General features: G+C 37.0%; 6 gene segments (V, D, J or C); 3 read left to right on the top strand and 3 right to left on the bottom strand.

Moving 5' to 3' along the window:
* The first annotated feature begins 32,387 nt into the window (after positions 1 to 32,387).
* Positions 32,388 to 33,094, top strand: LOC133611829 (Ig kappa chain V region 3547-like). The segment is given in 2 exon segments: positions 32,388 to 32,448; positions 32,520 to 33,094. Coding segments are annotated over 2 exon segments (363 nt in total).
* A 3,538-nt stretch (positions 33,095 to 36,632) lies between these two features.
* LOC133611828 (Ig kappa chain V region 3547-like) lies at positions 36,633 to 37,226 on the top strand. The segment is given in 2 exon segments: positions 36,633 to 36,689; positions 36,761 to 37,226. Coding segments are annotated over 2 exon segments (363 nt in total).
* A 2,315-nt stretch (positions 37,227 to 39,541) lies between these two features.
* Positions 39,542 to 43,812, bottom strand: LOC133611192 (Ig kappa-b4 chain C region-like). The segment is given in 3 exon segments: positions 39,542 to 39,985; positions 41,470 to 41,595; positions 43,803 to 43,812. Coding segments are annotated over 3 exon segments (465 nt in total).
* A 905-nt stretch (positions 43,813 to 44,717) lies between these two features.
* On the top strand, positions 44,718 to 45,286 carry LOC133611830 (Ig kappa chain V region 120-like). The segment is given in 2 exon segments: positions 44,718 to 44,777; positions 44,849 to 45,286. Coding segments are annotated over 2 exon segments (363 nt in total).
* Positions 45,287 to 50,351: 5,065 nt separating this feature from the next.
* LOC133611194 (Ig lambda-3 chain C region-like) lies at positions 50,352 to 54,373 on the bottom strand. The segment is given in 3 exon segments: positions 50,352 to 50,795; positions 52,270 to 52,395; positions 54,337 to 54,373. Coding segments are annotated over 3 exon segments (492 nt in total).
* An 8,266-nt stretch (positions 54,374 to 62,639) lies between these two features.
* Positions 62,640 to 63,553, bottom strand: part of LOC133611195 (Ig lambda chain C region-like) — a 5,714-nt gene continuing 4,800 nt past the window's right edge. Inside the window, 1 exon segment of the C gene segment in view lies at positions 62,640 to 63,083. Coding sequence covers positions 62,755 to 63,083 — 329 coding nt within the window.

The following is a 63,553-nucleotide window of genomic DNA, read 5'->3' on the forward strand; positions in this document are numbered from 1 at the left end:
TATTTCAACATTACCAAAATACCTGATTCTGGTAAAACTCACATAGATACAATACTAAAGGCATTTTTAGACATAATGCATGTTTGGTTTTGGAGTTATGTTTGTATACATTTCTCCAGGCATTAATAGCCATTTAGCATGTTTGGTTCAGGAGTTATGTTTAAATAACTGTTATTTTGAATATGGCAGTTATACTGTCACTATGAAAAAAAACTAAATTTTGTATTTATAAACCTTACCAAAATACCTGATTCTGGTAAAACTCACATAGATACAATATTACAGGCATTTTTAGACATAATGCATGTTTGGTTTTGGAGTTATGTTTATATACATTTTTCCAGGCATTATTAGCCATTTATCATGTTTGGTTTAGGAGTTATGTTTAAATAACTGTCATATCAATTAATGCAGTTTTACTGTCATTATGAGTAAAACCCAAGTTTTGTATTTGTAAACCTTACCAAAATACCTTTTTCTGGTAAAACTCATATAGATTCAATATTACAGGCAGTTTAAGACGGATTGCAAGTTTGGTTTAGGAGTTTGGTTTTGGATTTATGTTTATATTACTTTTATATTTAGTTTGACAGTTATACCATCATATTGAGTAAAAAAAAAAAAACGTTTTTCTTTACAAACCTTACAAAATATTTTTTTTCGAGTAAAATTCACAAAGATACATTTTTCCAGGCATTATTAGCCATTTTGTAATTGTGGTTTAGGAGTTACAGTATGTTTAAATAACTGTCAGATTGAATGTGACAGTATACTGTCATAGTGAGTAAAACCTAATTTTTGTATTTGTAAACCTTACCAAAAATACCTGATTCTGGTAAAAATCACATAGATACAATATTGCAGGCATTTTTAGACATAATGCATATTTGGTTTTGGAGTTATGTTTATACAACTTTTATATTTAGTATGACAGTTATACCATCATATTGAGTAAAAAAAACAACAACTTGTGTCTTTATAAACCTTACAAAAAAAAAATTCCCAGTAAAACTCACAAAGATACATTTCTCCAGGCATAATTAGCCATTTATCATGTTTGGTTTAGGAGTTATGTTTAAACAACTGTCATATTGAGTGTGGCAGTTATACTGTCATTATGAGTAAAACCTATTTTTTGTATTTGTAAACCTTACCAAAATACCTGATTCTGGTAAAACTCACATAGATACAATATTACAGGAATTTTTAGAAATAAAACATGTTTGGTTTTGGGGTTATGTTTATATAACTTTCATATTTAGTATGACAGTTATACCATCATATTGAGTAAAAAAAACTAATTTGTGTCTTTACAAACCTTACAAATTTTTTTTTTTTCATTAAAATTCACAAAGATACATTTTTCCAGGCATTATTAGTCATTTTGCTTTTTTTTTTTAGGAGTTATGTTTAAAAAAACTGTCATATTGAGTGTGGCAGTTATACTGTCACTATGAGTAAAACCTAATTTTTGTATTCGTAAACCTTACCAAAATACCTGATTCTGATAAAACTCACATATATTCAATATTACAGGCATTTTGAGACGGATTGCATATTTGGTTTTGGAATTTTGTTTATATAACTTTCATATATAGTATGACAGCTATACTGTTAAATTGTGTAAAAAAAAAAAACTAACTTGTGTCTTTACAAACCTTACAAAATATGTTTTCCAGTGAAACTCACAAAGATACATTCCTCAAGGCATTATTAGCCATTTTGTCAGATTAAATGTGACAGTATACTGTCAATATGAATAAAACTAATATTTTGTATTTGTAAACCTTACATACATACTTACTCACATAGATACAATACTAAAGGCATTTTTAGACATAATGAATGTTTGGTTTTGGAGTCATTTTGCATTTGTGTTTTAGGAGTTATGTTTAATTAACTGTCATATTGAGTGTGGCAGTTATACTGTCACTATGAGTAAAACCTAATTTTTGTTTTTGTAAACCTTACCAAAATACTTGATTCTGATCAAACTCACATGTATTCAATATTACAGGCATTTTTAGACGGATTGCATATTTGGTTTTGGAGTTGTGTTTATATAACTTTCATATATAGTATGACAGCTATACTGTTAAATTGTGTGAAAAAACCCAAGTAAATCGTATCTTTACAAACCTTACAAAATATTTTTTTCCAGTAAAATTCACAAATATACATTCCTCAAGGCATTATTAGCCATTTTGTCAGATTAAATGTGACAGTATACTGTCATTATGAGTAAAACTAATATTTTGTATTTGTAAACCTTACAAAAACAACTGATTCTAGTAAAACTCACATGGATACAAAATTATAGGCATTTTTAGACATCATGCATGTTTGGTGGCAGTCAATGTGGCAGTTATACTGTCATTATGAGTAAAACCTATTTTTTTATTTTTTTATTTTTTTATTTATTTATTTATTTTTTTATGTCCTGTCCAGCTTCTCAGGCAAATCATATAGTTGATGTAGATGCCCATGTCGGCTGTTCAGATTTACTTTACAAAAGAGAAGTGTAGGATACTTCTCTTGTTGCCTTATTTGTATTTGACTTTATTAAATGTATTTATATTATCATTTAGTGCAGCCGGGCCGGAGCAGGAGGGGATAGAAAGAGAGAAAAAAAGAAGACAGAGGGGGAAATTGTGGGGACAAGAGGGGGATTAGACAGAGAGACAAAAACAACAACAGCAAACAACAACAACAACAACAATAGAGCAACATCAGCAAATATGACATGTACAAATATGATGGTAAAAGTAATAGCAAATAAGCAGTTAGCGAAAAATAAAAAATAATACAGAAATGACAATGAGCATTATTACACTACAAATGGATCAATACAAATACCAATAGAAATAGCGCTATTGATATTGAACAATACCAATAATTTACCTTTATTATCAACAATACAGTTGTTTAAATGCAACAATACATATACGTAATGATAACTTGAGATACGAAAGAATGCAGAAAAATGGAGGGGGAGAAAGAGAAGCAACCTACATTAACCTTGTAGATTGTTATAGTCACAATAGGTTAAGCTTTGTCAGTGTGCCATGTGTTAAACCCAGTTTACCCTAGGGCAACAACGTTAATATATGTTTGATGAAACGTGATTATGTGCATGAGTGTAAGTATGCATATGTACTTGTATATGTACAGAATGTGTATATGTGTTTGTACAATGAATGTATATGTACAGAATGTGTATATGTGTTTGTACAGTGAATGTATATGTACAGTATGTGTATGTGTATGTTTGTATATTGAATGTGCGTGTGGATGTACGAACATTAGGTAGGTAAATATGTACTGTATTTGTGTATGTATGTGGGAGCGTAGGTACCTATGTACGTATGTGAGCATATGTGAATTTGCATGTACAATACATTCGACTCCCAGAGTGCGTGGGAGCCAGAGCACGGCCCCATCACCCCCGAGAGCCCAACCCACAAACAGGAGGCGTGGTGCCCAGGGAACCAGGGACCACCACCCCCACGCAGCCAAGCCGGCCAGCGACAGGAACCCCAGAGCCCGACCCACCGTACCGCCCACAAGGGCCAGCAGCAGGCCGCAGACAGACGCACCCGGCAGAGGACAGGGCACGAGAAAAGCAGGGGACAGCCAGACCCCAAGCCAGCGAGAGACCACACCCCACACGGGCAGAAAGGCGAGACGCCCCGCCCGAGGGACCCAGAGACTCCCCGCAACCGGACGGGAAGACCGCCCCCGCCCCACCGGCAACCGGGCCCCCACGAGCCCACCCCCCACCCCCGGAGAGCGCGGCGAGGCCAGCCCCCGGCCACCCCACCCAAACCGGCCGCCGCAGGACCACCCAGGCACAGGGCCACGGGAACCACCCACCCCACCCGCAGGGACCCCAACGATGGAGATGGAACAACCAGCAACCGCCCCGCCGAGCCCCCCCCCCCTGAGGGAGGGGGAAAATTAAAAAATAATATTAATAAGATATATTAAAAAATAAATAAATAAATAAATTAATTAAAACCTAATTTTTGTATATTTCAACATTACCAAAATACCTGATTCTGGTAAAACTCACATAGATACAATACTAAAGGCATTTTTAGACATAATGCATGTTTGGTTTTGGAGTTATGTTTGTATACATTTCTCCAGGCATTAATAGCCATTTAGCATGTTTGGTTCAGGAGTTATGTTTAAATAACTGTTATTTTGAATATGGCAGTTATACTGTCACTATGAAAAAAAACCTAAATTTTGTATTTATAAACCTTACCAAAATACCTGATTCTGGTAAAACTCACATAGATACAATATTACAGGCATTTTTAGACATAATGCATGTTTGGTTTTGGAGTTATGTTTATATACATTTTTCCAGGCATTATTAGCCATTTATCATGTTTGGTTTAGGAGTTATGTTTAAATAACTGTCATATCAAATAATGCAGTTATACTGTCATTATGAGTAAAACCCAAGTTTTGTATTTGTAAACCTTACCAAAATACCTTATTCTGTTAAATCTCATATAGATTCAATATTACAGGCAGTTTAAGACGGATTGCAAGTTTGGTTTAGGAGTTTGGTTTTGGAATTATGTTTATATTACTTTTATATTTAGTTTGACAGTTATACCATCATATTGAATAAAAAAAAAAACGTTTTTCTTTACAAACCTTACAAAATATTTTTTTTCTAGTAAAATTCACAAAGATACATTTTTCCAGGCATTATTAGCCATTTTGTAATTGTGGTTTAGGAGTTACAGTATGTTTAAATAACTGTCAGATTGAATGTGACAGTATACTGTCATAGTGAGTAAAACCTAATTTTTGTATTTGTAAACCTTACCAAAAATACCTGATTCTGGTAAAAATCACATAGATACAATATTGCAGGCATTTTTAGACATAATGCATATTTGGTTTTGGAGTTATGTTTATACAACTTTTATATTTAGTATGACAGTTATACCATCATATTGAGTAAAAAAAAACAAAAAACTTGTGTCTTTATGAACCTTACAAAAAAAAATTCCCAGTAAAACTCACAAAGATACATTTCTCCAGGCATAATTAGCCATTTATCATGTTTGGTTTAGGAGTTATGTTTAAACAACTGTCATATTGAGTGTGGCAGTTATACTGTCATTATGAGTAAAACCTATTTTTTGTATTTGTAAACCTTACCAAAATACCTGATTCTGGTTAAACCCGCATTGATACAATATTACAGGAATTTTTAGACATAAAGCATGTTTGGTTTTGGAGTTATGTTTATATAACTTTCATATTTAGTATGAAAGTTATACCATCATATTGAGTAAAAAACAAAAAATAATTTGTATCTTTACAAACCTTACAAAATATTGTTTTCCAGTAAAATTCACAAATATACCTTTCTCTAGGCATTATTAGTCATTTTGCATTTGTGTTTTAGGAGTTATGTTTAATTTACTGTCATATTGAGTGTGGCAGTTATACTGTCAATATGAGTAAAACCTAATTTTTGTTTTTGTAAACCTTACCAAAATACCTGATTCTGATAAAACTCACATATATTCAATATTACAGGCATTTTTAGACGGATTGCATATTTGGTTTTGGAGTTGTGTTTATATAACTTTCATATATAGTATGACAGCTATACTGTTAAATTGTGTAAAAAAAACAACTAACTCGTGTCTTTACCAAAATACCTGATTCAGGTAAAACTCATATAGATTCAATATTAAAGACAGTTTAAGACGGATTGCAAGCTTGGTTTAGGAGTTTGTTTTTGGAATTATGTTTATATTAATTTTATATTTAGTTTGACAGTTATACCATCATATTCAGTAAAAAAAAATAACTTTTGTCTTTACAAACCTTACAAAATAGTTTTTTCTAGTAAAATTTACAAAGATACATTTCTCCAGGCATTATTAGCCATTTAGCATGTTTGGTTTAGGAGTTGTGTTTAAATAACTGTTATTTTGAATATGGCAGTTATACTGTCATTATGAGTAAAACCCAATTTTTGTATTTGTAAACCTTACCTGAATACCTGATTCTGGTAAAACTCACATAGATTCAATATTACAGGCATTTTTAGACGTATTGCAAGTTTGGTTTTGGAGTTATGTTTATTTAACTTTAATATTTAGTAAGACAGTTATACTGTCATATTAAGTAAAAAAAACTAACTTGTGTCTTTACAAACCTTATAAAATATTTTTTTTTCCAGGAAAACTCACAAAGATACATTTCTCCAGGCATTATTAGCCATTTTGTATGTGTGGTTTAGGAGTTATGTTTAAATAACTGTCAGATTGAATGTAGTAGTATACTGTCATTATGAGTAAAACCTAATTTTTGTATTTGTAAACCTTACCAAAAATACCTGATTCTGGTAAAAATCACATAGATACAATATTGCAGGCATTTTTAGACATAATGCATGTTTGGTTTTGGAGTTGAGTTTAAACAACTTTCATATTTAGTATGACAGTTATACAATTATATTGAGTAAAAAAAAAATAACGTGTCTTTATAAACCTTACTTCTTTTTTTTCTCCAGAAAACTCACAAAGATACATTTCTCCAGGTATAATTAGCCATTTATCATGGTTGGTTTAGGAGTTATGTTTAAATAACTGTCATATTGAGTGTGGCAGTTATACTGTCATTATGAGTAAAACCTATTTTTTGCACCACATCTATACAATATTACAGGAATTTTTAGACATAAAGCATGTTTGGTTTTGGAGTTATGTTTATATAACTTTCATATTTAGTATGAAAGTTATACCATCATATTGAGTAAAAAAACAAACTAATTTGTATCTTTACAAACCTTACAAAATATTGTTTTCCAGTAAAATTCACAAATATACCTTTCCTAGGCATTATTAGTCATTTTGCATTTGTGTTTTAGGAGTTATGTTTAAATAACTGTCATATTGAGTGTGGCAGTTATACTGTCACTATGAGTAAAACCTAATTTTTGTTTTTGTAAACCTTACCAAAATACCTGATTCTGATAAAATTCGCATATTGCATATTTGGTTTTGGAGTTGTGTTTATATAACTTTCATATATCGTATGACAGCTATACTGTAAAATTGTGAAAAAAAAAAAAAACTAACTCGTGTCTTTACAAACATTACAAAATATTTTTTCCAGTAAAAATCACAAAGATACATTCCTCAAGGCATTATTAGCCATTTTGTCAGATTAAATGTGACAGTATACTGTCATAATGAGTAAAACTAATATGTTGTATTTGTCAACCTTACAAAAACAACTGATTCTAGTAAAGCTCACATGTATACAAAATTACAGGCATTTTTAGACATAATGCTTGTTTGGTTTTGGAGTTATGTTTATGTATCTTTTACATTTATTATGACAGTTATACAAACATATTGAATAAAAAAACTTAACTTGTGTCTTTACAAACCTTACAAAATATTTTCATTTTCCAGTTAAACTCACAGAGATACCTTTCTCCAGGCAGTATTAGCCATTCAGCATGTTTAAATTAGGAGTTATGTTTAAATAACTGTAATTTTGAACGTGGCAGTTATACTGTCATTATGAGTAAAACCTACTTTTTTATTTGTAAACCTTACCAAAATACCTGATTCTGGTCAAACTCACATAGATTTAATATTACAGGCATTTTTAGACATAATGCATGTTTGGTTTTGGCGTTATGTTTATATAACTGTCATTTTGGATGTGGCAGTTATACTGTCATTATGAGTAAAAAAAACTAACTTTTGTCTTTACAAACCTTACAAAATATTTTTTTTTCCAGTTAAACTCACAAAGATACATTTCCCCAGGCATTATTAGCCATTTAACATGTTTGGTTTAGGAGTTATGTTTAAATAACTGTCATATTGAATGTGGCAGTTATACTGTCATTATGAGTAAAACCTATTTTTTGTATTTGTAAACCTTACCAAAAAACCTGTATCTGGTAAAACCCACATCGATACAATATTACAGGAATTTTTAGACATGTATGTTTGGTTTTGGAGTTATGTTTATATAACTTTCATATTTAGTATGACAGTTATACCATCATATTGAGTAATAAAACACTAATTTGTATCTTTACAAACCTTACAAAATATTTTTTTCCAGTAAAATTCACAAATATACATTTCTCTAGGCATTATTAGTCATTTTGCATTTGTGTTTTAGGAGTTATGGTTAAATAACTGTCATACTGAGTGTGGCAGTTATACTGTCACTATGAGTAAAACTAAATTTTTTGATTTGTAGACCTTACCAAAATACCTGATTCTGATAAAACTTACATATAATAAATATTACAGACATTTTTAGACGGATTGCATGTTTGGTTTTGGAGTTATGTTTATAAAACTTTCATATATAGTATGACAGCTATACTGTAAAATTAAGTAAAAAAAAAACTAACGTGTGTCTTTACAAACCTTACAAAATATTTGTTCCAGTAAAATTCACAAAGATACATTCCTCTAGGCATTATTAGCCATTTTGTCAGATTGATTGTGACAGTATACTCTCATTATGAGAAAAACTAATATTTTGTATTTGTAAACCTTACAAAAACAACTGATTCTAGTAAAACTCACGTAGATACAAAATTATAGGAATTTTTTAGACATAATGCATGTTTGGTTTTGGAGTAATGTTTAAATAGTCGTCATATTGAATGTGGCAGTATACTGTCATTATGAGTAAAACCTAATGTTTGTATTTGTCAACCTTACCAAAATACCTGATTCTGGTAAAACTCAAAAAGATACAGTATTACAGGCATTTTTAGACAAAATGCATTTAGGTTTTGGAGTTATGTTTATATAACTTTCATATTTAGTATGACAGTTATACCATCATATTAAATAAAACAAATAACTTGTGTCTTTATAAACCTTACACATTATTTTTTTCCCAGTAAAACTCACAAACTTACATTTCTCCAGGCATTATTAGTCATTTATCATGTTTGGTTTAGGAGTCATGTTTAAATAACTGTCATATCAAATGTTGCAGTTATACTGTCATTATGAGTAAAACCCAAGTTTTGTATTTGTAAACCTTACCAAAATACCTGATTCTGTCAAAACTCACATAGATTAAATATTACAGGCAGTTTAAGACAGACTGCAAGTTTGGTTTAGGAGTTTATGTTTATCTAACTTTCATATATAGTATGACAGTTATACCATCATATTGAGTAAAAAAAACAACTAACTTTTGTCTTTACAAACCTTACAAAAAAAAATTTTCTAGTAAAACTCACAAAGATTCATTTCTCCAGGCATTATTAGCCATTTAGCATATTTGGTTTAGGAGCTATGTTTAAATAACTGTTATTTTGAATATGGCAGTTATACTGTCATTAAGAGTAAAACCCAATTTTTGTATTTGTAAACTTTACCAAAATAACTGATTCTGGTAAAACTCACATATATTCAATATTACAGGCATTTTTAGACGGATTGCAAGTTTGGTTTTGGTGTTATATTTATTCAACTTTCATATTTAGTATGACAGTTATACTGTCATATTGAGTAAAAAAAAAAGCTAACTTGTGTCTTTACAAACCTTACAAACTATTTTTTTCCTGTAAAACTTACAAAGATACATTTCTCCAGGCATTATTTGACATTTTACTTGCATGATTTAGGAGTTATGTTTAAAAAACAGTCAGATTGAATGTGACAGTATACTTCCATAGTAGTTTTTTTACTCAATATGCCAGTAATGTTCTTAAAATCCTGAGATAATGCGAAAAAAGCAATAAAAATGTTTTTCAACATAATTCCTACACCAAACATGCAACATGTCTAATAATGCTTGAAGACATGTATCTTTGTTAGTTTTACTAGAAAATGTATCTTTTGTAAGTTTTACAAAGACTTAAGCTATTTTTTTTAATACAATATGACAGTATAACTGTCATACCAAATATGAAAGTTATATAACCATAACTCCAAAACTGAACATGCATTGTGTCTAAAATTGCCTGTAATATTGTATCTATGTGAGTTTCACCAGAATCAGGTAATTTGGTAAGGTTTACAAATACAAAAATTGTTTTTTTTTCATAATAACAGTATAACTGCTACATTCAATTTGACTGTTATTTAAACATAACTTCCTAATCACACATGCAAATAGGTTAATAAATCCTAAAACAATGCATCCTTGTGAGTTTTACTCGAAAAAATTGCTATTTAAGGCTTGCAAACACAAAAAGTAGTTTTTTACTCATTATGACAGTAATGTTCTTAAAATCCTGAGATAATGCGAAATAAGCAATAAAAATGTTTTTCAACATAATTCCTAAACCAAACATGCAACATGTCTAATAATGCCTGAAGACATGTATCTTTGTTAGTTTTACTAGAAAAATTATCTTTTGTAAGTTTTGCAAAGAGGCAAATAAGTTTTTTTAATTCAATATGACAGTATAACTGTCATACCAAATATGAAAGTTATATAAACATAACTCCAAAACTGAACATGCATTATGTCTAAAATTGCCTGTAATATTGTATCTATGTGAGTTTCACCAGAATCAGGTAATTTGGTAAAATTTACAAATACAAAAATTGTTTTTTTTCATAATGACAGTATAACTGCTACATTCAATTTGAATGTTATTTAAACATAACTTCCTAATCACACATGCAAATAGGTTAATAAAGCCTAAAACAATGCATCCTTGTGAGTTTTACTTTAAACATTTGCTATTTTAAGGTTTGCAAACGCAAAAAGTAGTTTTTTACTCATTATGACAGTAATGTTCTTAAAATCTCTGAGATAATGCGAAATAAGCAATAAAAATGTTTTTCAACATAATTCCTACACCAAACATGCAACATGTCTAATAATGCCTGAAGACATGAATCTTTGTTAGTTTTACTAGAAAAATTATCTTTTGTAAGTTTTGCAAAGAGGCAAGTTAGTTTTTTTAATTCAATATGAAAGTATAACTGTCATACCAAATATGAAAGTTATATAAACATAACTCCAAAACTAAACATGCATTATGTCTAAAACTGCCTAAAATATTGTATCTATGTGAGTTTTACAAGAATCAGTTAATTTGGTAAGGTGTACAATTATATAAATTAGGGGTTTACTCATAATGACAGATATCTGCTACATTCAATTTGACAGTTATTTAAACATAACTTCTAACCACACATGCAAAATAGGCTAAGAAAGCCTAAAACAATGCATCCTTGTGAGTTTTACTCGAAACATTTGCTATTTTAAGGCTTGCAAACACAAAAAGTAGTTTTTTACTCATTATGACAGTAATGTTCTTAAAATCCTGAGATAATGCAAAATAAGCAATAAAAATGTTTTTCAACATAAATCCTACACCAAACATGCAAATAGGTTAATAAAGCCTAAAACAATGCATCCTTGTGAGTTTTACTCGAAACATTTGCTATTTTAAGGCTTGCAAACACAAAAAGTAGTTTTTTACTCATTATGACAGTAATGTTCTTAAAATCCTGAGATAATGCGAAATAAGCAATAAAAATGTTTTTCAACTTAATTCCTACACCAAACATGCACCATTCCTAATAATGCCTGAAGACATGAATCTTTGTTAGTTTTACTAGAAAAATTATCTTTTGTAAGTTTTGCAAAGAGGCAATTTAATTTTTTTTAATTCAATATGACAGTATAACTGTCATACCAAATATGAAATATATATAAACATAACTCCAAAACTGAACATGCATTAATGTCTAAAAATGCCTAAAATATTGTATCTATGTGAGTTTCACAAGGATCATGTAATTTGGTAAGGTTTACAAATACAAAAATTCTTTTTTTTTCATATTGACTGTATAACTGCTACATTCAATTTGACAGTTATTTAAACATAACTTCTAACCACGCATGCAAAATAGGCTAATAAAGCCTAAAACAATGCATCCATGTGAGTTTTACCGAAACATATGCTATTTTAAGGCTTGCAAACACAAAAAGTAGTTTTTTACTCATTATGACAGTAATGTTCTTTAAATCCTGAGATAATGCGAAATAAGCAATAAAAATGTTTTTTCAACATAATTCCTACACCAAACATGCAACATGTCTAATAATGCGTGAACATATGTATCTTTGTTAGTTTTACTAGAAAACATATCTTTTGTAAGTTTTGAAAAGAGGCAAGTTTGTTTTTTTTAATTCAATATAACATTATAACTGTCATACCAAATATGAAATATATATAAACATAACTCCAAAATTGAACAAGTATTATGTCTAAAAATGCCTATAATATTGTATCCTGGATATATATATTATATATTGGATGCCTGGATACATGTATCTTTGTTAGTTATACTAGAAAAAATATCTTTTGTAAGTTTTACAAAGACTCAAGTTAGTTTTTTAATACAATATGACAGTATAACTGACATACCAAATATGAAAGTTATATAAACATAACTCCAAAACTGAACATGCATTGTGTCTAAAATTGCCTGTAATATTGTATCTAGTGAGTTTCACCAGAATCAGGTAATTTGGTAAGGTTTCCAAATACAAATTTTTTTTTTTTCATAATGACAGTATATCTGCTACATTCAATTAAACTGTTATTTAAACATAACTTCCTAATCACACATGCAAATAGGTTAATAAAGCCTAAAACAATGAATCTTTGTGAGTTTTACTCGAAACATTTGCTATTTTAAGGCTTGCAAACACAAAAAGTATTTTTTACTCATTATGACAGTAATGTTCTAAACATCCTGAGATAATGCGAAATAAGCAGTAAAAATGTTTTTCAACATAATTCCTACACCAAACATGCAACATGTCTAATAATGCCTGAAGACATGTATCTTTGTTAGTTTTACTAGAAAATTATCTTTTGTAGGTTTTGCAAAGAGGCAAGTTAGTTTTTTTAATTCAATATGAAAGTATAACTGTCATACCAAATATGAAAGTTATATAAACATAACTCCAAAACTAAACATGCATTATGTCTAAAAATGCCTAAAATATTGTATCTATGTGAGTTTTACAAGAATCAGTAAATTTGGTAAGGTGTACAATTACATAAATTAGGGGTTTACTCATAATGACAGATAACTGCTACATTCAATTTGACAGTTATTTAAACATAACTTCCTAACCACACATGCAAAATAGCAGAGGTGTGGACTTGAGTCACATGACTTGGACTCGAGTCAGACTCGAGTCATGAATTTGATGACTTTAGACTCGACTTGACAAAATGTAAAGAGACTTGCAACTCGACTTAGACTTTAACATCAATGACTTGTGACTTCACTTGGACTTGATCCTTTTGACTTGACATGACTTGCCACGACTTGCCACTTTCCCCAAAATCCAAAGCTTAAAAAGTTATTTGGGAGCGCTCCGTATTTTTCATTTTCTCCGTCTGTCTATCAGCGTGTTGTTCCTGTCAGTGTGTGTGCTCTCAGTACAACAGCCAATCAAATTAGATCTACGTTGTTTTCATCACGCAGCATTCATCCAATCAAATTGCAGGACAACCAATGAACAAGAGTTGTCCAACAACGTGCCAGTAAGAAACAATTATGCCAAAGTTGGTTTCGTTCGGGTATAAAAACTACGACTTGGTCAACAAAAAAAGAATTGCCGAATGCAAATCACGCAGTTCGAATATTACAGACGGAGACGCAACAACTTCCAACTTCGTTCGACATTTGAAGTTGCACAAAGAAGGGTAAGTTTTGAATGTAAGATAACGTTTATTGGCTAAGTAACGTGACTTTTATTTGCTGTGTAGTTAAATCAGTGAGGCTGCAAACTCACTGCTAACGTTATAACCATAGACATCTTATAAGTAAACGCAGCATCGACCGCTACTGCCTACTGGCGCAGACGAGACGCGTGGCCGCCATCTTGGAGTGGTGATCCGCTCCACTCAGTGCAATTCATTTGGCAGGAGCAATGAACTGTCAGCGCATTTAATTCATCTTACCTCACTGAATAACACTGATTTTCCACGCGTTTTTTTGTCATACGTGTAGCGATTATAACAGACACATGTTTTGGCGTGTTTTATTATTCATAGTTTGCTTAACAGTAATATAATATTCTTATACGCTATAAGTGACCAGACGTCCGAGATCAAAACTGGGAATATAATCCCAGAGAAGGGGAAACAAACGGTAAACTATTTTTAAATTGAAGAAACAATATGATTAGGTTATATATACATATGCGTGTATCCTACATAAACAATGTATGAATACATTAGATATCTATATATCAGGGACCTATAGACTGTATCTCTGTTGCTGCAGCAGCAGAGAGTTTATTCTGTCTTGACACTTTGTATTGATATTTTCTATTACATTCTTCCCTTAAATGATAATGTTTGCAGTGATTGTTTTATATGTATTATTTTATGTAAGTCGCTTTGGATAAAAGCATCTGCCAAATACTTAAACATATATAAACACCTGAAAGTCTTCATATCAGCTAAAACCACCAATCTGTTTCACTGGATTCAGAATAAAACCAAATTCTGTTTTACCCAACAATGTTAGTATTTGAATATTGTTACTTGAAGACTTATTCCTGGTTACAATTATACTGTTAAGAAAGTAGTGTCTTATACTTTGCCTAAAATGAGAATGCATCATAATCAGTGGCGGCTGGTGAATTTTGTTTTAGGTGGGGCTGAAAGTTTGTAAAGCAAACCCCTGTAGAGGCGTCATCCTCCCCCAGAATATTTCTTTGTGATTTTCACATACAAATATTGAAGATCTTTGATCCTTCTCAACTCTGTGGTAATATTATTTTCATAAAATACAACCAATAGTACGTTAATGTTAAATCTTACTTGTGAAAAGTAATCCCCCGATTCCTATTTTTAACAGTCCGCTCATTTGAGCAGGAAAACGCTGAACACCAGCCCGGCATCTTTGTTTTCTACCTGTCAACTGTCAGTTCAGGCTGCTCGCCGGCTCCTTATCAGCACTTCAAGATGGCGGCCAAATTGCTCACGTCACAGCAACCAATGCTGCGTCTACTTATAAGATATCTATGGTTATAACGTCATTGCAAACACTGCAATCTGTTGCGTCCACTGCAGTTTGCTACCTTATTCATACTTTTTGTCAAGTGATTTTTTTTTAAGCAGGGTTGCTTGAGGTACCTATACATAACGTTACGTTAGTCAATGTATCACACACAGTAACGTAACGTTAGTCAATGTATCACACACAGTAACATTACGTTAGTCAATGTATCACACACAGTAACATTACGTTAGTCAATGTATCACACACAGTAACGTAACGTTAGTCAATGTATCACACACAGTAACGTTACGTTAGTCAATGTATCACACACAGTAACATTACGTTAGTTAATGTATCACACACAGTAACGTAACGTTAGACGGTGGTCAGCAGCACCGCGTATTTTAGCCACCTACAAAAAGACAAACATAGTCAAATAAAGGTCAGTTAAAATGTATACTATATTAAGAATATGTGTACATATTGCATAGGGCCCTGACATCTAAAAAGTACAACTCTGTTCATTGTTATGTTCATATATTTGTTATGTTTTTCATGTGTACGCACACATCAACACACATGCAGTATGAGATGAGATCAATGAGATAAGGTAAGAACAGGATAGAAACTGCTGTGGAACTAGTTACAATGCAATATGCCATGGAAATACAATGTTAACACTTTTGTGCAAATAAGTACAGTTGCACTTGTTTTTTTCAAATGTGTTTATTCTGTAAAGGAATAAGTTACATGTTTAAAATGACTGGTTAATAGTGCTATTTTGAAGTGCAATGTCAGCACTATCTTTTTCCCTGCAATTTCAAATGCACTTGTTTTAATAAATAAATACAGCGTTTTAAAAGCATACACAATCTGTGTAAATATATTAGTCTTTGGTTAAATGACTTGAAAGGACTCGAAACTCAAAATGCAGGACTTGGGACTTGACTTGGGACTTTCCAGTCTTGACTTTGGACTTGACTCGGACTTGCCCTGTCTTGACTCGGGACTTGACTCGAGACTTGAGGGCAAAGACTTGAGACTTACTTGTGACTTGCAAAGCAATGACTTGGTCCCACCTCTGCAAAATAGGCTAATAAAGCCTAAAACAATGCATCCATGTGAGTTTTACTCGAAACATATGCTATTTTAAGGCTTGCAAACACAAAAAGTAGTTTTTACTCATTATGACAGTAATGTTCTTAAAATCCTGAGATAATGCGAAATAAGCAATAAAAAAGTTTTTCATCATAATTTCTACACCAAACATGTCTTATAATGCCTGGATACAAGTATCTTTGTTAGTTATACTAGAAAAATTATCTTTTGTAAGTTTTACAAAGACTCAAGTTAGTTTATTTAATACAATATGACAGTATAGCTGTCATACCAAATATGAAAGTTATATAAACATAACTCCAAAACTGAACATGCATTATGTCTAAAAATGCCTGTAATATTGTATCTATGTGAGTTTTACCAGAATCCAGTAATTTTGTAAGGTTTACAAATACAAATTATTATTTATTTTTTTATAATGACAGTATACCTGCTACATTCAATTTGACTGTTATTTAAGCTTAACTCCCAAACCACACATGCAAATAGGTTAAAAAAGCCTAAAACAATGCATCCTTGTGAGTTTTACTCCAAACATTTGCTATTTTAAGGCTTGCAAACACAAAAAGTACTTTTTTTATTCATTATGACAGTAATGTTCTTAAAATCCTGAGATAATGCCAAATAAGCAATAAAAATGTTTTTCAACATAATTCCTACACCAAACATGCAACATGTCTGATAATGCCTGAAGACATGTATCTTTGTAAGTTTTACTAGAAAATTATCTTTTGTAAGTTTTGCAAAGAGGCACATTAGTTTTTTTAATTCAATATGACATTATAACTGTCATACCAATTATGAAAGTTATATAAACATAACTCCAAAACTGAACATGCATTATGTCTAAAAATGCCTAAAATATTGTATCTATGTGAGTTTTACAAGAATCAGTTAATTTGGTAAGGTGTACAATTACACAAATTAGGGGTTTACTCATAATGACAGATAACTGCTACATTCAATTTGACAGTTATTTAAACATAACTTCCTAACCACACATGCAAAATAGGCTAATAAAGCCTAAAACAATGTATCCTTGTGAGTTTTACTCGAAACATTTGCTATTTTAAGGCTTGCAAACACAAAAAGTAGTTTTTTACTCATTATGACAGTAATAAATGGCTAATTATGCCTTGAGAAATGTATCTTTGTGAGTTTTCTGTGAAAAACATTTTTTGTAAGGTTTTTAAAGACACAAGTTTTGTTTTTTTTACTCAATATGATGGTATAACTGTCATACTAAATATAAAAGTTGTATAAACATAACTCCAAAACCAAACTTGCAATAAATGCCTGGAAAAATGTATCTTTGTGAGTTTTCCTGGAAAACCTTTTTTTTTAATAAGGTTTGTAAATAAACAAGTTAGTTTTTTCACTTAATGTGACAGTATAACTGTCATTATGTCTAAAAATGCCTAAAATATTGTATCTATGTGAGTTTTACAAGAATCAGTTAATTTGGTAAAGTGTACAATTACATAAATTAGGGGTTTACTCATAATGACAGTATAACTGCGATATTCAAAATAACAGTTATTTAAACATAACTCCTAAACCAAACAAGCTAAATGGCTAATAATGCCTGGAGAAATGTATCTTTGTGAGTTTTACTAGAAAAAAATATTTTGTAAGGTTTGTAAAGAAAAAAGTTTTTTTTTTTTACTCAATGTGATGGTATAACTGTCAAACTAAATATAAAAGTAATGTAAACATAATTCGAAAACCAAACTCCTAAACCAAACTTGCAATCCGTCTTAAACTACCTGTAATATTGAATCTATATGAGTTTTACCAGAATCAGGTATTTTGATAAGGTTTACAAATACAGAACTTGGGTTTTACTCATAATGACAGTATAACTGCATTATTTGATATGACAGTTATTTAAACATAACTCCTTAACCATCCATCCATCCATCCATCTTCTTCCGCTTATCCGAGGTCGGGTCGCGGGGGCAGCAGCCTAAGCAGGGAAGCCCAGACTTCCCTCTCCCCAGCCACTTCGTCCAGCTCTTCCTGTGGGACCCCGAGGCTTTCCCAGGCCAGCCGGGAGACATAGTCTTCCCAACGTGTCCTGGGTCTTCCCCGCGGCCTCCTACCGGTCGGACGTGCCCTAAACACCTCCCTAGGGAGGCGTTCGGGTGGCATCCTGACCAGATGCCCGAACCACCTCATCTGGCTCCTCTCGATGTGGAGGAGCAGCGGCTTTACTTTGAGCTCCTCCCGGATGACAGAGCTTCTCACCCTATCTCTAAGGGAGAGCCCCGCCACCCGGCGGAGGAAACTCATTTCGGCCGCTTGTACCCGTGATCTTGTCCTTTCGGTCATAACCCAAAGCTCATGACCATAGATGAGGATGGGAACGTAGATCGACCGGTAAATTGAGAGCTTTGCCTTCCGGCTCAGCTCCTTCTTCACCACAACGGATCGATACAGCGTCCGCATTACTGAAGACGCCGCACCGATCCGCCTGTCGATCTCACGATCCACTCTTCCCTCACTCGTGAACAAGACTCCGAGGTACTTGAACTCCTCCACTTGGGGCAAGATCTCCTCCCCAACCCGGAGATGGCACTCCACCCTTTTCCGGGCGAGAACCATGGACTCGGACTTGGAGGTGCTGATTCTCATCCCAGTCGCTTCACACTCGGCTGCGAACCGATCCAGTGAGAGCTGAAGATCCTGGCCAGATGAAGCCATCAGGACCACATCATCTGCAAAAAGCAGAGACCTAATCCTGCAGCCACCAAACCAGATCCCCTCAACGCCTTGACTGCGCCTAGAAATTCTGTCCATAAAAGTTATGAACAGAATCGGTTACAAAGGTCAGCCTTGGCGGAGTCCAACCCTCACTGGAAACGTGTCCGACTTACTGCCGGCAATGCGGACCAAGCTCTGGCACTGAGCATACAGGGAGCGGACTGCCACAATCAGTCGGTCGAATGCCTTCTCCAAGTCCACAAAACACATGTATACTGGTTGGGCAAACTCCCATGTACCCTCAAGGACCCTGCCGAGAGTATAGAGCTGGTCCACAGTTCCACGACCAGGACAAAAACCACACTGTTCCTCCTGAATCCGAGGTTCGACTATCCGGCGTAGCCTCCTCTCCAGTACACCTGAATAGACCTTACCGGGAAGGCTGAGGAGTGTGATCCCACGATAGTTAGAACACACCCTCCGGTTCCCCTTCTTAAAGAGAGGAACCACCACCCCGGTCTGCCAATCCAGAGGTACCGCCCCCGATGTCCACGCGATGCTGCAGAGTCTTGTCAACCAAGACAGCCCCACAGCATCCAGAGCCTTAAGGAACTCCGGGCGGATCTCATCTACCCCTGGGGCCTTGCCACCGAGGAGCTTTTTAACTACCTCAGCAACCTCAGCCCCAGAAATAGGAGAGCCCACCACAGACTCCCCAGGCACTGCTTCCTCATAGGAAGACGTGTTGGTGGGATTGAGGAGGTCTTCGAAGTATTCCCTCCACCGATCCACAACATCTGCAGTCGAGGTCAGCAGAACACCATCCTCACCATACACGGTGTTGATAGTGCACTGCTTCCCCTTCCTGAGGCGGCGGATGTTGGTCCAGAATTGCTTCGAAGCCGTCCGGAAGTCGTTTTCCATGGTTTCCCCGAACTCCTCCCATGTCCGAGTTTTTGACTCTGTGACCGCTGAAGCCGCACACCGCTTGGCCTGTCGGTACCTGTCCGCTGCCTCAGGAGTCCTATGAGCCAAAAGAACCCGATAGGACTCCTTCTTCAGCTTGGCGGCATCCCTCACCGCCGGTGTCCACCAACGGGTTCTAGGATTACCGCCACGACAAGCACCAACTACCTTGCGGCCACAGCTCCAATCAGCCGCCTCGACAATAGAGGCGGCTGGTCCATTCAGACTCAATGTCCAGCACCTCCCTCGTGACATGTTCAAAGTTCTTCCGGAGGTGGGAATTGAAACTCTCTCTGACAGGAGACTCTGCCAGACGTTCCCAGCAAACCCTCACAATGCGTTTGGGCCTGCCAGGTCTGTCCGGCATCCTCCCCCACCATCGCAGCCAACTCACCACCAGGTGGTGATCGGTAGAAAGCTCCGCCCCTCTCTTCACCCAAGTGTCCAAAACATGAGGCCGCAAATCCGATGACACAACTACAAAGTCGATCATGGAACTGCGGCCTAGGGTGTCCTGGTGCCAAGTGCACATATGGACACGCTTATGTTTGAACATGGTGTTCGTTATGGACAATCTGTGACGGGCACAAAAGTCCAATAACAAAACACCGCTCGGGTTCAGATCCGGGCAGCCATTCTTCCCAATCACGCCTCTCAAGGTTTCACTGTCGTTGCCAACATGAGCATTGAAGTCCCCCAGTAGAACGAGGGAATCACCCGGGGGAGCACTCTCAAGTACTCACTCAAGTGAATCCAAAAAGGGTGGGTACTCTGATCTGCGGTTTGGCGCGTAAGCGCAAACCACAGTCAGGACCCGTTCCCCCACCCGAAGGCGGAGGGAAGCTACCCTCTCGTCCACCGGGTTGAACTCCAACGTACAGGCTCTGAGCCGGGGGGAAACAAGAATTGCCACCCCAGCCCGTCGCCTCTCACTGCCGGCAACGCCAGAGTGGAAGAGAGTCCAGCCCCTCTCGAGAGAACTGGTTCCAGAGCCCTTGCTGTGCGTCGAAGTGAGTCCGACTATATCTAGCCGGAACTTCTCCACCTCGCGCACTAGCTCAGGCTCCTTCCCCCCCAGCGAGGTGACGTTCCACGTCCCAAGAGCTAGCTTCTGTAGCCAAGGATCGGACCGCCAAGTGCCCTGCCTTCGGCTGCCGCCCAGCTCACATCGCACCCGACCTCTATGACCCCTGCTATGGGTGGTGAGCCCATTGGAGGGGGGACCCACGTTGCCTCTTCGGGCTGTGCTCTTCGGGGACAGGCCCGGCCACCAGGCGCTCGCCATTGTGCCCCACCTCCGGGCCTGGCTCCAGAGGGGGGCCCCGGTGACCCGCGTCCGGGCGAGGGAAATCTGGGTCCTTGGTTTTTATATTTCATGGAGGTCTTCGAGCTGCTCTTTGTCTGATCCCTCACCTAGGACCAGTTTGTCTTGGGAGACCCTACCAGGGGGCATAAAGCCCCCGGACAACATAGCTCCTAGGATCATTGGGACACGCAAACTCCTCTACCACGTTAAGGTGGCAGCTCAGAGAGCCAAACCAAACATGATAAATGGCTAATAATGCCTGGAAAAATGTATACAAACATAAGTCCAAAACCAAACATGCATTATGTCTAAAAATGCCATTAGTATTGTATCTATGTGAGTTTTACCAGAATCCGGTATTTTGGTAAGGTTTACATATACACAAATATGGTTTTACTCATAATGACAGTAAAACTGCCACATTTAATATGACAGTTATGTAAACATAACTCCTATACCACACATGCAAAATGGTTAATAATGCCTGGAGAAATGTATCTTTGTGATTTTTACTAGAAAAAAATATTTTGTAAGGTTTGTAAAGACAAAAGTTAGTTTTTTTTTATTCAAAATGATGGTATAACTGTCATACTAAATATGAAAGTTATATTAACATAATTCCAAAAACAAACTCCTAAACCAAACTTGCAATCTGTCTTAAACTGCCTGTAATATTGAATCTATGTGAGTTTTACCAGAATCAGGTATTTTGGTAAGGTTTACAAATACAAAACCTGGGTTTTACTCATAATGACAGTATAACTGCAACATTTGATATGACAGTTATTTAAACATAACTCCTAATCCAAACATGATAAATGGCTAATAATGCCTGGAGAAATGTATCATTGTGAGTTTTACTGGAAACAAATAATTTGTAAGGTTTATAAAGACACAAGTTAGTTTTTTTTATTTAATATGATGGTATAACTGTCATACTAAATATGAAAGTTATATAAACATAACTCCAAAACCAAACATGCATTATGTCTAAAAATGCCTGTAATATTGTATCTATGTGAGTTTTACCAGAATCAGGTATTTTGGTAAGGTTGAAAAATACAAAAATTAGGTTTTACTCATAATCAAATCAAATCAAATCAACTTTATTTATAAAGCACATTTAAAATGTAATAAAATAATGACAGTATAACTGCCACATTGACTGCCACCAAACATGCATTATGTCTAAAAATGCTTATAATTTTGTATCCATGTGAGTTTTACTAGAATCAGTTGTTTTTGTAAGGTTTACAAATACAAAATATTAGTTTTACTCATAATGACAGTATACTGTCACAATTAATCTGACAAAATGGCTAATAATGCCTTGAGGAATGTATCTTTGTGAGTTTTACTGGAAAAAATATTTTGTAAGGTTTGTAAAGACACAAGTTAGTTTTTTTTTTACACAATTTAACAGTATAGCTGTCATACTATATATGAAAGTTATATAAACATAATTCCAAAACCAAATATGCAATCTGTCTAAAAATGCCTGTAATATTGAATATGTGTGAGTTTTATCAGAATCAGGTATTTTGGTAAGGTTTACGAATACAAAAATTAGGTTTTACTCATAGTGACAGTATAACTGCCACACTCAATATGACAGTTAATTAAACATAACTCCTAAAACACAAATGCAAAATGACTACTAATGCCTAGAGAAATGTATATTTGTGAATTTTACTGGAAAACAATTTTTTGTTTGTAAAGATACAAATTAGGTTTTTTTTACTCAATATGTTGGTATAACTGTCATACTAAATATCAAAGTTATATAAACATAACTCCAAAACTAAACATGTTTTATGTCTAAAAAATTCCTGTAATATTGTATCGATGTGGGTTTTACCAGAATAAGGTATTTTGATAGGTTTACAAATACAAAAAATAGGTTTTACTCATAATGACAGTATACTGTCACATGCAATCTGACAGTTATTTAAACATAACTCCTAAACCAAACATGATAAATAGCTAATAAAGCCTGGTAAAATGTATATAAACATAACTCCAAAACCAAACATGCATTATGTCTAAAAATGCCTGCAATATTGTATCCATGTGATTTTTACCAGAATCAGTTATTTTTGGTAAGGTTTACAAATACAAAAATTAGGTTTTACTCACTATGACAGTATACTGTCACATTCAATCTGACAGTTATTTAAACATATTGTGACTCCTAAACCACAAATACAAAATGGCTAATAATGTCTGGAGAAATGTATCTTTGTGAGTTTTCCTGGGGGAATAAAAATGTATATGGTTTGTAAAGACACAAGTTAGTTTTTTTTTACTTAATATGACAGTAGTTGTTAGTTATACTAGAAAAAATATCTTTTGTAAGTTTTACAAAGACTCAAGTTAGTTTATTTCATACAATATGACATTATAGCTGTCATACCAAATATGAAAGTTATATAAACATAACTCCAAAACTGAACATGCATTGTGTCTAAAATTGCCTGTAATATTGTATCTATGTGAGTTTTTCCAGAATCAGGTAATTTGGTAAGGTTTCCAAATACAAAATTAGTTTTTTTTCATAATGACAGTATATCTGCTACATTCAATTAAACTGTTATTTAAACATAACTTCCTAATCACACATGCAAAAAGGTTAATAAAGCCTAAAACAATGTATCCTTGTGAGTTTTACTCGAAACATTTACTATTTTAAGGCTTGCAAACACAAAAAGTATTTTTTACTCATTATGACAGTAATGTTCTTAAAATCCTGAGATAATGCGAAATAAGCAATAAAAATGTTTTTCAACATAATTCCTACATTAAACATGCAACATGTCTAATAATACCTGAAGACATGTATCTTTGTTAGTTTTACTACAAAATTATCTTTTGTAGGTTTTGCAAAGAGGCAAGTTAGTTTTTTTAATTCAATATGAAAGTATAACTGTCATACCAAATATGAAAGTTATATAAACATAACTCCAAAACTAAACATGCATTATGTCTAAAAATGCCTAAAATATTGTATCTATGTGAGTTTTACAAGAATCAGTAAATTTGGTAAGGTGTACAATTACATAAATTAGGGGTTTACTCATAATGACAGATAACTGCTACATTCAATTTGACAGTTATTTAAACATAACTTCCTAACCACACATGCAAAATAGGCTAATAAAGCCTAAAACATTGCATCCATGTGAGTTTTACTCGAAACATATGCTATTTTAAGGCTTGCAAACACAAAAAGTAGTTTTTTACTCAGTATGACAGTAATGTTCTCAAAATCCTGAGATAATGCGAAATAAGCAATAAAAAAGTTTTTCGTCATAATTCCTACACCAAACATGTCTTATAATGCCTGGATACAAGTACCGGTATCTTTGTTAGTTATACTAGAAAAATTATCTTTTGTAAGTTTTACAAAGACTCAAGTTAGTTTATTTCATACAATATGACATTATAGCTGTCATACCAAATATGAAAGTTATATAAACATAACTCCAAAACTGAACATTCATTATGTCTAAAAATGCCTGTAATATTGTATCTATGTGAGTTTTACCAGAATCAGGTAATTTTGTAAGGTTTACAAATACAAAATTTTTTTTTTTTTTTTTATAATGACAATATACCTGCTACATTCAATTTGACTGTTACTTAAGCTTAACTCCCAAACCACACATGCAAATAGGTTAAAAAAAAACTAAAACAATGCATCCTTGTGAGTTTTACTCGAAACATTTGCTATTTTAAGGCTTGCAATTACAAAAAGTACTTTTTTTATTCATTATGACAGTAATGTTCTTAAAATCCTGAGATAATGCGAAATAAGCAATAAAAATGTTTTTCAACATAATTCCTACACCAAACATGCAACATGTCTAATAATGCCTGAATACATGTATCTTTGTAAGTTTTACTAGAAAATTATCTTTTGTAAGTTTTGCAAAAAGGCAAATTAGTTTTTTTAATTCAATATGACATTATAACTGTCATACCAAATATGAAAGTTATATAAACATAACTCCAAAACTGAACATGCATTATGTCTAAAAATGCCTAAAATATTGTATCTATGTGAGTTTTACAAGAATCAGTTAATTTGGTAAGGTGTACAATTACATAAATTAGGGGTTTACTCATAATGACAGATAACTGCTACATTCAATTTGACAGTTATTTAAACATAACTTCCTAACCACACATGCAAAATAGGCTAATAAAGCCTAAAACAATGCATCCTTGTGAGTTTTACTCAAAACATTTGCTATTTTAAGGCTTGCAAACACAAAAAGTAGTTTTTTACTCATTATGACAGTAATAAATGGCTAATTATGCCTTGAGATATTTATCTTTGTGAGTTTTACTGGGAAACATTTTTTTTGTAAGGTTTATAAAGACACAAGTTGTTGTTTTTTTACTCAATATAATGGTATAACTGTCATACTAAATATAAAAGTTGTATAAACATAACTCCAAAACCAAACATGCATTATGTCTAAAAATGCCTGCAATATTGTATCTTTGTGATTTTTTACCAGAATCAGGTATTTTTGGTAAGGTTTACAAATACAAAAATTAGGTTTTACTCACTATGACAGTATACTGTCACATTCAATCTGACAGTTATTTAAACATACTGTAACTCATAAACCACAATTACAAAATGGCTAATAATGCCTGGAAAAATGTATCTTTGTGAGTTTTCCTGGAAAACATGTTTTTTTATAAGGTTTGTAAAGAAACAAGTTATTTTCACTTAATATGACAGTATAACTGTCATACTAAATATGAAAGTTAAATAAACATAACTCCAAAACCAAACTTGCAATACGTCTAAAAATGCCTGTAATATTGAATCTATGTGAGTTTTACCAGAATCAGGTATTTTGGTAAGGTTTACAAATACAAAAATTTGGTTTTACTCATAATGACAGTATAACTGCGATATTCAAAATAACAGTTATTTAAACATAACTCCTAAACCAAACAAGCTAAATGGCTAATAATGCCTGGAGATCTATATCTTTGTGAGTTTTACTAGAAAAAAATATTTTGTAAGGTTTGTAAAGAAAAAAGTTTTTTTTTTTTACTCAATGTATAACTGTCAAACTAAATATAAAAGTAATATAAACATAATTCGAAAACCAAACTCCTAAACCAAACTTGCAATCCGTCTTAAACTACCTGAAATATTGAATCTATATGAGTTTTACCAGAATCAGGTATTTTGATAAGGTTTACAAATACAGAACTTTGGTTTTACTCATAATGACAGTATAACTGCATTATTTGATATGACAGTTATTTAAACATAACTCCTTAACCATCCATCCATCCATCCATCTTCTTCCGCTTATCCGAGGTCGGCTTGCGGGGGCAGCAGCCTAAGCAGGGAAGCCCAGACTTCCCTCTCCCCAGCCACTTCGTCCAGCTCTTCCTGTGGGACCCCGAGGCGTTCCCAGGCCAGCCGGGAGACATAGTCTTCCCAACGTGTCCTGGGTCTTCCCCGCGGCCTCCTACCGGTCGGACGTGCCCTAAACACCTCCCTAGGGAGGCGTTCGGGTGGCATCCTGACCAGATGCCCGAACCACCTCATCTGGCTCCTCTCGATGTGGAGGAGCAGTGGCTTTACTTTGAGCTCCTCCCGGATGACAGAGCTTCTCACCCTATCTCTAAGAAAGAGCCCCGCCACCCGGGGGAGGAAACTCATTTCGGCCGCTTGTACCCGTGATCTTGTCCTTTCGGTCATAACCCAAAGCTCATGACCATAGGTGAGGATGGGAACGTAGATCGACCGGTAAATTGAGAGCTTTGCCTTCCGGCTCAGCTCCTTCTTCACCACAACGGATCGATACAGCGTCCGCATTACTGAAGACGCCGCACCGATCCGCCTGTCGATCTCACGATCCACTCTTCCCTCACTCGTGAACAAGACTCCGAGGTACTTGAACTCCTCCACTTGGGGCAAGATCTCCTCCCCAACCCGGAGATGGCACTCCACCCTTTTCCGGGCGAGAACCATGGACTCGGACTTGGAGGTGCTGATTCTCATCCCAGTCGCTTCACACTCGGCTGCGAACCGATCCAGTGAGAGCTGAAGATCCTGGCCAGATGAAGCCATCATCTGCAAAAAGCAGAGACCTAATCCTGCAGCCACCAAACCAGATCCCCTCAACGCCTTGACTGCGCCTAGAAATTCTGTCCATAAAAGTTATGAACAGAATCGGTGACAAAGGGCAGCCTTGGCGGAGTCCAACCCTCACTGGAAACGTGTCCGACTTATTGCCGGCAAAGCGGACTAAGCTCTGGCACTGAGCATACAGGGAGCGGACTGCCACAATCAGACAGTCCGATACCCCATACTCTCTGAGCACTCCCCACAGGACTTCCTGAGGGACACGGTCGAATGCCTTCTCCAAGTCCACAAAACACATGTAGACTGGTTGGGCAAACTCCCTTGCACCCTCAAGGACCCTGCCGAGAGTATAGAGCTGGTCCACAGTTCCACGACCAGGACGAAAACCACACTGTTCCTCCTGAATCCGAGGTTCGACTATCCGGCGTAGCCTCCTCTCCAGTGCACCTGAATAGACCTTACTGGGAAGGCTGAGGAGTGTGATCCCACGATAGTTAGAACACACCCTCCGGTTCCCCTTCTTAAAGAGAGGAACCACCATCCCGGTCTGCCAATCCAGAGGTACCGCCCCCGATGTCCACGCGATGCTGCAGAGTCTTGTCAACCAAGACAGCCCCACAGCATCCAGAGCCTTAAGGAACTCCAGGCGGATCTCATCCACCCCCGGGGCCTTGCCACCGAGGAGCTTTTTAACTACCTCAGCAACCTCAGCCCCAGAAATAGGAGAGCCCACCACAGATTACCCAGGCACTGCTTCCTCATAGGAAGACGTGTTGGTGGGATTGAGGAGGTCTTCGAAGTATTCCTTCCACCGATCCACAACTTCCGCAGTCGAGGTCAGCAGAACACCATCCTCACCATACACGGTGTTGGTAGTGCACTGCTTCCCCTTCCTGAGGCGGCGGATGGTGGTCCAGAATCGCTTTGAAGCCGTCCGGAAGTCGTTTTCCATGGCCTCGCCGAACTCCTCCCATGTCCGAGTTTTTGCCTCCGCGACCGCTGAAGCCGCACACCGCCTGGCCTTTATTTAAATAAAGCATTTTTTCTCCTCTGTTGACAGCAGTGTTGGCGCTAGGAATTTTCAAAATGGGGTCCCAGGGACCCCATCAAGTCATAAAAATGGGGTCCCACAGTAAATTTTTGGGGTCCCACTTTTTGGTAAGCGTTTTGAAAACAAATGACAAATGTATGCATTATCCTGTTATATCTCACATTCTATATTGTGTTTTGGAAAAAAGTTGTCATAAACGTTGCTTTATTCATAAAAACAATAATACAAAAGAAAACAAATGTGTATACATATGTAAATGTATTCAGTTATAAACATTCATTCACTTTCTTCTTTCCTTCATGGATCTAAACTTTACCGCTGCTGGTAGTTTTTCTATGTTTTTATTGAATAAGTTGTAGGTGTATTTATTTCAGTATAAAAATGTAAAAAGTGTTTTGCTTGGGTGATGAAATGATGATAATGGTGTGTCAGGGCATACATACATTTTATATTTAATGCTTAAATCTCTGGAGTCTACATCAACTTCACATTTATCCCTCATTTCAAAATGTTTTAGTTTTTTTAATGTTGTTTTTTGTTTGTTTGTTTTCCGCCCTTTTTTGTCAAACAAAACTATGTTTTTTATGGCAAACACACAAAATATGCAAAATCTTCCACCAAAAATATTTTTCAAAGTGGAATATTTGATGTGAAGTAATGGGAACCTTGGATAGGTCAATAATTCATAATAACATTGATTTTGATTCAATATTATGTTTTGAGCAATGACCGTTTGAAAGAAGAAAAAAAAACAGCTTTGTTTTATTAGTCAATATTGCAACATTTTCTAAATTACATTTCACCTGTAAGCTTTTTTATTTCACTTTTGTTATGTTTTTGTTTATTTTAATAGTATTTTTAGAATGTGCCGTGGGCCTTTAAACATTAGCTGTGGGACTCAAATGGTAAAAAAAAATAAAAAAAATCTGCGTCCTTTCTGATTTCAATGCGTTAAAAAGACACAAAAAGTGTGTTAACGCCAACACTGCTTGACAGTATAACAAAATAAGTCACACTTATATTCTGTAACATTCACAGTTTTGGAATAAATGTGCAGAGGTAGAAATATTCAAAATAACCTCTAAATTTTAAATTCCCCTCGGGGATTAATACAGTACTTGTGATTCTGATTCTGATTGTGTATATATATATACACAATCATATATATATATATATATATATATATATATATATATATATATATATATATATATATATATATATATGAGGTGGGGGGGTAGGGGGTAGCGGGGGTGTATATTGTAGCGTCCCAGAAGAGTTAGTGCTGCAAGGGGTTCTGGGTATTAGTTCTGTTGTGAATATGTTGTGTTACGGTTCGGATGTTCTCCCGAAATGTGTTTGTCATTCTTGTTTGGTGTGGGTTCACAGTGTGGCGCATATTTGTAACAGTGTTAAAGTTGTTTATACGGACACCCTCAGTGTGACCTGTATGGCTGTTGACCAAGTATGAATTGCATTCACTTGTGTGTGTGGGGAGCCATAAATAGCGTGTGGCCGGGCCGGCACACAAAGGCAGTGCCTTTAAGGCACGCCCCCAATATAGTTGTCTTTGTGGGAATCGGAAGAAATTCGGGAGAATGGTTGCCCCGGGAGATTTTCGGGAGGGGCATTGAAATTCGGGAGTCTCCCGGGAAAATCGGGAGGGTTGGCAAGTATGTCAATCAATCCACTCCCTCGCTCTCTCTGTCTCTGCCCCTCCCTCACGAATGCAGCTGCGTGTGCACACCTTCACAACTTGTTTTGTTTTTAACCCCTTCTTAACCCTGGACGTACATTGAAAATACACGCAACACTGACTCAAAATGCCGGACATTTGAGTCATTTAAGAAACCCCGCCCGGACAGCCCGGATAGCCCCGCAAAAGAGGACATGTCCGGGGAAAACAGGACGTATGGTCAGTCTAGGTATATGACACATGCTAATTGTTAGCATGCTAACATTAGCATTCTTGGCACCATCTTGAAAGTTAGCATAGCATGCTAACATTTTAGGGTAGCTCTTTAGCTAATTTTATATGTTTTAACCTAAATATCATGATTTTTGATACTTGGCGCCATCATGGTGTCACGACTTGGTCCTTGGATTTTGTTGGGAGGACAGGAGGGGGGCAGAAACTTCCCCTTTAAATTGTCCAAAAAATCTATTTTGTACTACCTGGGACTTTGTGGGTGAAGAAAAATGTTTTTGTGACTTGGGCGTGGCTTGAGTCCTGGGGAGCGGGGATTCAAAAGAAACAGAATTCAGAAAAAAAAAATCCTGGTCTTTGACGTCATCAGGGCTGGCTGCTGCTTGCTTCCGCCTGGAGGGGCAGGGGTTTGTGGGAGCGGCGTGTCCTGCCGGCTCACGGAAGTTGTTCCTGACGTCCTTCGTCGGGAGCGGCGCTTCCGGCACTGCACTGCGTCCCCGCATTCCTGGGACCAAATGGAGTCTCTGTACTCCACGGAGGAGTAGCGCAGAGTTTTCTCTTCCATCGCGCGCAGGACCGCCCAAGAAGCCTCATCAAAATTGTCCAACTCTCGTGCGGAATAACTGGTCGTGAGACTTGGTCCTTGGATTTTGTTTTTCCTGAAGGCAACGGAAAGTTGGCTCGGGCGAGACGGGAATGTGAGTACATATTTTATTTAATATATCAAAAAAGAACAAACGAAAAGCGCGCACAATGGCGGCGGTACAAAACTTAGCTAATGAAAACAAAACTTGCTCATAGGCAGAAACTGTGAACAATGGAACAAAAACACTAACTGTGACATTAATAAACAAAAACTTACTTGGCACGGACTATGAAGTGCGCAGAGGTAAACAGAGTGTGACAGGGGTATGAATGTGGGTGTCGCCAGAAAGACAAACTGAAAACAATGAACTTAAATACTACAGACATGATTAGTGAAAACAGGTGCGTGACTCAAAACGTGAAACAGGTGCGTGACGTGACAGGTGAAAACTAATGGTTGCTATTGTGACAAAACAAACAAAAGTGCACAAAAAGTCCAAAAACAAAACCGAACATGACTAAAACAAAACATGATCAAACAGACATGACACATGGAAGTATGTTAACCGATTTTATATTAGCATGCCAGTGTTAGTATGCTCACGTTTTTGGCTCGCCTCCTTTGCTAATTTTGAGTGTTTCAACCTACAAATTGGACCCCGACTTAAACAAGTTGAAAAACTTATTCGGGTGTTACTATTTAGTGGTCAATTGTACAGAATATGTACTGTACTGCTCAATCTACTAATAAAAGTCTCAATCAATCAATCAAATCATTATATTTGATACTCGGTGCCATCTTGGAGGTATGCTAACATCTCTTATATTAGCATGCTAACATTAGTCCGAAGTCCAGACACAGTCTCGGTGCAATGCTATCGGAGGCCCGATATCAATGCATCACTTCTGTATCAGCATTATTATTTTGGCTGGCAGGCGCCCTCTGGTGGGTAGATGTCACAGTTGCAGCCGGATCACTGTTAGGACAACAAATACACACTCAGTATGTTAACATGCACTAAAAAGCTCATTCTTGTCTTCATTTGGTTGAAAATAGTTTGTTTTAAAAAAAAAAAAACATGTGAATACCTTATTTAGGTCAATAATGATTTTCATCAAGCGGTCGAAACCAATGGCATGATTAGATCTTTTTGGGGGGCTAAAGATTTCCTAAAATATCCTTAAAACCCCCTATATTGTTTGACATTGTTTTTTTTTAAGTTATATTGTTGTTGTCTTCTTTACAAAAAAGTGCCAATAGAATCAAAATAAATCATTAGTCACATTATCATTATTCATTTAATGACTTAACTTTAATGAATGACTTATTTACAAAACATGTTCATGTATGGTTCGTAGTACATGAAATATGGAGGAGTTGTGGTGAAAGTGGAGCGTCAGTGAAGGGGTCTGAGGCAGATGTGCAACACAAACATGGACAGGAAGTGGTCCTGGCCACGCCTCCCTCTCACTTTCACAAAGACAGGTGCGCTCGGAGCTCATTTGCATGAGCGCTCCGCTTGGCCGCACCGCCACGTCTTGATAAATCTGGACTCTTTCCACGCACTGGGCTGGAAAAGTGCATCAAGATGTGGCCTGCACCAGTGCTTCTGCTCGTCCAGTCGGCTCTGCTGATTCAAGGTGAGACAAAGACTCTTTTGAGTCGTCCCTAAAGGGAAATTGTTGATGTAATCTTCGCCGTCTCCTTTCAGGATCTTCCGCCCAGGATTTGTTGACCCAGACGGACAAAATCAAGTATGTCAGTCTTGGTGGGACGGTGACCATCAGCGCCAAAGGGAGTTCAAATATTGATGATGATCTCAGTTGGTACCAAGTGAAACCTGGACAGGTTCCTAAACTTCTGATCTATTATGCATCACGTCTTTCTTCTGGAACACCACCTCGATTCAGTGGCACACGATCTGGCTCTGACTACACTCTGACTATCACTGGTGTTCAGGCAGAAGATGTCGCTGATTACTACTGTTTTGCCGCTTTTGGAGGTGGAAGGTATACACGGTGATTGAGAGCTGTACAAAAACCTCCTTTGGTTTGAGGGAAGTGAAAGTGGAAGATGATGATGACTGGTCCACTGAACAAAGATCACCAAGCAGAACCAGCGTCAATCTGAACAAGTTGATTGACTTGTAAGAAAAAGTTGAAATGAGGGAAGAAGAAGTCACACTAACACTCAGGGCCGGCCCGTCCCGTAAACACTTCATGCCAAAGTTTTCCAAGCCAAGGACCCCCAAACTGAAATAAAGCTGGAGTGAGGACCCCCAACTAACACATCTTGTATAAAATTGGGATTTATATTAAATTGGTCATTAAAGTAGCTGTAGCTCTTACTCCTAAACTTTACATAAATTAACTCCAGAACACAGAACACATGTATTAATTAATACATTAAACTGATTATTGGCTAGGATAGTCTCCAGCCCCCCGCAACCCCTAGAGGGACAAGGGGTAGAAAATGGATATGTGGATGATTATTGCTAATATGTATTTAAATACATTCACATTTGTGAGTATTATAAATATATACAATTATTTATGAAAAGTATATATTCAAGAAATAGTCTATATTGCCAAAAATGTTACGACCCTCCCAGCCTCCGCGAACCCCTTGGTGAAGACCAATGCTCTTTGTGGTTGTTTAGGGCCACACACGATTGATAAAAAGGAATTATTAACTATAATTTAAACTATAGTTTGAAGTCCCAATCCAGAAATATGAATGTACTTCAGCATTTGTCCTGTTTTGTTGTGATACAGTACATTTGAAAATGCATGGATAACAATAATATTCTATTTGAATTGAGCACAGTGTGTTCAAAGTCTGACACAGATATGATAGGAAAAGGCAAAAACTGGAGCACATTTTGGGGATTTTCCTGCTCCCCCCAAATCTCTTCATTTTCTTTACTTTCAGGCAACAAAGCTTATTGACAGTAATTGTCCATAAATGACAATATTGTGTAAGTTAGGATAGGATAGGACTTTATTGTCATTGCACAAGAACAACAAAACTTTGTTTTCAGCACAAACCCGTTCAAGATTAGGCAAACAAACAGTGTACAGGGTTACAGAACAGAAACGCTGATGGGTCACCACAAGGCGCCCCGTGAAAGATAAGAAAAAGGTAAAACGCTGGGGAAGAAGATGAGTGAAAAAAATACAATCTAGACTGGGCTCCGAAGGGGGCCTAGTCTGGAGTGGGAAAATACCTCCATGCAATGCACACATAAACATGTTACATATAAATAAATAAATGATAAATGGGTTATACTTGTATAGCGCTTTTCTACCTTCAAGGTACTCAAAGCGCTTTGACAGTATTACCACATTCACCCATTCACACACACATTCACACACTGATGGCGGGAGCTGCCATGCAAGGCGCTAACCAGCAGCCATCAGGAGCAAGGGGTGAAGTGTCTTGCCAAAGGACACAACGGACATGACTAGGATGGTAGAAGGTGGGGATTGAACCCCAGTAACCAGCAACACTCCGATTGCTGGCACGGCCACTCTACCAACTTTGCCACGTCGTCCCATATAATCACGACAACTCGCAACAGAGGGCGGGGGAGTTGGGGCCCTGAAGGTCGACTGCTGCTATAAAGCGCTGCCAGCCGTCCATCACCCCGAGGGGAAACAAGCGGTGGTGAAGGTGTGGGGTGGGGTTGGGTGTGTGTGTGTGTATATGCCCATTGTCTTGGGTGTGTTGATGTAGTGTCCTAGGCCTGGGGCAGTTCTGCATGCAAGCAAAAGTTCGACTCCAGGTGTCGTTGAAGAGGGAGGGAGGTCAAAAGCGTCCATCATTGAGGAGTCCTCGGGGGGATGTTTTCAGAACAGCCTGCTCCTGTTGTTGCATCAAGGCCATTCGAGGGAGTCAAATCGTAGATTAAGATTTAGTTTTTCCGCGAACAGACATTACAATGGCTTGTCTGTTCATATCCAATTTTTCCCTTTCAACCAGCTTTTCCATGATGTCATCCATCTTGCGATTCAGTTCAGAAATCGCCCCAGACTGTGATCCCACAGTCCGGCCCAATCCTTCCATTGGGACGAACAGCCTTTGGGCTCCTTGAGTGGATGCCATCATCTTACGAATTTGACGATACACCAGAGCAATGCCCAGCCCAATCTGCAGGTGCCCCGCGATCACGGTTCCAAATAGGTAGATGTCTTCCACGTCCTCGATGGAAAGGACTGAGAGGCACATGATTCTCTATTCATCCCAGGAATCTCTCACGTACCCCGCAGCAATGGTTCCATCAGGGCAGCCAGGCTCCCCAGAACCTCTTTTACTTGTCGAAAAGATTTTGTCAATTGAGTCGAGAGTCCAGCTGATCATTTCTATGTCTAATGTTTGGATTTGGAGGACAGCGCAAAGAAAGAGGCTTCAAAAAAGTGTAGACAGGACAAAACAAAGAGAGAAAGCAGGGAGAAGAAGGGAGCGGAAAAAATGTGACCGCCCTCAACAGAGGCAAGACAGAAAAGCAGTTCACTGATTTAAAGAGTTCAATTCAAACTAAAAGATCAATTCAAGACATAAATTAAGTTTTTGCACTTCATTTGTTGAATAGAGCAGGAACTAAGAAGGTTAATTTGTGTCTTTATTACAAAAGCATTTATTTGACAATTAATTTATGTAACTATATTTTTTTGAAACGATAGCATGCTAACGTTTTGCTCATTTTGCAACCGTTTACCCCAGTGTCATATAACTTGGTATATGACACATGCTAAGTGTTAGCATGCTAACGTTAGCATTCTTGGCACCATCTTGAAAGTTAGCATAGCATGCTAACAATAGCATGCTAACGATAGCATGCTAACATTTTAGGGTAGATTTTTAGCAACTTTTATATGTTTTAACCGAAATATCATGAATTTTGATAATTGGCGCCATCTTGGAAGTATGCTAACCTATTTTATATTAGCATCCCAGTGTTAGTATGCTCACGTTTTTGGCTCGCTTCCTTCGCTAATCTTGAGTGTTTGAACCTACAAATCATTATATTTGATACTCGTTGCCATCTTGGAGGTACGCTAACATCTCTTATATTAGCATGCTAACATTAGTCCGAAGTCCAGACACAGTCTCGGTGCAATGCTATCGGAGGCCCGATATCAATGCATCACTTCTGTATCAGCATTTTTGTTTTGGCTGGCAGGCGCCCTCTTGTGGGTAGATGTCACAGTTGCAGCCGGATCACTGTTAGGACAACAAATACACACTCAGTATGTTAACATGCACTAAAAAGCTCATTCTTGTCTTCATTTGGTTGAAAATAGTTTGTTTAAAAACAAACAACATGTGAATACCTTATTTAGGTCAATAATGATTTTCATCAAGCGGTCGAACCAATGGCATGATTAGAACTTTTAGGGAGGCTAAAGATTTCCTAAAATATCCTTAAAACCCCCTATATTGTTTAACATTGTTTTTGAAGTTATATTGTTGTTGTCTTCTTTACAAAAAAGTGCCAATAAAATCAAAATAAATCATTAGTCACATTATCATTATTCATTTAATGACTTAACTTTAATGAATGACTTATTTACAAAACATGTTCATGTATGGTTCGTAGTACATGAAATATGGAGGAGTTGTGGTGAAAGTGGAGTGTCAGTGAAGGGGTCTGAGGCTGATGGGCAACACAAACATGGACAGGAAGTGGTCCTGGCCACGCCTCCCTCTCACTTTCACAAAGACAGGTGCGCTCGGAGCTCATTTGCATGAGCGCTCCGCTTGGCCGCACCGCCACGTCTTGATAAATCTGGACTCTTTCCACGCACTGGGCTGGAAAAGTGCATCAAGATGTGGCCTGCACCAGTGCTTCTGCTCGTCCAGTCGGCTCTGCTGACTCAAGGTGAGACAAAGACTCTTTTGAGTCGTCCCTAAAGGGAAAGTGTTGATGTAATCATCGCCGTCTCCTTTCAGGATCTTCCGCCCAGGATTCTCAGATCCAGACGGACAAAATCAAGTATGTCAGTCTTGGTGGGACGGTGACCATCAGCGCCAAAGGGAACTCAAACACTGGTGCTTATCTCAGTTGGTACCAAGTGAAACCTGGACAGGTTCCTAAACCTCTGATCTATTATGCATCACAACTTTCTTCTGGAACACCACCTCGATTCAGTGGCACACAATCTGGCTCTGACTACACTCTGACTATCACTGGTGTTCAGGCAGAAGATGTCGCTGATTACTACTGTTTTGCCTATTTTGGACCTGGAAGGTATACACGGTGATTGAGAGCTGTACAAAAACCTCCTTTGGTTTGAGGGAAGTGAAAGTGGAAGATGATGATGACTGGTCCACTGAACAAAGATCACCAAGCAGAACCAGCGTCAATCTGAACAAGTTGATTGACTTGTAAGAAAAAGTTGAAATGAGGGAAGAAGAAGTCACACTAACACTCAGGGCCGGCCCGTCCCGTAAACACTTCATGCCAAAGTTTTCCAAGCCAAGGACCCCCAAACTGAAATAAAGATGGAGTGAGGACCCCCAACTAACACATCTTGTATAAAATTGGATTTTATATTAAATTGGTCCTTAAAGTAGCTGAACTTTACATAAATTAACTCCAGAACACAGAACACATGGACTAATTAATACATTAAACTGATTATTGGCTAGGATAGCCTCCAGCCTCCCGCGACCCCTAGAGGGACAAGGGGTAGAAAATGGACAGATGGATGATTATTGCTAATATGTATTTAAATACATTCACATTTGTGAGTATTATAAATATATACAATTATTTATGAAAAGTATACATCTAAAAAATAGTCTATATTGCCAAAAATGTTACGACCCTCCCAGCCTCCGCGAACCCCTTGGTGAAGACCAATGCTCTTTGTGGTTGTTTAGGGCCACACACGATTGATAAAAAGGAATTATTAACTATAATTTAAACTATAGTTTGAAGTCCCAATCCAGAAATATGAATGTGCTTCAGCATTTGTCCTGTTTTGTTGTGATACAGTACATTTGAAAATGCATGGATAACAATAATATTCTATTTGAATTGAGCACAGTGTGTTCAAAGTCTGACACAGATATGATAGGAAACGTGAAAAACTGGAGCACATTTTGGGGATTTTCCTGCTCCCTCCAAAAAAACTCTTTACTTTCATTACTTTCAGGCAATAAAGATCAATTAAAGACTTAAATTAAGTATTTTGCACTCGATTTGTCGATTAGAGCATGAACTAAGCAGGTTTGTTTGTGACTTTATTATGAAACTTTCCTTTTGACACTAAATTTATGTAACTGAATTTTTTTGTTTGAATTTTGTGAACGTATTTTTTTTTTTACGTGACAATTCAATTAAACTTTCATTTCGTTTAATTTCATTATTTATTTTCAATCAACCAATCAATCAATCTATCTATGTTTATTTGTATAAAACATTACAACAGGCAAGCGTCTTTTCGTGTCATCCTCGCCACTTTTGGGTCCTAAATGGCTGTCAGAGTGTACCAACTTGTCGGAATACCTCCTCAGACTTCTTCTGTCCAGGTGAGATGCATGATTTATGATCTACAATAAACTTCCAGGGAGCAGGAAGTGTTTTCAAACACTGAATTTTAACAAATTACATTTTTAAATACACATATTTGCTCACAATTTTTTTTTTAAATGAAATTCTCATCATAATTTTATGGGGGAAAATCAGTCCACACTTGGTAATAAAGACAGAAATGAACCTCCATAGTCAACCAGTCATTGAAATATTTAACCATGTTTCACATTTTGTCAAGGACTGAATTTGTTTGTATTATCTTCAATATGATGAATAAATGTCACTCTATGTGAAGTGAATCTATGGAATATTCTATTGGGAGCCAGCGTCCTCTGCAGTGGACATTTGCTTGCGCTCTATTTCTTTTGTCACCGTTACACATTTTGGGGGGAAAACAAACGTCCACTGCAGAGGATGCTGGCTCTCATGAGGATATGAGTTTCACTTTAGGAATTGAATTACTGACATAAATGACATTTGTCAAAGAAATGATAGTAGAATTATTTTGTCTTTTAAACATTATGCTTTTTTTAAATTTATTTAGCATTAAGTTGAAATTACCTTAACCCCCTTTTGGCTTCTATGACTTTTATTTTTAATATTTTAAACATTTTCATAATTTGTAATACATTTTTATCACCATTTTATTTCATTAATTGCTTCATTTTGTTTCTCAATTTAATTTTCATGACCATTTGTTAATACAATTCTAAAAAAAATATAATTCATTAAAATAGTTGTTAGTTTGTTTTTGCAAATTCAAAGTTTTTCTTTATATTTATTATTTTTAATGTACTCATATGTTAATTTCTTTATACATTTTTATGACCATTTTATTTCATTGATAGTTTTTTTTTCTCTATTTAATTTTCATGACCATTTGTTAATACAATTCTAAAAAAAATAGCTTATCGTTCATTAAAATTGCTGTTAATTTGTTTTTGCAAATCTAAAGTTTTTCTTTAAATGTATTATTTTTAATTTACTCATTTATTAATTTTTGTATACATTTTTATGAGCATTGTCACAGCACTTTGAGATGTGCTTCACAGGTCAAGTCAGTTCCAAATAAAAGCTAAGATGAAATATTATGAATGTAAAAACAAAGTGTAGTTGAATGTGCTTCTAATGGTCATAGTGAGGTGTGAGTGGGTCCATTTGAGGTCCTGAGAGAAAAAGGCGCTGACTCATCATGACCGTGGACATTTTATTGAACAATGCTTAAATGTTGAGGTTCTGCGCCAAGTTCTCCGGCATCAAGCAGTAAGAAACAGGAAGCAATAAAAACAAGAACGGGCGTCTCAGCTTCTACTCTGAGCAGCGGCCCGGGTCCATCAGGGTTTGGGTCACGGGGTTCTGACCCTGCATGGTGGCCTCGCAGCTCACCGAGCCGGCCGCGCTCCAGCGGTCGGCCTTGAGGCTCAGGGTGCTGGTCCAGCTGTAGCGGCCGTCGCCGGTGGCCTCGTCCGAGCTGTGTGACACCCCCGAGGTGCTGCTGCTGCCCCCCACCTTCCAGCCCAGGGTCCAGGCCTGAGGCGAGCCTCCGCTGGCCACGCACACCGCCGTGGCACTGCCAGTCTGCAGCTGCTCTTTGGAGGGGGGGAAGATGGTCAGCGTGGGGGGCCGCACCTCACCCGCTAGGAGGGGGGAGGGGGAGGAGAGAGTTAATATGTCACACTTTAAAGCTGTCAATCAACATGACAACACCTCCTGCTAGTGCAAAGATGAGTGAGGAGACTCCGACTGACACATTTATCTTCCAAATAAACTTGAAATAAAACTGTCAGAAAGTTTTGTGTAAATAAATGAGGTGCGTTTAAGTCAAAAATGTCAAAAAATGTTCCTGTTTGACATTCTGACATTAAAACTGCATTTGAGTTGAAATTTTGGACTCATTTTTTATAGTTTATTTTAACTACGCAAGGGAGTATTTTACTGTGATTAATCACGAATAATCCAAATTTAAAAGTGAGAATAATCTTATTTAAATAATAATCATTTTGACAGAACTAATAAAAATATAATTTATTAGCATATTGGATTAGAGCAGGGGTGTCAAACTCATTTTAGTCCGGGGGCCACATGGAGAAAAATCTACTCCCAAGTGGGCCGGACTGGTAAAACAAAAAAAACAAAAAAATATTAAAGACAACTTCAGATTATATTCTTTGTTTAAAAATAGAACAAGCACATTCTAGAAAAGTACAAATCCTAATGTAGTTGGGTTTTTTTTTTACACTTACATGTTGCGGTTAATAGTATTCTATCTTTATGTGTTGTTATTTATACTTTCTGAATAAATGATGTGATAATGTTCATCAGTCAACTCGTTGGTGTTAATTTTCAATTTATCAAGATGAAAAAATAATATCAAAAATAAAATTACAAGATTTTGTTTATGTAGTTTGATCATTTTCCTCAACTGGTGCACTAACATCATGTGTTTATTTTTGTTTTTTTTTACATATGTAGCATCATCTACAAATCTTGCTATTGTGACATCTAGTGGACACATTTAGAACAGCAGTTTCTTTCATTCAGAAATTTCAGCTTATTTTTATACTTAGCAAACTCATCCCGCGGGCCGGATAAAACCTTACGTTTGACACCCCTGCATTAGATTCATCTTTTTTTAGATTTAAAAAGTATAAAAAAAAGCATCCTTTGATTTTTCAGTATGTGGCACTCGCTGACTTGCAAACACATATAAATCATTAATTATTACATTTTATATTCATTTTAGTAATTTTATCTTATCTTTAAGATTTATTTGAATATATTTACACTTTTTTCCTCCTTCCTTTATCTCCCTTCTTTACATAATCCATCTTTCTATTGTTACAAAAGCTATTAGTAGCACACAGAAGGAGAAGGATGAAATAAGCTGGGCTTCTTCCTACTTCTTTTCGCCTGACGTGTTGAAATGTTTGATAATTATGTCAGAAAGAAATCACATGATGACATGAAATAGACAATAATCACATGATAGTCACCATGACAACCAGACTCTCATATTGTTAGCTGCTCCTAGATTGACATCACATTCTAATTCTAAATTCCACACAATAAAATCCAGCTTTTGTCACACAGAGTGAAAAACAAGGACACATCTGGTACTCACAGCCGATGACCAGTTTGGTCCCTTCGCCGAAACTCCACCACAGTGATGCAAGGTTGTGAGGCGCTCGTACAAAAACCTCCTTTGGTTTGAGGGAAGTGAAAGTGGAAGATGATGATGACTGGTCCACTGAACAAAGATCACCAAGCAGAACCAGCGTTTTGTTGTGATACAGTACATTTGAAAATGCATGGATAACAATAATATTCTATTTGAATTGAGCACAGTGTGTTCAAAGTCTGACACAGATATGATAGGAAAAGGGAAAAACTGGAGCACATTTTGGGGATTTTTCTGCTCCCCCCAAATCTCTTCATTTTCTTTACTTTCAGGCAACAAAGCTGTGAGAATAATTGCATCTAAGTTATCACAAAACTTTGTGTTGCCATGAGTTCCCGGCGAGCAGACAAAAGCTGTCTTTGATCTTACAAAGCAAAAGGCTTGTAAAACTCCACTGTGTAGAATGGGAAGCGACATGAAGGTGCGGGTTTCTTTAATCTAATGTAATCCACAGTAAGATCTTGTCTTGACCCGAGATCTACAAAGACGAGAGGAAGCAGGACCTGACGCAAGCTCCAGGCATCTTTTCTTTGAACTGTTTTGTGGCCAAAGGGGACGGCTGTTTACGACCCCCTCCCTTTAGAAACAGCTGTTGCCATGTAATCAGGGAAAGTCCAAATAAAAGAGGAGGCGTGCAAGCTTTCGTCAGAGCGTGGGACGACACTGTACAAGGGTACAGGTCGACGCCTTTCTCCTCGTTGAGCTAAATTGAATCCTGTCTCTGTTTAATTCCTTGCTTCTTTGTCTGTTCAATAGATGTCATCGGTGTTTGAACCTGACAAAAGCTATTGACAGTGTAGCAGCGAACAGCTGTCTCGTCAGCTGATGCACGAGCTCGCAACCGTGGCTGCTTAGCAACCAACCAAACCCCACTTAATAAAATTATATTTTATCTTAGAGCACATCCGCATCCCTATTCACCTAGGCAACCCTAGGAAATGTATATAATTCGGCCTTATTTCGGCCAGTCGGCTTATATGATCAGAGCCGATCAGTTTACGTTCACGCACAGGTATAACGCGGCGCGCTCCCGTATCAAGTGTGGAAGTGTTGATATTCTTTGATTAGTTTGATAAATGTTGGAGCAGTTTGCTTCATCAGGAGGGTGAAGTCGCTCAACTTAAAGTGTTGGATTTAACTGTGTTGGATCATTGGCTGCTGGTGAGGGCATAGAAAAAGGGGCATTTTTCTACCAGTAGACTGCATTTAAGATTGAGTGTTTCACTGCTAAATTAATAATATATTTATATTGGATATGGATTTTAAATATGTATCTAAAATAGGTGGTTAATTGTTTAGGTATTTATGTATTTACATATTGGGTTTTCTGCTGCATTTATCTATTGTGTTTCTGGTGTTTAAATGTATTTTATATGTATCTTGGTGCATTTATGTTTAGACAATTTATTTAAAATCTGTGTTAACTTAAAGGGAAAATATTAGTCCATTTTCTTGCACTTGTTTAATAGTTAAGAATTTGATAGCCTAATTTTTAATTGTAAATTGTGGGATTGATAATTGATTGATTTTTTACAGCATTTTAATTTTGTGGTGTTTTGTCCTTAAAGGTTTTTCACCTACTAAAGGCTACTAAAGACAGCTAAAGACAGCTAAAGAAACTAAAGTCTACTAAAGTCTACTAAAGTCTACTAACACTGCTAAAGACTGCTAAAAAGACCAAAGAAGAAAAAAGAAGCTGTTTCTTTGTTGGAAAAACTGTTGCAAACTAAAGGAAAATAAAAGGAAAAAAGTAACTACGGTCTGGTCTTTTGAGTGAAATCCAGAAGCCACATTCAGCATTGGTACATCCCTTCAAGTGTGGGATAAGCACAGCGAAAAAAGTTAAAATACTTGACAGACAGTAAATGTCCATAAATGACAATATTGTGTAAATTCACTGATTTAAAGAGTTCAATTCAAACTAAAAGATCAATTAAAGGCTTAAATTAAGTTTTTGCACTTCATTGGATGAATAGAGCATGAACTAGGGAGGTTAATTTGTGTCTTTATTACGAAAGCATTTATTTGACACTAAATTTATGTAACTGAATTTTTTTGAAACGTTAGCATGCTAACGTTTTGCTCATTTTGCAAGTGTTTACCCCAGTGTCATATAACTTGGTGTATGACACATGATAAGTGTTAGCATGCTAACGTTAGCATTCTTGGCACCATCTTGAAAGTTAGCATAGCATGCTAACGATAGCATGCTAACATTTTAGGGTAGTTTTATAGCTATTTTTATGTTTTAACCTAAATATCATGATTTTTGATACTTGGCGCCATCTTGGGAGTATGCTAACCTATTTTATATTAGCATCCCAGTGTTAGCATGCTACCGTTTTTGGCTCGCCTCCTTCGCTAATTTTGAGTGTTTGAACCTACAAATCATTATATTTGATACTCGGTGCCATCTTGGAGGTATGCTAACATCTCTTATATTAGCATGCTAACATTAGTCCAAAGTCCAGACACAATCTCGGTGCAATGCTATCGGAGGCACGATATCAATGCATCATTTCTGTATCAGCATTTTTATTTTGGCTGAGGGGGGGCCCTGTGGTGGGTAGATGTCACAGTTGCAGCCGGATCACTGTTAGGACAACAAATACACACTCAGTATGTTAACATGCACTAAAAAACTCATTCTTGTCTTCATTCGGTTGAAAATAGTTTGTTTAAAAAAAAAAAACATGTAAATACCTTATTTAGGTCAATAATGATTTTCATCAAGCGGTCGAACCAATGGCATGATTAGATCTTTTAGGGAGGCTAAATATTTCCTAAAATATCCCTAAAACCCCCTATATTGTTTGACATTGTTTTTTAAGTTATATTGTTGTTGTCTTCTTTACAAAAAAGTGCCAATAAAATCAAAATAAATCCTTAGTCACATTATCATTATTCATTTAATGACTTAACTTTAATGAATGACTTATTTACAAAACATGTTCATGTATGGTTCGTAGTACATGAAATATGGAGGAGTTGTGGTGAAAGTGGAGCGTCAGTGAAGGGGTCTGAGGCAGATGTGCAACACAAACATGGACAGGAAGTGGTCCTGGCCACGCCTCCCTCTCACTTTCACAAAGACAGGTGCGCTCGGAGCTCATTTGCATGAGCGCTCCGCTTGGCCGCACCGCCACGTCTTGATAAATCTGGACTCTTTCCACGCACTGGGCTGGAAAAGTGCATCAAGATGTGGCCTGCACCAGTGCTTCTGCTCGTCCAGTCGGCTCTGCTGATTCAAGGTGAGACAAAGACTCTTTTGAGTCGTCCCTAAAGGGAAAGTGTTGATGTAATCATCGCCGTCTCCTTTCAGGATCTTCCGCCCAGGATTCTCAGATCCAGACGGACAAAATCAAGTATGTCAGTCTTGGTGGGACGGTGACCATCAGCGCCAAAGGGAACTCAAACACTGGTTCTTATCTCAGTTGGTACCAAGTGAAACCTGGACAGGTTCCTAAACTTCTGATCTATACTGCAACAAGTCGCTTTACTGGAACACCACCTCGATTCAGTGGCACACGATCTGGCTCTGACTACACTCTGACTATCAGTGGTGTTCAGGCAGAAGATGTCGCTGATTACTACTGTTTTGGCGATTTTGGAGGTGGAAGTTTGACACGGTGATTGAGAGCTGTACAAAAACCTCCTTTGGTTTGAGGGAAGTGAAAGTGGAAGATGATGATGACTGGTCCACTGAACAAAGATCACCAAGCAGAACCAGCGTCAATCTGAACAAGTTGATTGACTTGTAAGAAAAAGTTGAAATGAGGAAAGAAGAAGTCACACTAACACTCAGGGCCGGCCCGTCCCGTAAACATTCTCTACCAGGGGTCTTTAAACTTTTCCAGGCCAAAGACAATAAAGATGGCGTGAGGACGGCCTAGCTTGTATAAAATTCTATAATTATTCAAATGAAATTGTATTAAATAATATTATTATTATAAATTAAAATTATACTGGCCCTAAAGGTACTTTTCAGTCTTATACCTAAAATATACATTAATTAACTCCTAAGTCACTCACATTAAACTGAATATTGCATAAATACTTGCTGAAGGCCACTAAGGGCCACACAAAGACTAGACCAGATCTGGGCAAATTAAGGCCCGAGGGCCACATGCGGCCCGTTGAGCTTTTCAATCTGGCCCGCCGGACATTCCCAAATAATTGTTTTAGATCTTTAAGATGGAAAGTGTAGCTGCCATTATTATGTGCAGTCATGTTTTCTAATGACCGTAAGTCTTCAACTATACAAAGTATTTCAATGGTTGGAATCTGCGCTTTGGGATGATATACTAGTTACTATGGTAATCTAATTAGTTACAATGGTAATCTAATTAGTTACTATGGTCATCTAATTTGTTTCTATGGTGATCTACGTCACAGCAGCTCAGACGAGGCACCAAGCAGTGTGGGCGGGAAGCGTTTCCACAGACAAATTTCTAAAGCTTAGTGATGTATCAGATATATCAAGATTGTCGGTGGGTTTATTTTGTACCCTTCGCGTTTATATTTCACTGTTGGTTGCATTTTCGTTGCGTTTCACTTGATTGTAAAATATGTCGATCGAAAGGGGGTGTGACGTTCATATTTTGTCAATATTCAGTGTTTTATCGTTCATAGAAATTTGTAAAATTCCATTACGTTTTTTTAAGGTGGTCTGTCATAACGTTTTTAGCATTCAATCAGACATTATTGTGAGGTTTTGTATTAGTGTTCCTAAAAATAGATATACCGGCCCCCAGACACATTTTTTTCTCTAAATGTGGCCCCCGAGTCAAAATAATTAACCAAGCCTGGACTAGACCATGCTAATGCTAATAAGTGTCCTATTATATGAGTAGGGACTCTTATTTATTCGTTCACTTAGCAGGCTGAAAGGTGCCAAGTTTGCTTTACAAACCCCGTGTCCATATGAGTTGGGAAATTGTGTTAGATGTAAATATAAACGGAATACAATGATTTGCAAATCCTTTTCAACCCATATTCAATTGAATATGCTACAAAGACAACATATTTGATGTTCAAACTCATAAACTTATTTTTTTTTTTGCAAATAATAATTAACTTAGAATTTCATGGCTGCAACCCGTGCCAAAGTAGCCACGTTGATGTAACACATGGCTTGGCATTGTCTTGCTGAAATAAGCAGGGGCGTCCATGGTAACGTTGCTTGGATGGCAACATATGTTGCTCCAAAACCTGTATGTACCTTTCAGCATTAATGGCGCCTTCACAGATGTGTAAGTTACCCATGTCTTGGGCACTAATACACCCCCATACCATCACAGATGCTGGCTTTTCAACTTTGCGCCTATAACAATCCGGATGGTTCTTTTCCTCTTTGGTCCGGAGGACACGACGTCCACAGTTTCCAAAAACAATTTGAAATGTGGACTCGTCAGACCACAGAACACTTTTCCACTTTGTATCAGTCTTAGATGAGCTCAGGCCCAGCGAAGCCGACGGCGTTTCTGGGTGTTGTTGATAAACGATTTTCGCCTTGCATAGGAGAGTTTTAACTTGCACTTACAGATGTAGCGACCAACTCTAGTTACTGACAGTGGGTTTCTGAAGTGTTCCTGAGCCCATGTGGTGATATCCTTTACACACTGATGTCGCTTGTTGATGCAGTACAGCCTGAGGGATCGAAGGTCACAGGCTTAGCTGCTTACGTGCAGTGATTTCTCCAGATTCTCTGAACCCTTTGATGATATTACGGACCGTAGATGGTGAAATCCCTAAATTCCCTGCAATAGCTGGTTGAGAAAGGTTTTTCTTAAACTGTTCAACAATTTGCAAGGAAACAGAGTGGACCGACACCAGCTGGACTGCTGTTGAGTGGTCCAAAGTCATGTTTTCTGAAGAAAGCAAATTTTGAGATCCAGGGTCAACGCAGTCGTCTACCAGCAAGTTTTAGAGCACTTCATGCTTCCTGCTGCTGACCTGCTCTATGGAGATGGAGATTTCAAGTTCCAACAGGACTTGGCGCCTGCACACAGCGCAAAATCTACCCGTGCCTGGTTTACGGACCATGGTATTTCTGTTCTAAATTGGCCCGCCAACTCCCCTGACCTTAGCCCCATAGAAAATCTGTGGGGTATTGTGAAAAGGAAGATGCAGAATGCCAGACCCAAAAACGCAGAAGAGTTGAAGGCCACTATCAGAGCAACCTGGGCTCTCATAACACCTGAGCAGTGCCAGAAACTCATGGACTCCATGCCACGCCGCATTAACGCAGTAATTGAGGCAAAAGGAGCTCCAACCAAGTATTGAGTATTGTACATGCTCATATTTTTCATTTTCATACTTTTCAGTTGGCCAACATTTCTAAAAATCCCTTTTTTGTATTAGCCTTAAGTAATATTCTAATTTTGTGACACACGGAATTTTGGATTTTCATTTGTTGCCACTTCAAATCATCAAAATTAAATGAAATAAACATTTGAATGCATCAGTCTGTGTGCAATGAATAAATATAATGTACAAGTTACACCTTTTGAATGCAATTACTGAAATAAATCAAGTTTTTCAAAATATTCTAATTTACTGGCTTTTACCTGTATATTGTCATTTGTAAATTACACGTAAGTGTGATTTAAACAAGAATAGCTAAATAAATAAATGTATATATATTTTAAAAAATGGGTATTTCTGTCTGTCATTCCGTCGTACATTTTTTTTTTTCCTTTTACGGAAGGTTTTTTGTAGAGAATAAATGATGAAAAAAAACACTTAATTGAACGGTTTAAAAGAGGAGAAAACACGAAAAAAATTAAAATACAATTTTAAAACATAGTTTATCTTCAATTTCGACTCTTTAAAATTCAAAATTCAACCGACAAAAAGAAGAGAAAAACTAGCTAATTTGAATCTTTTTGAAAAAATTAAAACAATAATTTATGGAACATCATTAGTAATTTTTCCTGATTAAGATACATTTTAGAATTTTGATGACATGTTTTAAATTGGTTAAAATCCAATCTGCACTTTGTTAGAATATTTAACAAATTGGACCAAGCTATATTTCTAACAAAGACAAATCAGTATTTCTTCTAGATTTTCCAGAACAAAAATTTGAAAAGAAATTCAAAATACTTTGAAATAAGATTTAAATTTGATTCTACAGATTTTCTAGATTTGCCAGAATAATTTTTTTGAATTTTAATCATAGTAAGTTTGAAAAAATATTTCACAAATATTATTCGTCAAAAAACCAGAAGCTAAAATATTTATTATTCTTTACAATAATAAAAAAAAAAAGTTACTTGAACATTGATTTAAATTGTCAGGAAAGAGGAAGACATTTAAAAGGTAAAAATATACATTTGTTTAAAAATCCTAAAATCATTTTTAAGGTTGTATTTTTTTTTCTAAAATTGTATTTCTAAAAGTAATAAGAAGCAAAGTAAAAAATAAATGAATTTATTTAAACAAGTGAAGACCCATCCATCCATCCATTTTCTACCGCTTATTCCAAGTGAAGACCAAGTCTTTAAAATATTTTCTTGGATTTTCAAATTCTATTTGAGTTTTGTCTCTTTTAGAATTAAAAATGTCGAGCAAAGCAAGACCAGCTTGCTAGTAAATAAATAAAATTTAAAAAATAGAGGCCGCTCACTGGTAAGTGCTGCTCTTTGAGCTATTTTTAGAACAGGCCAGCGGGCGACTGATCTGGTCCTTACGGGCTACCTGGTGACCGCGGGCACCGCTTTGGTGACCCCTGCCCTAGTATATACAATAATATAAACCAAGTCATTGTATTTCATTTAGGATTATTACATATCTAAATTTAAATAAAAAAATATTTTTATCTTTTTTAGATACAGTCAATAAATAATGTGAACATGTATCATAACATGGAAATCTAAGAGAACGTGTTGTGGATGATTGTGGACTGGGAATTTTTTTAATTTTATTTTTTTACAGATTTCTATTTAAAAAAACCTCACAGGGCACTGAGGAGGCGTCAGTGCGACACAGTTCGCGTATCGGTCACGTGACCAAAACAGCTCATGATCGGTCACGTGACTTTCTAAAAGCGGTACGCACACCGACACAGGGTTTCGCTCTATGAGCTCGAAGCATGCGCCGATGCATCGGTGTTGCCGGACCCATCACTACTTTCTAGCCTTCCTGAGGTGAAGAGGATGTTGTTGGACCTTTTGTTGAGCTCAGTGCTCCCTGGCCTTTTCCCCCTGCCGACCACTGAGGGACCTGCTTTTGTTTGCTTATTCATGGTGTGCACTTCTGCCCCATCGCTTTTTGTTACACTTTTTGGACTCATTACCTTTTTTAACATTTTGTAAATCAGCCTCGCCTCCCGTCTCTGCATCCTGGGGTCATCTCCTTGATCAAACCCTAACATTTAGTTGAAATTACCTTAACCCGCTTTTGACTTCTATGACTTTTAATATATTTTAAACATTTCCATAGTTTTTAATACATTTTTATCACCATTTTATTTCATTAATTGCTTCATTCTTTTTTCTCAATTTAATTTTCATGACCATTTGTTAATACAATTCTAAAAAAAATAGCTTATTGTTCATTAAAATTGTTGTTAATTTGTTTTTGCAAATCTAAAGTTCTTTAAATGTATTTTTAATTTACTCATTTATTTTTGTATACATTTTCATGAGTATTGTCACAGCACTTTGAGATGTGCTTCACAGGTCAAGTCAGTTCCAAATAAAAGCTAAGATGAAATATTATGAATGTAAAAACAAAGTTTAGTTGAATGTGCTTCTAATGGTCATAGTGAGGTGTGAGTGGGTCCATTTGAGGTCCTGAGAGAAAAAGGCGCTGACTCATCATGACCGTGGACATTTTATTGAACAATGCTTAAATGTTGAGGTTCTGCGCCAAGTTCTCCGGCATCAAGCAGTAAGAAACAGGAAGCAATAAAAACAAGAACGGGCGTCTCAGCTTCTACTCTGAGCAGCGGCCCGGGTCCATCAGGGTTTGGGTCACGGGGTTCTGACCCTGCAGGGTGGCCTCGCAGCTCACCGAGCCGGCCGTGCTCCAGCGGTCGGCCTTGAGGCTCAGGGTGCTGGTCCAGCTGTAGCGGCCATCGCCGGTGGCCTCGTCCGAGCTGTGTGACACCCCCGAGGTGCTGCTGCTGCCCCCCACCTTCCAGCCCAGGGTCCAGGCCTGAGGCGAGCCTCCGCTGGCCACGCACACCGCCGTGGCACTGCCAGTCTGCAGCTGCTCTTTGGACGGGGGGAAGATGGTCAGCGTGGGGGGCCGCACGTCACTCACTAGGAGGGGGGAGGGGGAGGAGAGAGTTAATATGTCACACTTTAAAGCTGTCAATCAACATGACAACACCTCCTGCTAGTGCAAAGATGAGTGAGGAGACTCCGACTGACACATTTATCTTCCAAATAAACTTGAAATAAAACTGTCAGAAAGTTTTGTGTAAATAAATGAGGTGCGCTTAAGTCAAAAATGTCAAAAAAATGTTCCTGTTTGACATTCTGACATTAAAACTGCATTTATGTTGAAATTTTGGACTCTTTTTTTAATAGTTTATTTTAACTACGCAAAGGAGTATTTTACTGTGATTAATCACGTATAATCCAACTTTAAAAGTGAGAATAATCTTATTTAAATAATAATCATTTTGACAGCAATAATACAAATACAATTTATTAGCATATTGGATTAGAGCAGGGGTGTCAAACTCATTTTAGTCCGGGGGCCACATGGAGAAAAATCTACTCCCAAGTGGGCCGGACTGGTAAAAAAAATAAAATAAATAAGTAAAGACAACTTCAGATTATTTTCTTTGTTTAAAAATAGAACAAGCACATTCTGGAAATGTACAAATCCTAATGTTGTTGGGTTTTTTTTTTACACTTACATGTTGCGGTTAATAGTATTCTATCTTTATTTGTTGTTATTTATACTTTCTGAATAAATGATGTGATAATGTTCATCAGTCAACTCGTTGGTGTTAATTTTCAATTTATCAAGATGAAAAAATAATATCAAAAATAAAAATACAAGATTTTGTTTATGTAGTTTGATCATTTTCCTCAACTGGTGCACTAACATCATGTGTTTTTTTTACATATGTAGCATCGTCTACAAATCTTGCTATTGTGACATCTAGTGGACACATTTAGAACAGCAATTTCTTTTATTCAAAAATTTCTGCTCATTTTTATACTTAGCAAACTCATCCCGCGGGCCGGATAAAACCTTACGTTTGACACCCCTGCATTAGATTAATCTTTTTTTAGATTAAAAAGTATTAAAAAAAAACGCATCCTTTGATTTTTCAGCATGTGGCACTCGCTGACTTGCAAACACAAATAAAACATTAATTATTTAATTTTATATTTATTTGATTTATTTTGTCTTATCTTTAAGATTTGTTTGAATATTTTTATACTTTTTTTCTCCTTCCTTTATCTCCCTTCTTTACATAATCCATCTTTCTATTGTTACAAAAGCTATTAGTAGCACACAGAAGGAGAAGGATGAAATAAGCTGGGCTTCTTCCTACTTCTTTTCGCCTGACGTGTTGAAATGTTTGATAATTATGTCAGAAAGAAATCACATGATGACATGAAATAGACAACAATCACATGATAGTCACCATGACAACCAGACTCTCATATTGTTAGCTGCTCCTAGATTGACATCACATTCTAATTCTAAATTCCACACAATAAAATCCTGCTTTTGTCACACAGAGTGAAAAACAAGGACACATCTGGTACTCACAGCCGATGACCAGTTTGGTCCCTTCGCCGAAACTCCACCACAGTGATGCAAGGTTGTGAGGCGCTCGTACAAAAACCTCCTTTGGTTTGAGGGAAGTGAAAGTGGAAGATGATGATGACTGGTCCACTGAACAAAGATCACCAAGCAGAACCAGCGTTTTGTTGTGATACAGTACATTTGAAAATGCATGGATAACAATAATATTCTATTTGAATTGAGCACAGTGTGTTCAAAGTCTGACACAGATATGATAGGAAAAGGGAAAAACTGGAGCACATTTTGGGGATTTTCCTGCTCCCCCCAAATCTCTTCATTTTCTTTACTTTCAGGCAACAAAGCTGTGAGAATAATTGCATCTAAGTTATCACAAAACTTTGTGTTGCCATGAGTTCCCGGCGAGCAGACAAAAGCTGTCTTTGATCTTACCAAGCAAAAGGCTTGTAAAACTCCACTGTGTAGGATGGGAAGCGACATGAAGGTGTGGGTTTCTTTAATCTAATGTAATCCACAGAAAGATCTTGTCTTGACCCGAGATCTACAAAGACGAGAGGAAGCAGGACCTGACGCAAGCTCCAGGCATCTTTTCTTTGAACTGTTTTGTGACCAAGGGGGACAGCTGTTTACAACCCCCTCCCTTTAGAAACAGCTGTTGCCATGTAATCAGGGAAGTCCAAATAAAAGAGGAGGCGTGCAACCTTTCGTCAGAGCGTGGGACGACACTGTGCAAGGGTACAGGTCGACGCGTTTCTCCTCGTTGAGCTAAATTGAATCCTGTCTCTGTTTAATTCCTTGCTTCTTTGTCTGTTTAATAGATGTCATCGGTGTTTGAACCTGACAAAAGCTATTGACAGTAAATGTCCATAAATGACAATATTGTGTAAATTCACTGATTTAAAGAGTTAAATTTAAACTAAAAGATCAATTAAATTAAATTAAGTTTTTTGACTTCATTTGATGAATAGAGCATGAACTAAGGAAGTTAATTTGTGTCTTTATTACAAAAGCATTTATTTGATACTGAATTTATGTAACTGAATTTTTTTTAAAACGTTAGCATGCTAACGTTTTGCTCATTTTGCAACCGTTTACCCCAGTGTCATATAACTTGGTATATGACACATGCTAAGTGTTAGCATGCTAACGTTAGCATTCTTGGCACCATCTTGAAAGTTAGCATAGCATGCTAACGGTAACATGCTAACATTTTAGGGTAGCTTTTTAGCAACTTTTATATGTTTTAACCTAAATATCATGATTTTTGATAATTGCGCCATCTTGGGAGTATGCTAACCTATTTTATATTAGCATGCCAGTGTTAGCATGCTACCATTTTTGGCTAGACTCCTTCGCTAATCTTGAGTGTTTGAACCTACAAATCATTATATTTGATACTCGGTGCCATCTTGGAGGTATGCTAACATCTCTTATATTAGCATGCTAACATTAGTCTGAAGTCCAGACACGGTCTCGGTGCAATGCTATCGGAGGCCCGATATCAATGCATCACTTTCTGTATCAGCATTTTTATTTTGGCTGGCAGGCGCCCTCTGGTGGGTAGATGTCACAGTTGCAGCCGGATCACTGTTAGGACAACAAATACACAGTCAGTATGTTAACATGCACTAAAAAGCTCATTCTTGTCTTCATTTGGTTGAAAATAGTTTGTTTTAAAAAAAAACATGTGAATACCTTATTTAGGTCAATAATGATTTTCATCAAGCGGTCGAACCAATGGCATGATTAGATCTTTTAGGGGGGCTAAAGATTTCCTAAAATATCCTTAAAAACCCTATATTGTTTGGCATTGTTTTTTAAATTATATTGTTGTTGTCTTCTTTACAAAAAAGTGCCAATAAAATGAAAATAAATCATGAGTCACATTATCATTATTCATTTAATGACTTAACTTTAATGAATGACTTATTTACAAAACATGTTCATGTATGGTTCGTAGTACATGAAATATGGAGGAGTTGTGGTGAAAGTGGAGCGTCAGTGAAGGGGTCTGAGGCAGATGTGCAACACAAACATGGACAGGAAGTGGTCCTGGCCACGCCTCCCTCTCACTTTCACAAAGACAGGTGCGCTCGGAGCTCATTTGCATGAGCGCTCCGCTTGGCCGCACCGCCACGTCTTGATAAATCTGGACTCTTTCCACGCACTGGGCTGGAAAAGTGCATCAAGATGTGGCCTGCACCAGTGCTTCTGCTCGTCCAGTCGGCTCTGCTGATTCAAGGTGAGACAAAGACTCTTTTGAGTCGTCCCTAAAGGGAAAGTGTTGATGTAATCATCGCCGTCTCCTTTCAGGATCTTCCGCCTAGGATTTGTTGACCCAGACGGACAAAATCAAGTATGTCAGTCTTGGTGGGACGGTGACCATCAGCGCCAAAGGGAGTTCAAATATTGATGATGATCTCAGTTGGTACCAAGTGAAACCTGGACAGGTTCCTAAACTTCTGATCTATGGTGCATTATATCGCTTTACTGGAACACCACCTCGATTCAGTGGCACACAATCTGGCTCTGACTACACTCTGACTATCAGTGGTGTTCAGGCAGAAGATGTCGCTGATTACTACTGTTTTGCCGCTTTTGGAGATGGAAGGTATACACGGTGATTGAGAGCTGTACAAAAACCTCCTTTGGTTTGAGGGAAGTGAAAGTGGAAGATGATGATGACTGGTCCACTGAACAAAGATCACCAAGCAGAACCAGCGTCAATCTGAACAAGTTGATTGACTTGTAAGAAAAAGTTGAAATGAGGGAAGAAGAAGTCACACTAACACTCAGGGCCGGCCCGTCCCGTAAACACTTCATGCCAAAGTTTTCCAAGCCAAGGACCCCCAAACTGAAATAAAGATGGAGTGAAGACCAGTGTTGGGTTAGTTACTGAAAAGCAGTAACTAGTTACAGTTACTAGTTACTTCATTTCAAAAGTAACTCAGTTACTAACTCAGTTACTTACACCAAAAAGTAATGCGTTACTGTGAAAAGTAACTATTTAGTTACTTCTTTTTTCTTTTTTTTTTAAAGCTCCAATTAATGCCCTTTTAGCCTTCATTTCAGTACTGTTATTGTAGTGGAGAATAATACAATCTGTTGATCAACTTGACATGCATTTGCATCACTCAACTCTGCTAAGCCATGTGGTCTACATACAACACACAAAGACAAAGATATGTTACAAAGGCCAATTTGTTTCCGGCCAGAACAAATTGACAAAACTATTTTAAATAGCTGCAACATAACATACATAAGTAACAAACAGCATAATAACAGCATAGATGTAAACCAAGAAAGGCACACACTACATACACAAAGTCTAACCAGGCATTTTCTTCCTCAAGTAATTATTATACAAAATCATGTCTGAAACCCAGAACACTACACATTTCCCCAGTTTTAGTTTAGAGATAAGGAAAGATTGACCTGGCCCACTAGGATCCCTCTTTATGTTTGTGAACTTTATAGTCTATACATTTAGAGTGATGTGATAATCAAACACTCTAGAAGTCTAGAATGAAAGAGTATATAAGAGAATTGACAGCAACGTTCCCTCTCAGGAGCGCGCATGTGCATTTGCGCACTGCTCAAGCGTCCTCTGCGCACGGCAAATCTATGCCATGCACAAAATCAAATAAAAAAATAAGCGCATAACAATTTTCGACACGACACGGACACGACAGAGAAAACCGTTTTCGTGATCATTGTTCAAATATTGTAACGTCTGTCGAGACGCTTTGAGGACATGAATTCCATCCATCACTTTACTGAGCAAAACTCTTTACTGTCGGCCATAAACACATCACCAAAACATTAGTAAAAAAAATGATATCTAGCAAAACTGGTCATTTTCTGCAGTACAAACCAGACCAAAAGCAACTTTGTTATATCAACAGCAGCCGCTCGCTCTCTCACGTGCGCCAACACTTGCACATATGGCACTTAGCCAGTGATGCGTTTACAGCCACACAAAAAGTCGGACAACTCCAACACCACACATAAAGTGTCATTCCAGGTCGTTACACTATGATTTACCAATCAAATGTGTGCTTATTCTAGTGTCATTTATTAGGAATCTTAATTTATAAATATTAATCATTAAATGCTGTTAGTATATTAAATAAATACTAATAAAAATATATTTTTTACAAACAGGAAGTTGCAGGAATGTACACATGATCCCCTGCTTACATCTCATTGTGCAACATGTGAATGTTTTAATGGGAACTAAATGCAATGTCTGAAAGGGGTACAAATTATTTCCAAAGCAGGACCTCCACCCAGACAAACAATACAAGTACACAGTTCATGAAAAACAATATTTTTTGTTATTGTCATTATAAGTGGGCCTAAACACTTATATTAGAAATGGAAATGACTGCTGTCATTTGATTATAATAATAAGAGAATGTTGTCTGTCTATCTGTGTTGGCCCTGTGATGAGGTGGGGACTTGTCCAGGGTGTCACCTGCCTTCCGCCCGAATGCAGCTGAGATAGGCTCCAGCGACCCCGAAAGGGACAAGCGGTAGGAAATGGATGGATGGATGGAGATGTAAGTTGTTATTTAGTGAGGTTTGGGACAGGTGTGCTGCTGGTGTAGCCACAGTGTGCACGTCCAAAGTTGCTCACATGGACTCCACTCAATGCTCAGGGAGTTTTTGCGTTTGCTCACACATGAACAATTAGAGGGAACATTGATTGACAGAGTGTGTACCTTCAGCGGTGAATGGTGAGAAGAGGCAAAGTTAATCCTTAAATGGTGGAGGTGAAGTGGCATCAGAGTCTCTGTCTCTCTTTACTAGCTTCGTCGAAGCATGTTGCTATGTAGCTATGTAGCAGATTTGAATTGCTGTTTTGGGCAGTAGATGGCATCTTTGATCCAAAGCACAATTTACATTTAACTAAAATGTTATTTTCTTTGTGCTCGACAAAAGAAAAGTAGTGAAAATATCTCCATGTTAGCAAACTCGACTTCTGGCTCCGCCATGATCAGACACAACTCCCCCCCCCCTCGCTCCCCACACTCACACTCAGACACACCCACACAGAGCGCATGTCTCTCTCTCTTCTCCGGCTTGTGACACAAGAAGGATCAGCTCAGCGCTCCGATAAAACACACTTTATACTACATAAAAAGTAACGTAAAATAACGCAGTAACGCATCATGTAGTAACGGTAACTGAGTTACTGAATATAAAAAAATAACGCGTTAGATTACTAGTTACTGCCGAAACTAACGGCGTTACAGTTACTTTGTAACGCGTTAGTCCCAACACTGGTGAGGACCCCTAACTAACACATCTTGTATAAAATTGGGATTTATATTAAATTGGTCCTTAAAGTAGCTGTAGCTCTTACTCCTAAACTTTACATAAATTAACTCCAGAACACAGAACACATGGATTAATTAATACATTAAACTGATTATTGGCTAGGATAGGCTCCAGCCTCCCGCAACCCCTAGAGGGACAAGGGGTAGAAAATGGATATGTGGATGGTTATTGCTAATATGTATTTAAATACATTCACATTTGTGAAAATTATAAATGTATACAATTATTTATGAAAAGTATACATCTAAAAAATAGTCTATATTGCCAAAAATGTTACGACCCTCCCAGCCTCCGCGAACCCCTTGGTGAAGACTAATGCTCTTTGTGGTTGTTTAGGGCCACACATCATTGATAAAAAGGAATTATTAACTATAATTTAAACTATAGTTTGAAGTCCCAATCCAGAAATATGAATGTGCTTCAGCATTTGTCCTGTTTTGTTGTGATACAGTTCATTTGAAAATGCATGGATAACAATAATATTCTATTTGAATTGAGCACAGTGTGTTCAAAGTCTGACACAGATATGATAGGAAAAGTGAAAAACTGGAGCACATTTTGGGGATTTTCCTGCTCCCCCCAAAAAAATTATTTATTTTCTTCACTTTCAGGCAACAAAGCTCTTTGACAGTAAATGTCTATAAATGACAATATTGTGTAAGTCACTGATTTAAAGAGTTCAATACAAACTAAAAGATCAATTAAAGACTTAAATTAAGTGTTTGCACTTCATTTATTGATTAGAGCATGTACTAAGTAGGTTGATTTGTGTCTTTATTACGAAAGCTTGTATTTGACACTGAATTTATGTAACTGAATTTTTTTGTTTGAATTTTGTGAACAACCATTTTTTTACCTGACAATTCAATTAAACTTTCATTTCATTTCATTTCATTTCATAATTTAATTTCAATCAATCAATCAATCAATCAATCAACCAATCAATCAATCAATCAATAAATCAATAAATCAGTCAAGGTGTATTTGTATAGCACAATACAACACCACAATGGTGCCCAATGTGCTTTACAAGACAAACAAGTTAAAAGCAAGTAAAAACAGCGAAAACATAAATAATTAAAGCTGCAAGCAGCGTTGGTCGGGCCCGCATATTTGGCTGGTGCTAGTCCTAAGTGTCCCAATACTTTTGTCAAATTGTAGGCCAAAGTGTCCCCATGCTTTTGTCAAGTTTTAGTCCTAAGGGTCCCAATACTTTTGTCCAGTATAAGTGTCCCAATACTTTTGTCCAGTGTTAGTCCTAAGTGTCCCAATACTTTTGTCCAGTTGTAGTCCTAAGTGTCCCAATACTTTTGTCCAGTGTAAGCGTCCCAATACTTTTGTCCAGTGGTAGTCCCAAGTGTCCCAATACTTTTGTCAAATTTTAGTCCCAAGTGTCCCAATACTTTTGTCTACTTTTAATCCAAAGTGTTCCAATACTTTTGTCCAGTTTTAGTCCTAAGTGTCCCAATGCTTTTGTCCAGTGGTAGTCCTAAGTGTCCCAATACTTTTGTCCAGTTGTAGTCCTAAGTGTCCCAATACTTTTGTTTATTGGTAATCCGAAGTGTCCCAATACTTTAGTCCAGTTTTAGTCCTAAGTCTCCCAATACTTTTGTCCAGTTTTCGTCCTAAGTGTCCCAATACGTTTGTCAAGTGTTAGTCCCAAGTGTCCCAATACTTTTGTCCAGTTTACGTCCCAAGTGTCCCAATACTTTTGTCCAGTTTTAGTCCTAAGTGTCCCAATACTTTTGTCCCGTGGTAGTCCTAAGTTTCCCAATACTTATGTCAAGTTTTAGTCCTAAGTGTCCCAATACTTATGTCAAGTTTTAACCCTAAGTGTCCCAATAATTTTGTCCCGTGGTAGTCCTAAGTGTCCCAATACTTTTGTCCAGTTTAAGTCCTAAGTGTCCCAAAACTTTTGTCCAGTTTTAGTCCTAAGTGTCCCAATACTTTTGTCCAGTTGTAGTCCTAAGTGTCCCAATATTGTTGTCGAGTGTAAGCACCCCAAAACCTCTGTTCAGTAGCAGTCCTAAGTGTCCCAATACCTTTGTCAAGTTTTAGTCCCAAGTGGCCCAATACTTTTGTCAAGTTTTAGTCCTAAGTGTCCCAATACTTTTGTCCAGTTTTAGTCCTAAGTGTCCCAATACTTTTGTCCAGGTGCAGTTCTAAGTGTCCCAATACTTTTGCCAAGTTTTATTCCCAAGTGGCCCAATACTTTTGTCAAGTTTTAGTCCGAAGAGTCCCAATACTTTTGTTCAGTTTTAGTCTTAAGTGTCCCAAAACTTTTGTCCAGTTTTAGTCGTAAGTGTCCCAATACTTTTGTCAAGTTGTAGTCCTAAGTGTCCCAATACTTTTGTCCAGTGTAAGTGTCCCAATACTTTTGTCCAGTGTTGTGGAGTGTATCCTGTCCTTGGTGCTTGCAGAGATGTGTGTACAGGTGAGTGCACGGTCCTGGTTGGGTGGCCAACAGTTCAAATATCAGCCAAGCATGCTGGGGCCAGGCCATTAATGGCCTTAAAAACCAACCCGATTTTGAAATGTATTCTAAAACAGGACTTCTTCACCTTTTGGACCTCAGGGCCCAGGGCCCACTCACATATTAATACTGAATTAGTAATATTACTCTTGATTTTAGTCATATTCAATAATTATATTTAACCTACTTACAGTTTACCACCTTGCCAAATGATAGGAAAGCATGTGTTAATTACAAAGATCATTATCAAGGCTTAGGTCAGGCTGATTACGGAGATAAATACTAATCAAATATACTGCAGTAGAAGGGACTCATAAAAACTGATGACAAGTATGTTTACATACAATTAAGCAGTGCTACAATAAATACCTAATAACTTAGTAGATAATGATAATAGATGTTTTTCTTGTTTACAACGGAGCCTTTGGGAGCCGTGCAATTTCCCTTAGAAGCCCTTAAAAAACATCCAAACACCTCCATTGAGGTTTTATACACATGATGTAAGTATATATGTAATGTAGCAACAGGCACGTTTATAATAACATTTAATGTTTACTCATTTTGATCATTTTAAGCAGACAAATTAATTTCACAAATGCATCACAACGTTGGCTTTTTCTTTCTTCCCCACTGATTATTACTCACTGCAGACTTTATGAGAGCCAACAAACATAATAAAACATCACTTACTGTACTGTACAATGTCTGCTGTCATTACAGTTGCTGACTGCTCGGATGTTCATATATCCTCATTTGGGTGAAGAATGACTCACTTGTCGGAATACCTCCTCAGACGTCTTCTGTCCAGGTGAGATGCATGATTTATGATCGACAATAAACTTCCAGGGAACAGGGAAGCGAGGAAACAGCAGACCGCTCCATGATGTAAACATAGTCACACACGGTAGTGATCACGGCGCCGCTTTGAATGGTTCGTCTGCGTTAGCACTTATAATAACAACATCAGCTGGGACAATACCTAACCTGAAGCAGCTGTTTATAGGAGAACAAGGCTGGCATAAATGGTGTCCATGACCTCCTTCCTTATTCTGGCAGGTATAATGTCTAGAGGACAGCTAGTGGGGTTTAATTGATTTCTGAAAAGGAGAAATAAAAAATGAATTCCAAGTTCAAAAATATGTTGTAGGGGGGCCAAGCAGGGCAGTAGTTAGAACCTTTGGGATGCATGCCTGACAGACTGGACCTTATTAATGAAGAACTGTTGAAAGGCATCACACGTGTGCTCAGATACGTCATTAAAACAGCAGTTATGGGGTTAATACCACAATTGTTATGCTAAATAAAACTCTGGGGTGATGGCTATTGCTGGTGATGATGTTAGATTTAGTTCTTTTACTTCATTTGCTGGAAGTGGTCTTGAGTTTCTAAGCAATGAATATTTCTCCATTGAGTTTTTAAACACTGAATTTTAACAAACTGAATTTTTAAACACACAGATTTGCTCAAACATTTGTTTTTATGACATTTTCATCATTATTTTATGGGGGGAAAAAATCAGTCCACACTTGGTAATAAAGACAGAAATGAACCTCCATAGTCAACCAGTCATTGAAATATTTAACCATGTTTCACATTTTGTCAAGGACTGAATTTGTTTGTATGATCTTCAAAATGTAAATAAATGTCACTCTATGTGAAGTGAATCTGTGGAATATTCTATTAGGAGCCAGCGTCCTCTGCAGTGGACATTTGCTTGCGCTCTATTTCTTTTGTCACCGTTACACATTTTGGAGGGGAAACAAATGTCCACTGCAGAGGACGCTGGCTCTCATGAGGATATGAGTTTCACTTTAGGAATTGAATTACTGACATAAATTACATTCGTCAAAGAAATGATTGTAGATTTATTTTGTCTTTTAAACATTATGCTTTTTTTAAATTTATTTAGCATTAAATTGAAATTACCTTAACCCCCTTTTAGCTTTTATGACTTTTATTTTTAATATTTTAAACATTTTCATAATTTCTAATACATTTTTATCACCATTTTATTTCATTAATTGCTTCATTTTTTTTTCTCAATTTAATTTTCATGACCATTTGTTAATACATTTCTAAAAAAAATATAATTCATTAAAATAGTTGTTAGTTTGTTTTTGCAAATCTAAAGTTTTTTTTACAATTATTATTTTTAATTTACTCATTTATTATTTTTTTTAATACATTTTTATGACAATTTTATTTCATTAATAGTTTTTTTTTCTCTATTTAATTTTCATGACCATTTGTTAATACAATTCTAAAAAAAAATAGCTTATCGTTCATTAAAATTGTTGTCAATTTGTTTTTGCAAATCTAAAGTTTTTCTTTTAATGTATTATTTTTAATTTACTCATTTATTTATTTTTGTATACATTTTTATGAGCATTGTCACAGCACTTTGAGATGTGCTTCACAGGTCAAGTCAGTTCCAAATAAAAGCTAAGATGAAATATTATGAATGTAAAAACAAAGTGTAGTTGAATGTGCTTCTAATGGTCATAGTGAGGTGTGAGTGGGTCCATTTGAGGTCCTGAGAGAAAAAGGCGCTGACTCATCATGACCGTGGACATTTTATTGAACAATGCTTAAATGTTGAAGTTCTGCGCCAAGTTCTCCGGCATCAAGCAGTAAGAAACAGGAAGCAATAAAAACAAGAACGGGCGTCTCAGCTTCTACTCTGAGCAGCGGCCCGGGTCCATCAGGGTTTGGGTCACGGGGTTCTGACCCTGCAGGGTGGCCTCGCAGCTCACCGAGCCGGCCGTGCTCCAGTTGTCGGCGGGGAGGCTCAGGGTGCTGGTCCAGCTGTAGCGGCCGTCGCCGGTGGCCTCGTCCGAGCTGTGTGACACCCCCGAGGTGCTGCTGCTGCCCCCCACCTTCCAGCCCAGGGTCCAGGCCTGAGGCGAGCCTCCGCTGGCCACGCACACCGCCGTGGCACTGCCAGTCTGCAGCTGCTCTTTGGAGGGGGGGAAGATGGTCAGCGTGGGGGGCCGCACCTCACCCGCTAGGAGGGGGGAGGGGGAGGAGAGAGTTAATATGTCACACTTTAAAGCTGTCAATCAACATGACAACACCTCCTGCTAGTGCAAAGATGAGTGAGGAGACTCCGACTGACACATTTATCTTCCAAATAAACTTGAAATAAAACTGTCAGAAAGTTTTGTGTAAATAAATGAGGTGCGTTTAAGTCAAAAATGTCAAAAAAATGTTCCTGTTTGACATTCTGACATTAAAACTGCATTTGTGTTGAAATTTTGGACTCTTTTTTAATAGTTTATTTTAACTACGCAAGGGAGTATTTTACTGTGATTAATCACGAATAATCCAAATTTAAAAGTGAGAATAATCTTATTTAAATAATAATCATTTTGACAGAACTAATAAAAATATAATTTATTAGCATATTGGATTAGAGCAGGGGTGTCAAACTCATTTTAGTCCGGGGGCCACATGGAGAAAAATCTACTCCCAAGT

Source organism: Nerophis lumbriciformis, linkage group LG08 (genome assembly GCF_033978685.3).
Source record: "Nerophis lumbriciformis linkage group LG08, RoL_Nlum_v2.1, whole genome shotgun sequence".
NCBI classification, from domain to species: Eukaryota; Metazoa; Chordata; class Actinopteri; order Syngnathiformes; family Syngnathidae; genus Nerophis; species Nerophis lumbriciformis.